This window comes from Gouania willdenowi, chromosome 6 (genome assembly GCF_900634775.1).
Source record: "Gouania willdenowi chromosome 6, fGouWil2.1, whole genome shotgun sequence".
Taxonomy (NCBI): domain Eukaryota; kingdom Metazoa; phylum Chordata; class Actinopteri; order Blenniiformes; family Gobiesocidae; genus Gouania; species Gouania willdenowi.
In genome coordinates, this window is record NC_041049.1 from 64108714 (window position 1) to 64169366 (window position 60653).

The window sequence follows — 60653 nt, forward strand, 5'->3', positions numbered from 1 at the left end:
CCTGATATGGGATGATGTTAAGGCTTATCCATGCAACAAAAGTAGAATTGATTACATATCTTGCAAAAATAATATTAGTTTTGATTGGATTTTGTCCCATGTGAACATTATGGTTTAGTTTTAATGAGTCGAGTTTTCATTGACATGTATTTTTCTCAATTAGATATAGTCTAATTATTGTCACTTAAAGATTATAGTAGAGGAAACAATGATGGAATTTTTTAGTCAACATATAAATATTAGAGCACGTGGCAGTACAATAAACACACACACACACACGGACTGTGGGATTTAAGTCTGTAAATGTGTAAAAAGCAAACGCGAGCAGCACCACACAAACACACGCCCACACAGAGAAAAAAGTCTACTTATCTCACACATACTAACAAGACAGGTTGCTTGTAAAACAAACAGGAATCTATATGACTAACTCAAACTCACGACCCCGGGCATATAAAACTAAAAATATATGTGCTACGACACAAAATTACGGCTTATTAAATTAATTACATTCTCATAAACTGTAACTCTGTAACTGGAATGACTAATGTACATTGCCAAGGGCAACCAAAAGACTCTCATGAGCTCTGGAAGCAAGATGTATCTAACCCTAACCCTATAAATATTAGTTATTCAGTGAGCTTTCTATCTATGTCCAAACTGAAAATATTGCAGGTTATGTGTATGTGTCCGTTGATTACATAAGAACATGTGACAAAAATACTGTGGGAATAAGACAGTTACCAACAAAAATATAACTTGCACATTTTCTTGAACCATTTATAAAATAATAAAACAACATTCACTGATATAAGGTTTTATAAAATTAGAATTAAGTAACTATTCAAACAAAGGTGTAAAGAGTACTGATACTGTATATCCTACTCAAGTACAAGTAAGTCATACATAAAATTCTCAAACACAAGTAAAACGTAGCTAAAATAAATAGTACTCAAAGTAAAAGTGACTAGTTCCTTTCAGCCCCCCATGTTTATTGTATAAACTTAAAAAAAGAAGAGATGAAATCTACCACAATTAGAACACAATGTATTTTCCACAAAGTCAAATGTATAAAATAAAAGGTTTTGTCAAAATTTACAATTTTTTTTTTTTTTTCAATGAAATAACACCAATAAATTCAATAAAAATAAAAAATAAAAAATGTCAGGCTGTAAGTATAGATACATTTATGAACTCTAAAAAAAACTTCAAAAATAACCTCCATTCAATGCTGTTTTGGTCCCATGCATTACGTTTATTCTGATTGGTCATTTCATTTTTCTGTTTAACAATGTCTGTTGATCATTTTAAAACAAAACATAATAATTTACTCAGTAATGGTTGGGTGTGGAAATTTTAAACTATTGCTTTTTTTTTTTTTTTTTTTAAATGTAAAATTACTGATTTAGAAATATACTCAAAAAGTATAATTACCCATAAAAGCAACTCAATTACAGTAACGTGAGTACTTGTAATCCTTTACTTTCACCTCTGTATTTAAATAATAAACTTCAATTTCTGCCCTTTACTGACTTTGGATCTAAACAGTGGTTTTTTTCAGGTTAATTTGTGTGTGTGTGACTGCATGTTACTGTGTGTGTGTGCGTGTGTGTGCGAGTGTGTGTGTACGCGCACCAGCACTGGCTGATGATCTACTAATGACAAATGGACGAAGCACGCCGGAGGAGCCCTCGACGGGGAGCCAGGCGTGTGAAGTCAAGTGCAAAATTGATATTTGAGGACAGCTGATGCATTGTGGGAGTCCGGTCTGCACGGTGTCATCGGTTCAGTGTCATCACAATGCTACATCCACTGTGTTTCTACCACAGCCTTACCTGGAGATAGATTTTTTTTCTCCTCCTAACCAAGCGGAGAAGGTGAGGGAATAGTCTTTAAAAACACTCTCAGTGATGTGGGGGAGATGTTCACAGTCATTTAACCTCTGTTAAATCACTGTGAATTACACAAGCAGCTCCGATCACTCTTGGCACATGCACGACCTGGAAAATATTGGCTTTGGGGACGAGTTAGAAAAGTAAATACATTATATATTTTATGTACGGGGCCTTGTATTCATCATTTTAAAATACAAATGGACAATTCCTTTGTCCCATTTTTGCTCCTTTTCCAGAAAAAAATTACACTTTTTTTTTCAGATTTTAGCTTCCTTTTGCCAATTAATTTCCTTTTTTCCTAATTTGTGTCCAAGTTCTTTTTGATGATTTTATTCAATGTTTGTCAATTATTTAACCATTTTTTTTTTACACTTTTTATCCAAATATGCTACCTTTTGCCCAATACATAACACTTGTTTCCTTTTTCCCTATATTTTGCTTATTTTTGTTCCATATTTTTTCCTTTTTTCCACAATTGTTTGCTACATTTTGCTAATTTAGGCCAACCTTTTCCCTTACATACCACCTATTTCCTCTTTTTTGTCAATTGTTTTTCCCGTCTTGACTGCTTTTGGTCCATTACTTACACTTTACTCATCGCTATTAACTCTTTGTTTACCTTCTCGTAATGATCGGCTTCGTCAAATGGCTGGCTGTGATTGGCTTGTTCACCATTCAATCAATCTAACTGGATCAATGCATTTTCAACAATGAATCCCTCTGTGAAAAGTGAGGGGGATGAAGTTTTGTTTTTATGAAAGTACGGGTGCTGCATCCCCCACGGGTGAGACTCGTCTGTGGTCTCTTATCTTTGGTTTCAAAATATCCCTATCTCTGTTTCAGTGTTTACCCATTTCTGCTTTGCTTTGTTTCATCGGCTTTCAAAATTAGACGTCATTACTTTACAGTACATTTAGACAAGCCAAACAGGCTTGATATGGTTAATAATAACCCTATAGGGTTTCATATTTCTCTTCTAGGTGCACCAAAAGTATGTGCTAAAATCAGGTGCTGAAATCACACTAGTTTATGTAACGCAGGATTAGACATATTTTGCAACTATTGCTAAATATTAGGCCACCCATTTATGGTGAAATATTGCGTGTAATTGAATACTATCGCCCCAAAACATGCATGTAAGGGTATATTCTGTGTCATATTGTCATTTCTGCTTGATTTTGTAAAAAACAAAAGAAAGAAATAGAATAATAAGGTAAGACATGCTAATCTCCTGTGAAAAGACTGCATAGAAACCTGGACTGATATGTTTAGTTCATTGTCCACTTGACGTCGTAGTGATACAATTCCTCTCTATAGCTTTGCCAGCTCAGGGAATGCACACGCATGCATAAGGCTTTGTGACTCGTAAGTCAGGGAGCTGCGTTTTAATTACACTTGGAAATACGCAAAATCTAAATAGCGCAATGAAAACTGGTAATGTTTCCAAAAATCACTCAAATATCGCTTTCATGAGGAGGAAATTCAGACGTTTCGATCGTTAAATGTGTTGCAAAAGAGGCACGGTAACACTTTTTGCGCAAATACACGTCACAGAACGTGACTTACATGGTCACATGACCACTTCTCTCCGAAAACGTCGCGGTACGTATAAACAGAAGAGGAGACCTGGACTTTTCTTAGTATTGTTCTTTAAAATTATTACTGCAACATTAGACGTGAAACCATCAAGGAATACAGGAAAATGAAGGTGTTGCCCTTATCAGCTCTTTTCCACCTCTTTCCAGTTGAGATGCATATAATCCTGGTGCTAAAGCATCCTGGAAGTCTGCGGGGATAGTTTTGCTTCTGTAAAGCCTTGGTGGGTTTAATCCTTTTAAATGTGTTTTCTAAAACTAGAATGCATAAAAACAATAACAGTTCACCCACTCCAATGATCAATGGCACTGACTTTAGCTGCTGCTGGTGTTTTTACAGAAGACAGGAGCAGGTTTGCCGTCTGGATGCAGCGTACAACGCCGACACTGAACGATGACGCTTCCTCTGCTGATTTATTTTACGCAAAATGTTTATTTATCACAAGCAGTTCCTGTCCTTCTGCTCGCTGAGGATTCATAATGGTAAACCTGCAGCTGCGGACGCTTTTCCTCCTGGGATACTATCGTCCCGCTGAGGCCTCGCCCCGTCCTGCTGTGATGGATGGGACGGGAGGGGAACGGGACACATTTCCCAGGAGGCCGAGCAGGTTAAACAGCACTCACTACAGGAAGGCGGGAAGGGATGCTTGATTTCTGACAGTTGAGAGGGAAAAATCCCAGGCTTTAAGTCTATTGGTATTTCTTACAAAAAAGCAAGTTACTTTTAAATAGTCATTTAACTTTATTTATGCATGAAAATGAAAAGTAGTAAATACATCGCTGTAGTTTTCTATTTTTCAGGTAAGTTCAAATTTAGTTGGAGGCAGAGGTGTAAACATTACTGATATGTTCTACTTAAGTAGAAGCACTGTTACTTGATTAAAATTGTAGTCAAGTACAAGTAAAAAGTAGCTCAATGAAATAGTACTTAAAGTAAAAGTTACTAGTTACTTTCACCCTCCATGTTTAGTTTTGGTAATGAATCTTGCCACGGTTCCCTTGCATACAGTAAACATCTCATGTATAAACTTAAAGGCCACAAATAAAAGTATAAAATAAAAGGTTTGTCAAATTGCACAATTATTTTTGAATAAAACAAAATCAATTAATTCAATTAAAAATAAATAGGATCCTCTAAGTACAGTATAGTTAAGTTTATGAACTCTAAAACTGAGTAAATAAACTCCATTCAGTGCTGTTTTGGCACGGTGCATTAACGTTTAATCTGATTGGTCGGCTATGATTGTGATGCATTTGCTTGTTGTCTGGTTATTTCATTTTTTGTGGTTTTGTAGTGTCTGTTGATCATTTTAAAAACAAAAAATAATTATTTACTTAGTAACGGTTCGGTGTAGAAATGTAACAAATTACTTCTTTTAAAACGTACTTAAGTACAAGTAAAATTACGTTTTTGAAATATACCAAAAAAGTGCAAGTACCGGTAACACTTTACAATAAGGGTCCCTTAATTAACGTTAGTTAAGGCATTATTAAACATTAACAGTTTAATAATGTTGTAATAATCATTATAATGTATTAACTAATGGTTGATTAATGCTTAGTAATTAAGGGACCCTTATTGTAAAGTGTTACCCAAGTACCAATTACAGTAATGTGAGTACTTGTAATCAGTTACTTTCACCTCTGGTTATATAGCATCGACGAAACATAGAGTGGATAAAACGGGGCTTGTTATCACATGCATCATCGAGATAATTACAACAAATCAATGACGACCCTGTGTTTTATTTACAAAATAAAATCCCTCACAATTGCAAAATTCAATGATGTCCTGTTTCCCATCAACAGAATAAAACATCTCATTCTGCAGATTTCAATTAGAATCTTTGACCTGACAGTCCGACTTCCTTTATTTTACTGTTTATTCAACACAAATGTATGTGTGTGTATATACACACACATACATTTGTGTTGAATAGAAAAGGAGATGATATATATATATATATATATATATATATATATATATATATATATATATATATATATATATATATATATATATATATCATCTCCTTTTCTATTCTACCCGTGTTTACCTCTTATCTATTGTTTCGCTGACTCTTCACATTTAGCTTCACCACTTTCTCCCTTTCCTAAGCTGCTCACGTATAGTCCTCGATCTTTTCCTTCTTTGTTTTGCCCGTTGAACACATTTGTTGTGTATTGTGCTGTTCCTGTCCCACTTTAATTCCTTCCTTCTACACTGTCTTTCTTTGCATGTATTTCTACATTCTCTTTTCTGCATTTCACTTCCTGTATCAGTTGTCCTTGCATCTCACCAGTATCATGTGAGCCTTGTTTTTGACTTAAAGACTTTTACTTGAAACCTTTTGCCTGCGTGTGGTTTGCAGACATGTAATAAAGCGAATGCATATGATAATCAGGAGCAGGGTAACAGAGAAACTGTAAGAAATGCGCTGTTGTGTTCGATTTCAGCTCTCCCAGGGATGCTCAGCAGCTGGTGGAGCTTTAGCGAGGCTTCATTTATTGATGGGGATTATTTCCATATGTGCTGCGTCGCTGGTGTGACATCAGCTCATATTAACCCACGGTCCAATGAAGGAAACATCTTTTCCCTTTTAGCCCGGGCTCCTCGCTGAGCTGTGGGCTGACCTCCTATAAAAAGGAGCTCGTTAGATTTGCTGATTTCAAGTCCGTCTGTCACTGGAGGCAACCTTATACATCTCCATGCATTTATGAATTACTGACAAAATGCCACATCTCCTGCTTTTCTCTCTTATTTTTTATTTATTCTTTTCTTTTTTATGTTTTCTGCACAAGTCAGGCATCGTTCAATCCCTACAAGCACCTACAATTTTTTTTATTCCATAGCTAAAATAAATGCATTGTTTTTTAAATTCCAGGTTTAACAACAGTACTTCTACTTGAGTAGCATATACAGTATCAGTACTCTTCGCACATCTGGGATTTAACAGATACTTTGGGGCGGATTCACTAAAAGTTTAGGGGTATTAGAACGTGCAAACGTCACTCCACGCGCTACTAACAAGGGGTACAAACCCCAGGGAATCAGGACTGCTCGTCTTTAGCGCGTTTCCCTCTGATTAATATGTAAAGTCGGCGGATCTCACAAGGGGCGCAAAAGAATGGGATGGGGAAATGCAAATAAATTAATGCAGTGGGCGCAATGCAATTCATCAAACCTGGAGCTGTTTACGATGATTGTTTTAGCACCGGAAAATAGTACGACTGACAAGCAGGTGCAAACACACACGCAGAGATCAGATGCAGTGAATCAGATTTCCTTTATTAATCTCAGGGGGGAAATTGCTTGGGCGTGAATGTTGACATAAAACACAGTGGAAATGAATGAGAAAATAATTTAAATAAAACAAATGTCAATACTAACAGCCACTGAATAAGAAAATGCAGAGTAAAGACAAGTGTGTGTGAGGGAGAGAAAAAGGTGGACACCCAAGATTCATGGATGTCGCTCCGGACGCATCGCTCCAATGAGTGTCTGTGTCTTTCTCTCCATGTTTTGACCGTAAATCTCTCGTGACGCATTGATGTAAGGAGCGTCAGGCCAGAATCAGCTGAGCACTGCTCGGGGACTCAGACCTGCTGGATGATGCTCAGTAGATCATCTTCAAATGGTACTGATCGACTGATTGACTGACGGTTGCTGCATTAACTCAGATCGATGGCATCAACAGATCAATTGGACTTTTAGGTTTTCTGTCCAAATCTGGCTGTTTTTCATGGAAGTTACAGGACCTGACGGAGCAGTCACATTAAATTAGAGGGAAAAAATTACATTAGGTTTTAAAGTTGTTTAAAAAAAATCTTTGTTTATTATGTTTTCTACATTATTAAATATTTGTGCAGCAGACAGAAGTCCACCAGCCTCCAACTGAACTTCTTCAAATGTTATTTTGTGCTTCTTGCACTCACCTCTCCATGTTGAACTAGCAAAATGTTCATTTAAATGGGGTGGTTTCAACCACGTTTATACACGCACTTATTCGTTGCATAACCCATCATACTGCTCGCACTGCTTCACACCATTTACACTGATGTCCACCCCATATATCATTACATGTGACCAGTACAAGACTAAACCTCGTCTGTAGTGGTAGCATTTTAGAGCATGGAGGATGCCGCAAGACGTTTAATATTAACCTAACCACTAGGAACGAGTGAATCATAGTGTAACATGTTTTTGCTGCAGTCTGTGCCTTCTCCTCGCCTTCCGAGGGCTCTCTGTTCTGTTTCAGGTGTTGATGCTGGAGCTGGCGGTTCCTGATCAATGGTTCCCGGCTCAATCAGTCTGGAACACTCGGATGGTCTATCCTTTTATCCAATTCTGTTTGTCCTTCTGTTCACTAACCACAACCAGTCGAAGTGGATTGCTGCAGATGGATGCCACCTCTGAACCTGGTCCTGCTGGAGATTTCTTCCAATAAAAAAGAGGGAGTTTTTTCTTCCCACTGTAGCTAAATGCTTGTTCATGTGGATCTTGTTGGGTTCTTTCTTTCTTACTATGGACTTTATATTTTGTTCAGCGCTTTGAGTTGACTTTGTTGTATTTTGCGCTATATAAATAAAGTTGAATTGAATACCCATAGGGGAAATTCACATATTGCAGCAACACCATAGAATAGCAAAAGTAAACAGGAAGAACAAAAATAAATACCAACATAGGATAATAGTGGAAATATACAACTGTGGGTTAAACATAAATTCTAGAAAGATAAAAAAAAAATTAAAAAAAAAATTAATAGAAGTAAAATTTAAAACAAAACAACAACGGCATAAAAAAACACAACAAAGTGCAAATGACAAATGAAGGAATATGGTTGGGACGTTATCAGTGTTGTTCGAGTAATTGAGGTAAACAGTGGTGTTGAACAATCTTGATCGCTGATATAAATAAAATAACAATAGTAATAATGATAATAATAAACAGTGAACAGTGATAAAAAATATAATATATCAGCAAATATGTAACATTTAAAAATACAATAGTGGAAGTATGGTTGGGGGGTTGATTTGAGTCATTAGAGTTAAAGGAACATTTACATAATAGGGCAGACTCAAGAAATGAGACTCAATAGTGACACAATGGCCATTAGTGTAACTACAGCGGTCAGCCAAGCAGGTGCGGTGACGTCAAATGAAATACGGACCACAAATTGCAGTACAAAATGCATTACACAGCATGTTCAAGGCAATAGGGAGTAATGTGTGTGCTCATTTTTTTTGGTTATGAACACTTCATCATTGGTATTAAAATACTTAAATATAATGTGTATTTTTTCACAAATCCCACCCTATGCTCCTTAAAATGACTCACACGAATCGGATCATTAGAAAATAAATCAAATCTACCAGTTCTCGTGTGTAGTCCTTTTTCTCAGAGAAAAACATGAAATTAATCTTCATAAAACCCCCAAAGACTATGACCTCATCCAACATCAATACAAATCATTTACAGTCATCTTACTGTCACCTGAGGAGGTGAGTCAGTTCCAACAGTTTTTTAATATTATGTTTTTTTTTTATAATCTACTGAGGTTATTTTCAAAGTGCCCTCAGAAAAATAAAACAGCTTTTCAGAGGCTCAATTGATGCCAGAATAGGTTCAATTTAGGAGAGTAGATGTTTTACATTTCACTGCTGAACTACTCCACATGATAAATGCCTCCAGGAAGTAATTGGGCATGTAAAGTGAAGAGAGAACTAAGGCAGAGGGAACCTCAGGGGATCTCAGTTAAGCTTCATTTACGGCCTGCTGGGAGTCCGGAGAGCGAGTCGCTGCTCTGTCCACAGATGTTTGGGCAGGCGAAGTGGGACCGCTGACTCAGTTCTCACCCGCCTTAGTCCTCATCTAACCTTCATCGAGGCACGCAGGGCCAGACATTAATCATCCACGGACAATGCCGTCTCCCCACTTCCCTCGAAGCATCTCTCAGGGAGCGACCACAGCTGTCGCAGCTTTCCGATGAGAGCCGCACCAGCGCCGCTGTAGCCTCACCTTCTGCCTCACGGGAACTTGGCTTTTCCTTATTTTGGTCCAACCCGTCCTTGAGCATTCCACCATGACTCTATGTCCTAATGGCCTGAACTGTCCTGTCCTTTGTAGACACTTTAGATCAACCTCAAGTAAATAACATGACAGTATACGTGTACAGTATACGTGTACAGATATACAAACAAAGCAGAGTAGCTTATTCAGCATTTAATTAGTTGGAAAATAAAGTCTGTGTTCTTTCAAATGTAGATGTCTGTAAGTGAATTTAAATAATTCAATGAACTTGACAGGGGTGCTGATTTATGTTTTTGCTGGTGGGTGCTCACTAGAGGTTTTTGGAAAACTGCGGCTCGATCTAAAAATATCGATAGTATCGATACCAGAGTTGGGATTAGTATTGAATGATACCGGTGTAAAAACATTGATCCTTTGGTTTAGTTTTTTCTCCTGTGTGCACTGACTGCTGTGGTTTCAACAAAGAATGACCTCTCTGTGTGTGTCTGTCAGTGCTGCTGCTCAAGTTTAAGTTGTGTAAAAGGCTGTAAGATAACATTTGTAATCCTACAAAATGTTTAAGCACATGGAAAGTTATGCAAAACAAAGCCGCAAGATACAGAAACAGAAATGTCGGTGGGGGGCCTTGGGGTTGGGGGTTGGGGGCGGTGGCGGAGTGCGCTGGCTCCTCGGCTTCTAGGTGCTTTCTCGGGTGTGTATGTGGGGGGCGGTGGCTGCCTCTCGGCTTGGTGTCTTTTGGGCATCTGGGGGGCTGCTCGGCCGGGGGGGGGTTGCCTGGGCTCGCTGGCCCCTGCTCTTTCTGCTATTCTGGCTTCGTCCTCGAGTCCGGGGCAGCGCTTGGGTTTGCAGTGGCAGTTTCTGGCACATACATCGGTCTACGATGCACTAGCATGCCTTGGACTGTGGGATAAAACTTGTAGTGGGCTTAACTTTAGACACGTTGATCCCAAATACCTGTTTCAGGTATTACCACTCACTCCTTCCCTCGGCACACAGCCACCACCATTATAGTTAAGCCTCATGCCTACAACTTCACATCTCACTTTAATCAACTCTTCCCCACCATTCCATTTTTCTTCCTTGAATAGCTCCTCCTTTCTTCCCCCTCCACCTCCCCCCCACCCCCTCCACTAGGTGACCAGTGGGGGGGGGGTGGGCAGTGTTTCTTACCCTTCCTGAGGGAGGGCTGGTGATAGTCACAATTATGCAATAAAATAATGCAATTTATTTAATTGCAATAACATAAAAATAAATAAATAAAATGCATTGCTGTCTAAAAAAAGATTGCAATTCTTGTAGTGTTGACCTTTGACAGAATGTGCAGACAAGTAAAAAAAGAAAAAAAAAGAAAATCTTCACCATCACAGGGTAAAAAAGAAAAAAAAATCATAAAAACAAGGCACATAAATAAAGCCACAACAGTGGTAAGTAATTTGTGAACATAGTGAATATTGTATATTGTTTCCTAAAGTTTTTGGGATTAAAATGCTTTTAATCACTGTTTTACCACCAACATGTGCTTCAGCATGGGTGCCGTCGCTGTTATGAGACAAATTATTTTCCGAGAAAGTTTGACTTTACCGTGTAGAAGCTCCGCCTCCAGATAGCAGGATTGCTATTGCAACAACACATCATTAGTAGGGTAAAACTAACCTGTCTCACGACGGTCTAAGTTCTGAGTTGCATTGAACGCTGGTGATGATGCAGTCTGTGGGTGGGGCTTAAGAGTCCACATGTGGGGTGCAAGCTACTGATTTGTGGAAAACCTTTCACTCAGAGCTTTCCTTTCGCTGATTATTGGATTAACAGACCCACCTGTGGCTCCACTGGCGCCACGGACAAGTTGGCTCGTTTCCGGACAAGCACGCATGCGTAGTCACAACATCCTGTTTTGGTTGGCTTTTTTCTGTTAGGAAGTGTTTCAGCCGAAAACCTAAAATGGACTTTTGGGCCATTTTCATTGGCCGGAACATCATCATCATCATCATATCATGATCATTGGAACTTGACTAAACACAGTCTACGACGGTAACTTCCTGTTCTTACTTTAAGGATAAACAGTAGAGGAAGAATCTTACTAGCTCCCCCTACATGAGGCCAGAGTACTGCCTGCCTCACAAGCACAGCTGGGTGGTAACGTGTTACATTTACCTCAGTAGTACAATTGATACAAATTATTTTAGAGTAGTTTTAAAGCAGGATTCTCTGCCTTTAGAAGATTGTACCTGTGCACAAACTTTAATTCATTTGTATGCATAAAACATTGGCTGGATCCACACTGAGGGTAATGTGTGTGCATGGTAACTTAAATAAATAGAGCTCCTTTTAAATGGCTTCTCTGAGCTTTTTTCCCATTTCCTGGAAACCCCGGGAGGGATTTTCTCAGCGTATGAAAATTCAAATCAAATGTCATTCAGCCAACATCTCATCAATTAGTCCATCTTATACACACAGTTGATCCATAGCAGGGAGTCGGTTGTGGGGCTTTTCCTGATATGTCCTGAGTTTTCCTGCGACATGTCATCTCCGGGTCAGTAAAGCTGCCAGGGTTTCTGCGTGACTTTTTTATCAGCGTGTCGGATGGTAAACCTTCTCCCCCCGGGTGATGAAGGGCTGGTGCATCCGAGGTGCAGTAACAGGATTACAGCAGCAGGGAAGAGGCTGGTGCACGAGGTCTTTATTTGTAAAGCAGCAGAGCAGACTCAAAGTGATTGATTCTCCCTTTAGGAGAGTCCTGAAAGTCACTGGATGTCAACTCCACTACACGCTTGATTTAAACAATTGTATGTTGTCAGAGGAGAAAGTAACGGAATGCAGGTACTCACATTACTGTAAATGAGTTACTTTCATTGGTACTTGTACTTTTTTGAGTATATTTCTAAATTAGAAATTTTACTTGCACTTAAGTATTTTTTAACTCAACTCAATTGAACTTTATTTATATAGAGCAAATTACAACAAAGTCATCTTAGCACGCTTAACAAAATATATGGTCCATAATAAAAAAGACAGAAAGAACCCAATAAGATTCACATGATTCCCACTTTTTATGGGAAGAAATCTCCAGCGGAACTAGGTTCAGAAATGGCCGCCATCCACTTCGACTGGTTGGGTTAGTGAACAGAAGGGTGAACTGAAAAGGATAGACCATCCAAATGTCCCAGACTAGTTGAGCCTTGAACCAATGATCAGGAACCGCCAGCTCCAACATCAAGACACCTCAAACAGAAAAGAGAGCCCTCGGAGGGCGAGGAGAAGGCACAGATTGCAGCAAAAACATGATACACTATGATACACTCGTTCCTAGTGGTTAGGTTAATATTCATATTAAACGTCTAGCGGCCTCCACCATGCTCTGAGTAGGAAACCATTACAGACGAGATTTTGTCTTGTAATGGGTGCACGTAGTGATCTCAGCGATTACTACAGTAAGAACACTTCTTTTAAATTATCGTTTTAGTAAGTGAATTAATTAATTACTACACCCAACCGTTACTGAGTAAAGTATTATTTTTAGTTTTAAAGGGAACATGTTTTGAAAAATCCACTTTTGCAGTGTTTTTGAACATATATAACGTAACTTGAGTGTCCACCAGCACATAAAATGTGAAATAAATCCATCCAGTCCTGTGTTTGTGGTCTGTGTAAGTCTTACAACACAGAGAATGTGTTTCTAATGTTCTGAGTTTGTGATGTCACAAGTTGAATCAGGCTTTGCGTCGAACACCAGCTGCCGAAGACACAAGAAGGAAGTGGCTGGATTTCATTTTTAATGGCAATGTCCCCTCCATAGTTGGGAAATGCTTGTTAGTGTGTGCCAATCGCTTCACCCCCGACTGTTTTCATAACCTCATAACTCGTTTTGGGACACCGCGTGGAAGACAGGGGCAGGGGGGAGGGGGTAAACGGAGTGCTCTGAAAGAACTGTTCCATACCGGGTCATAAACCTCCACTTTTGCTTGATTCATGTTAAGTTTTGACCAAACCCCAGCACAGATAGAGTGTGTCATTTAGACCACAGAGATCTGTTTTAAAAGGTGAAACTGGGTATAATATGTCCCCTTTAAAATGATCAACAGACGTGAAACTACAAAAAATAAAATTATCAGATAACAATCAAATGCATGACATCATAGCCGACCAATCAGATTATTGTAATGCACAGCACCAAAACACCATGGAATGCCGGTTATTTTCTCAGTTTTAGAATAAAAAAATAAAAATTTAGCTGTTCTTAGAGCCTGTGTGATGTAATTTGTGTTGGGTTTGTTATTTTTGGATACAGTGACAGACTGTATATGGTATTTTTCCTGATGGTTTATGCTCATTACATTTTACTAGGTCAACATTGAAGTCTCCGCACAAAAAATATTTCTTTTTGACCAAGTTTGACCAGGTTTATTAAATAATTCCTCTATATAGTCTCCAAATGTATGTTTTTTTCAGGTGATTTCATAACAAGCCCCACACCCTTGTTTATGATTTCTATTTTGTTTGAACATTTCATAACCCTCTAAATTGAAGTTATCAGGCCTGTCATCATTAATCCACATTACTGAGGTTCCAATTACATCAAAGGGGTACTTAGTGTGTTGATATATTCTCGAAAACTCTCAAAGTTATAGCGTTGTTACCTTTTTTCTTCATGCAAACTATTCCAGATCCTGTGCATCTTTCACACATAACCTTTTTTTTCTTTTTCAAGATGCGGCCTTGACGAGCGATGTCTGCGTTTTGTTTGGTCAGGTGCTCGTTTATGTACACGTTGGTCCCTTTAAGGTTTCTCCCCTTTTTGAGCGCTGTAATTTTTTGTTTACGGTTTACAAATTTCACAATCAGCGTGCTAGCTCGTTTGTCTCTCTTCGACTTCATTGTCTTTGTTATTTAGGAATTTGATCACCTGCTGCTCCGATGACTCCTGGTCCATCTCAGTAGGCTCTCCTCTTTCCACAGACCTTGTATTTGACCTCGGTTTTACATCCAATTCAGTAATAATTAGGTTATTTATTCGTGTGTATTGTTCCAGATCTGCGAGGCTTTTTTCTAGACTGTTTATTCTTTTGTCCTTCTCCTCGTTTTGTTTCTTTAAGACTTAAATTTCCTCTATTAGGTCCATTATGGATTGTTGTTGTTCCGCTATAGTTGCCCTTTGTTTCTGGCACTTTGCTTAACTAGTTTTAAATCTGCTCCAATTCTCCCTCTATTCCTGACGTCGTCTTCTTTGGACGCATCTTGGCAAGCACACGTTAGCTCCAGAGGACTCACCGGGGGCGACGTCGACGTCCACCAACTTGCTCTGCGCAGACAAACACTGCTCCAGGCTCGTTAGCACAAAGCTAACTGCTTGCAGTAGTGGCTGATGGAAACTGTTTGTATCAGCAGCAGCAGTGGTAGCCCAGCTAATGTCCTGTCTAGTTTGCAGCAGAAGCCGTGTAGCTGGTGGGTTAGCTGCTAGCACGCAGGCCAACCAAACCTGCGCATTCGCGTACCAGAAGCGTTCCGTCCACCAGAAGCGTCCTCTTTCAGGGTCTTTCTTCACCAAACGCCCCGTACACTGTGAGGTCTTTCCCCGCTGCTGGAGCTCCGTGACACCGAGCACTTCTACTTGAGTAGTATATACAGTACAGTATCAATACTCTTTGTAAAAAGCATGTGGCTTTTCAAATCAGACACCACAGAGAGCTGATTAAACACTAACTGCACAGGAGTCTATTTGTTTTCCCCACACAACTTTGCTCTTAAAAACTACATCCGTGGGTCACTGACAGCCTGCAGGACGTACCCACGGATGATGAACTATCTCTGGGCCCACAGCTGTAATGGGTGCACGAGGCATGAAAAATGCAGCAGCTTTCCGCCTAAAACTCCAATTCCACATGTAACATCGGCCTGATGGCATACGTGCACACATTTACGCTTTATCGTACATAGTCAGGCTTCTTCACAGCAGGCTAATGTCGTTTTCCATTAACCTGAATTATGTTTCATTCCACATGCAGCACACATTACCGCTGTGTATGAGCGTGTGTGCATGTCAGCCGGTTTCCCAGTTGGAATAATTGAGGTTCAGGAGCTTAATGTTTGCCGAATGTGATGCACATCCATTCACATTCCATTGCTGTATACACACACACACACACACACATACACACACACGGTAGCATGATCTCATACGTATAGTAGACGCTCAGCAGAGGTTTGTGTTCTCATATGAAAACCGTTTGCGTTCCAGTCGTTACACTTGATATGGAACTTATGGAAAAAGGAAAATTGAGTAATTATTTCTATTATGCATGTGTTCACTGTGTCAACAGCAAATTTGAACTGCTGACCCTCCAGTTACAAGCATGCTTCACTAACCATTAGGCCACCACTACAGGACCAGGACTTTTGGATATTTTACACCACTGGTACCAGTTAGTGCTGGTAAATTTGATTAATTGTATTCACTGGATATGGGTTCAGATGAGTCATCAAATTGGCTCAATTGACTCTTAATCTCTTTGTGTTCATGATGAGTCTTTTATGCAGCAGCAGCCACTCAGAGGATATGTGAGTCCTGGTTCATTATCAAAATTAAAGATGCAATAGGTGACGCTTATAAAAGTGACTTTTTGTCATATTTGCTAAAACTGTCACTATGTAAAGACAGCTTTACATGAAACTAGTAATCTGTAAAAAAAACAAAAAAAAAAAAAACCCAAAAAAACAGGCTCATTAAGTCCCGCCTACTGCTCCTACTGGAAATTGCCAGAATCCACCGCAAAGAACCAATCAGAGCCAGGATTGTGTTTGATGGACTGTTTGACAGCTGTCGATCACAGCTCTCGCCCCTTTCCTCCTCAGCTAGCGTTAGCATTAACAGCTTACACGGCAAAGACAAAGTTAAAAGAGGAAGCAAGAAGAAAGAAAAGCTACAAGAAAGAATTAGTCAGAGTCAAGAGTCAACATTGGAGTGGCTTTTCTTTTTTTTTTTTTGGCTTTTCTGAGGTGGAGGGAACTCCGTGATCTGGATGAACTCAAAGCTGACGCAGAGTTGCTGACTTTTCTGCTTGATTTGTAATTGTTACACTCGTACTCTGTAGTGCATGTTATATTACTGTGATGCTGCAGTCGAGCTAACATTAGCTTGTTTCCAATAATAATGCTAACGCTACTGGTTGGTGTTGTTTTATTAGAAAGTAGACGATATCTTGATGAAGTGACCTGACAGTCATATTGGTTTTGTAGTGTGGTTTACTGGCCATTTAGCAATATTCATGCCAGCCTCCTCTGGGGGGAGGGACTTTGGAGGCAGGGCAGGAGAGCAGCGGAGAGGGAGGGGGAGGGATCTGAAAGTTGTACTTGTTCAAATTTAATGCTGATTCCTCTCTCTCCTCCAAGTTACCGACTGCACCTTTAACCTGCCTTCTCTGCTACACTTGGACGTATACATTCCATTTCAGGGTATACCTCAATCCTTTTTTTTATTTTTATTTCATCTGTTTTCCCAAATTTGATATTAATTACTAACCAATGTCACCAATGCTTGCGTCTTGTTTGTAACACTTGCTACACAATGAACTACCTGTTTAATGGGAAAAGTTAATTTAGTGATTCCTACCCATGTACTGTAATTCACAGAAAATTGGTCGTCCTACATTTTTTTTAAAGCTGGGTTCATCAGCCACGAGCCAGTCATTGACATTATAGCAACTAATGGGACCTAATGTTGACTTTACCATTTATGGGCTGCTCCATATTATAGGCAGTGTGTGGGCAGCTCTAAAAAAATTAGGTGATATTAATAAGAAAAAAAAACCCTTTTTTGATGATTTCCTGTTCCCTCTGTGAAAGTGGGCTAATGCTGCTGAGGAGCAGAAGTGGGCCAGAATATGAAGTGAATAAATAAGGAGGATAATATAAAAGCAGTGCAGCCTACATTCTGCTCAGTATTTTTAGTTCACTCAATAAAATGGATACTTTCAAACTGTGAACTCAAATCAAAGACAAGCAGTGCCTGCAGGAAGTGGACACCACCATGGTTTTAATGCACCCATAATAGCTGTTTTTAGCCAGTATTAATAACTTTTACCATATTTGATTACAGTAAGGATGGAAACAATCTGGGGTCTGTGATTGTTTTTTGTTTAAATTTGTCATTCACTTGTTCAGTGAATATGTTCTGCTATTGCTTATGAGATGAAGGTTGTGAGTTCAGGAGCCTCTTTTCTACTGAGGTTACATCTGGATCAGTATACTGATTAGCATCTGGATCAGTTTAAAAGAATGTTTAAATTTCTAATTCTCATAATTGGTGAAAATTTAAAAATCCACATCGTGGTTCGTAATTGACCAATCTTAATGGAATTTGACAAAGTTATGTTGGGTTTGTTCCTCAACTATGGAGGTAGATTTGTCTTTATTATTAAAAAATAAATAAAACTTTTCAATCAAAAAAAGTTTAATTCAATAGAAAAAAAAATACATTTTCAATCAAAGAAAAACAAGTGTTGAAATGCAATTATTTGGGTCTCAAATATTTTTTTGTATTTGAACACTTTTTTTTTTCTTTGATTGAAAAATTTTATTTTTGGTTGAAGTGATTTTTTTTGGATTGAAAAGGTTTTTTTTAAATAATAATAATATTAATGATACATTTTATTTAAAAGCACCTTTCAAAACACCCAAGGACATGTACAATGGAGTCATAAAAGCAATTAAAACAGGAATAACAGAATAAAAACAATAAAAAATGTACGGCATTGAGATGGTGAGTGTGTGACTCGGTGGTGTAGGATTTTTGAATATTAAAGACACAAATCTACCTCCATACTCAACTACCCCATTGAATTTGGTTAAGATCGGATCCAGAATGTGCATTTGATCGTGACCTTTCAAAATAATGCATGTGGCATTTGGATCCACTGTATTGTTATTAATGGGGATGTACATTTCTTACAGTGAGAATGATCCTGGTACCATGATCAGGATCACTGAGCCAGAAAACTTCTAATATCTGGCAAAGAGGAGATTTGGTGCTTGGTGGAGTGTTGCGCTCTCTTGGTGCTCTTGTTTTTTCTGTGAAGCACCCCCTGTCCATTAGTGTATAGTGCTTAGAGTTGTCCTTTTGTTTCCTTTTAGTTAAAGCCCAACTTTTCAATTACCTTCCCACATTATTTAGGTTCCAAGTCTTTGGTCCTTTTTTTTATGTTTCTTTGTTATTGATCGTACATGCAAAGGTTTCCATTCAAGCCTTTTTCATAAGTTTCTGTTTTTCCACATTCCACTGCCTGTGTTGTGCTGCTTGTATTAGTGCAATACGTTTACATCTGTTGGTTTGTTCGACCAGCTTTTACAATCTCAGTGAGTTTAGTAAGCTTTGAGTTCATCCTCTGTGAACCCCATATGACCTGCCGGCCGTGGAGACCACCTTTTCTCCATCAGTGTTATCTGAAGGTCAGGACTAGATCAAAGGGCTCAGACAATCCCATCATTATTTTCTAATTATTCATCTCACTTTCTCAGTGCTGGCAGCTTCATTATGTCATTTCCACAAGACATTATCTCCAAATTATCATCAGCACACATCTCCCTCTAAAGACACTACATCATGTAAGCTGTTGGAGGAAGATCAATATATTTAGATTTTTTCACTCCTGTCTTTGTTTTTCATATAAATGGTCTATAACCGGGGTACATGAGCACATTGCAATGAGTACTCAGAAAGATTAAACAACTAATTTGAAAATAATTGGGAAATATTGCCAGTTCCTTTTTAGGCTTTTTTTTATTATTATTTAAATTCATCACAAGCTAACAGTGCTATTGCTCAATAAAATACTGTATTTTCTTGTAATTTTTTGAAACATGATTTTTTTTATGCCGTAAAGGTCATTTTATCACACTTCTGATGATAGGAGACAATAATTAGCAACATTTTTACAAACTAATTATTTACTATTGAAGTAATCACATAAATGTTTTTTTTTTTTTTTTTTTTAATTATTTCTACTTTAAGTTATATTCATAGTTTTGAGTTTGTAGATTAAGCCTTCGGGAACCAATGTTCGAGACACGGTTAGGGGTTTAGGAGAGCCTGCTGCTCCACATATGAAAAAGCATAATAATGATGATTTGACAAAAATGCAAAGGAGGTACAAGGGAACCACTGGTCTAGTGGATACAACGCAAAGTGATTCTGAAGGATGCTTCCATCTTTAAGGGAACCATTTGGGGATTTGGCTAATTAAACACTTTTGGGAGGAATTAGAGCTGAGACAATGAGGGAAGCCTTCTTGTCCATCATCTGAAGAATGCTCCACAATTCCCATTACCAAACTCTTAACTCTGTGGAGAGCTGTAAAAGGTGAGCCAACAATATAATAAACCTCAGAATAGGTAGTAATTCTACATAATTGCCAAAAAACATGTTGTTCACATTCTAATATACAGTGGATATGATATGGTTGTCTAGTAGTGAGAGAAGATGGCTGGAGAACAGGTTCTCTAAACTTAGATAACAGTTTGAGTCATATCATTAAAATAAAAAAAATCTGATTTTGATCAAAAGTCATTGCCTCACAAGATATGAACCTCACCTGACCACACATCACTGGTTTTCACCCACAACACTGTCTTCAACATTCAAAAACCACCAGAAACAACTCCAGTCTGAGTCTTTTTTCAATAAACTTCTTCACTATATCGTTTATTTTCTTATAAGAATAAAACAGATGAAAACCCAAGGTTTTACAAAGTGTGGGAGAAGTTTCAGCTTCTCAACATGGGTGACAAACACATGAAACTAACACAAATGTTGACGAAACAGAGTGAAAAGTATAGAGACAGACTCGGTGTGTTTGTTTCGCTTATCAACACATGAAGAGAAACTATTGTATAGTTGACTATAAAAGTACATTCATCTGATACCACATGATACATGATACATCTTCCTTGGCCAAAGAACAGATTGTATTTGTGTGACGTATGAAGAGGAAAAACAGGTCATTTAGAGTTTCTTTGTTGTATTGTCTCCACCAGCAAACTGGACCGTCCCACAAACGCGTCCCACTCCTCGCCCTCAGATACAGTATACACCACACAGTATATTTGATTGGACTGCGTGAGACTGTGTGTGAAATCTTTTCACAAAGTTCGCACTTGTACGAAGCCTCTCTTTGTTCATCTTTGGTCTGTTTAGATAAAACAGAGGTTTGCGCCAAACAAATAGTATTCATCCATCATCGAAGACGACATTTTTACGTTCTACAACATCTCGAGTCGGCCTTTGAAGAACCAGTGTCCACATCTTCGTCACTCCACCCTGCAGCTTCAGCGGCATCCTGTGATTGGTCTCCAGCAGCTGCGGCGGTGGCAGATGGTCCAGTTGGCGATGATGGGTGGCGGATGGAGAAAAGGGAGAGTTTCTTCTTGCTGCCGCTGTCAGGAGACCTGAGGGAGAGATTTATGACATTAGCCGCTAATCCTTCACAGGCAATCGGAGCATCTGCAGGTCTGAGCTGAGTGAGGGGTTGGAGAAACAACTTTCTGTGTTCATTAACAAGGAAAATACAAACAAGTGAAACGTACAAATCCAATACACCTAAACACACCCACACATAGACTTAGGTGTGCAGAAACACAAAGACAAAAACCGAAACACAAAACCAATAGAATACCAAAAAACATGACCAATAAAGACAATCAAAAAAGAACGAACCAAGGTTTGAACACTATAGCAATGACATACATCAAATGATTTAAAAAAGAAGTGATATAACTTGTCAGATTTAAACATTGGAAAGGCAAATGAAAGCATTTCGCCTTGATAATTGTTTGATTCGTTTGAGAAGAAATCCTCCTTTTTAATATGACACGTAATGACACTTACACTTCATGCTGACCTCCAGTTTGAGGCAAAAATGACGAAAATAGGCCGTGCTAATGTAGGAAACATATTTATTTTGATTGGTTGACGTTAGTAAAGAAACAAATTCAGAATCAGAAAGACTTTATTTATCCCAGGAGAAAATTACTTGTGTTATAGAGGCTAAAGAAATATTACAAATTAAACACTATAAACTAAACAAATACAGAAAGAAAGAGAAATAAAAATGTACATAAATAAGTAAAAGACTGTTAATTAAATAAAGAATAAATACTGCACACATTGCAGTAGAATAAAAATAAGATAAATAATAATAATATAAATATAAAAAATATATAATACAATATAAATATATTACAGATATATACAACAATTGTACAATTGCCTTGCCTTAAAATAAGGTAATACAGCAACTAGACTTTTTTTCTGCCCCTACCACTTTGGTTCACTTTAACCACCCCAGGGTTCAATTCCTTAAAATGTATGTCATGTTTAGCCAGATGTAAACATGCAACCAGACTCTGGTGTGGATCAAAAAATTGGAATGTGTGCGGATGCAGACAAACGTTCTCATGTTGGTTGCAATAAAACTCTAGCTTGATTTCTTCCCGGTGAGGAAGACAGACAGCTGCACTAGAGTGTGAATAAAGTAAAAAATGAACCAATATTAGCTGTAAAAAGGGGAAAAACAAGTCATATGTAGCAGCAGTATGTGTAGTTCTTCCAGGCTGTGAGTTTGGAGAAGCTTACAGAAATAATCATGTTTCGTGGTGAAATTACAACTTTGGAGTCAGACAAAGAAAGAAACCTGTGAAGAGTAAATAAAGATTGGCTGAGGCGAAGCAGGTCAATGAACCACTGACGATACTCAGCTTTACTTTTTTACTATCCTGGTTTAAATGGAGCACAAGTCAACTCTGCCTTGTGCAAATGTGAATTTATACTGTAAATGAATCCTGGTGAAGGGGATCTTGTGGAAACTGCAGCTGTAGCTACAGATGTATTTTTCCTCCCCCAGTATGAATGCTGTGTAAGTAGTGATTGTGTGCATGCAGTAAGTAAGTCATACGTAAAATATTTAATTACAAGTACACACATACACACACACATTTAATTTTGGTAATAAATGTTGACACTGGTGCCTTGCATACAGTAAAAATCTTTCACAATTGGTACTTAATTTATTTTAAACAAAGGCATCTGTATAAAATAAAAGGTTTCTCACAAAATTATTTAAAAAATAAATAAATAAATAAATAAAATAACACCAATTAATTCAATTCAAAATTAAAAAAAAAAAAAATGCTAAATTTAAAACGAAGAAAATAACCCCCATTCAATGCTGTTTTGGCGCGGTGCATTAAGTTTAATCTGATTGGTCGGAAATGATGTGATGCGTTTGATTGTTGCCTGGTCATTTAATTTTTGTGAGTTTCACAATGTCTGTTGATAATTCTAAAACAAAAAAAACAATTATTTACTCAGTAATGGTTGGGTGTAGAAATGTAACAAATGACTTTACTTGTTTTAAAATGTACTTAAGTACAAGTTAAATTACTGATTTAAAAATATACTCAAAAAACTACAAATAACCATAAAAGCAACTCAATTACAGTAAAGTGAGTACGTGATCTGTTACTTTCACCTCTGGTAAAAGGTAGAGCTTATGTACATGTTACGTTGTAGACCCATGCGACGAACGTCACGGCACATTGACCCAGCGCCATCTTGGAAGATGATGGCCCTATACGCATGTACCTGCGTGGGTGTGTTTACTTGAATAATAGTGTTATTTTTTTACTTATTGAAAGCTTGTCGAAGGTCATCTCCGTTTGGCCTCAATATGTCAGAGGCCACGGATTATGTTGACACTCTACCAGAAGCTGAGAGAAGTCGGTACAAGGAGAAACTGGGTCTGATCAGCAGGAATGACCCCTACAACGTTCCTGTTGATAATTAAATGGAATGAAGATGTCTCTTATTTACCGGGAGTGACTTATCCTGACTTTGTGAACTACCTCGTTTTTACATCTAGCTCATACACAATGGACCACATGAAAAGTTTCAAGGGACTGGAAGCTTACCACCAGAGTGTTTGTGGCTGGATTTGTGAAGTAGCTGCTGTTATTCATAATGGACTCCATGTGGTTAAATCCAGGGTAAATAGGCTATTTTTTCATAGTTCATCTGTAATACAGTGGGGCAAAAAAGTATTTAGTCAGGCACCAACTGTGCAAATTCTCCCACTTAAAATGATGAGAGAGGCCTGTAATTTTCATCATTAGTTTACCTCAACAATGAGAGACAAAATGAGTAAAAAAAATCCAGAAAATCACATTGTAAGATTTTTAATGAATTAATAGGTAAATCCTTCGGTAAAATAAGGTTTTGGTCACCTACAAACAAGCAAGATTTCTGGCTCTCACAGACCTGTAACTTCTTCTTTAAGAGGCTCCTCTGTCCTCCACTCGTTACCTGTATTAATGGCACCTGTTTGAACTGGTTATCAGTATAAAAGACACCTGTCCACAACCTCAAACAGTCACACTCCAAACTCCACTATGGCCAAGACCAAAGAGCTGTCAAAGGACACCAGAAACAAAATTGTAGCCCTGCACCAGGCTGGTAAGACTGAATCTGCAATAGGTAAGCAGCTTGGTGTGAAGAAATCAACTGTGGGAGCAATTATTAGAAAATGGAAGACATGCAAGACCACTGATAATCTCTCTCCATCTGGGGCACCACGCAAGATCTTACCCCATGGGGTAAGTGAATGACCTGCAGAGAGCTGGGACCAAAGTAACAAAGGCTACCATCAATAACACACTATGCCACCAGGAACTAAAATCCTGCAGTGCCAGACGTGTCCCCTGCTTAAGCCAGTACATGTCCGTGTGAAGTTTGCTAGAGAGCATTTGGATGATCCAGAAGAGGATTGGGCGAATGTCAGATGGAACCAAAATAGAACTTTTTGGTAAAAACTCAACTCGTTGTGTTTGGAGGAGAAAGAACACCATACGTACTGTAAAGCACGGGGGTGGTAACATCATGCTTTGGGGTTGTTTCTCTGCAAAGGGACCAGCAAGACTAAAGGAAAGAATGAATGGGGCCATGTATCGTGAGATTTTGAGTGAAAACCTCCTTCCATCAGCAAGGGCATTAAAGATTAAACGTGGCTGGGTCTTTCAGCACAACAATGATCCCAAACACACCGCCCGGGCAATGAAGGAGTGGCTTCATAAAAAGCATTTCAAGGTCCTGGAGTGGCCTAGCCAGTCTCCAGATCTCAAGCCCATAGAAAAACTTTGGAGGGAGCTGAAAGTCCGTTTTGCCCAGCAACAGCCCCAAAACATCACTGCTCTAGAGGAATGGGCGTAAATACCAGCAACAGTGTGTGAAGACTTACAGAAAACATTTGACCTCTGTCTTTGCAAACAAAGGGTACATTACAAAGTATTGAGATTAACTTTTGTTATTAACCGAATACTTATTTTCCACCATAATTTGCAAATAAATTCATTAAAAATCCTACAATGTGATTTTCTGGGTTTTTTTTCTAATTTTGTCTCTCATAGTTGAGGTATACCTATGATGAAAATTAAAGGCCTCTCAGATCTTTTTAAGTGGGAGACCTTGCACAATTGATGGCTGACTAAATACAATGACAAACTACAATGCTGGTTTTTCAAAATCTGAGCTATTTTATTGATGACCTAAATTGGTGTGAAAAATAGATCTGCACACTTGGATCAATGCAAATTAAACTATTTAATTTCACAAGCTTTCGGTCAAAGGACCTTCATCAGGGTAACAAACAACATGGCTACAATGAACAGACTTATATAATCCAGGCAATATGTCACACCTTTGCTCGTTTCACGAGAAAGTGCCTCGGTTTTTCCCCTTGGGTGGTTATCACAGCTGGTATCCTGAAGAAACACAGCGCAAAAGTTTACCATCGCTGTGGGCTCTCTGCTTCGCTATATACCGTCCATGGTTTCATGTGGTGGCTTGTTCTTCCAACATGGCGGAGAGCCGTACATCATGTGACCTGTGAGGTCATGTGGCATAGGTCTATTGCTTGAAGCTGACCTGCTTTTTTTTACGTCAGACACAATCTTTAACTCATACAGTTACACTTCATTTCTGTCTCCAGCTTTCCAGTAATTTCTTCCAGGTAAAAACTCACAAGCAGCCGCCGCAGTAGCAGCACTGACACCTCTGAGGAGCTCATCTCTGAATTATTCATGCCTGTCCTGTTTGACTGCAGCTGGAATCCTAAAAGAGCCTGAGGAGTCAGACAAGGACGAGCTGGATTAGGCTGAGAATCATACATCACTCCGGAGCAGCATCAGCATTCCCGTCGCCTCTAAACGCTGAGCTCACAGCTGATTAAACATGGAGGTGGAGGTGTGTTCGGAGCCTTCTGATGTCGACTCTGCAGCGTGAGTGAGACATCATTGCGGGACACGCTTTGACTACCGCTGTGACACATAGAGTTCAGGCAGGGATGTGCGCTGTGGTTGGTTTTTAGTGTCAGGCAGGAGCTGGAGGGCAAACACACAAAGCTTCTGGTTCACACAATCCCACAAAAAATACAAAGCAGCTTTCAGACCAGGATAGTCGGGATCCGTGAGCCAGTGGGAGAAAGGCTGATAACTGAAACACTTTGATTTGTCTCAGTTTGTATTCACACAGAGCTTTTCAAAGCTTTCAGTTACAAGTGCTGCTCATGTTTGATGTGCTATACCTCACATCGTACAGTGTGGATACAAGAAATCTCACTCTTTCCATGCACACAGCTATGGAGCTACACGCACGTTGATTGGTGACCTCGCCTTGTCTGAAGCAGGGTGACCAACAGGTAACACCGTCAACCAAAAAGCAACAGTCCCTCTCAGTGCCTTTGCTAGGACATACTCCACTTCAGAGAAACACTAGAAATAACAAAGGCAGTAGGAGTTCATCGCCAGGGACCTGCAGCCAATATTGGTGGTTGGAAATGTGGCCTTTGTCATCTTTTAAATAGGTTGGATCCATGTTACAAAATTGAAAATAGATCATTTTTGTTTATTTTATTTTTGAATGAATATTTCTCTAGTTTGTACATGGGCTGGCAGGGTTAAGCCCTTGTCCTTTGGAAGTGTAATTTTATATGTATTTTATTAGAGGTCCAGTATTGTGCTATTTTTTACTCATTTCCATTTGTTCTAAGAACCCCAACAACAACAACAACAACAGTATTTGAGGTTTATTTTAACAAACTTGCCTGTTTTCCAGAGTTTTAGCCTTTTGAAAAGTCAGTTTAATGACGCTTCTAAAAACAGGCTGTTTTGAGGCCTTCATGCATATGTATAAGTGGGCGTGTCTGTAGACGCTGACTCCACACAACAGCTGATCATAGCAAATTTTCTTATGCTATGCACACACTCTTGGTATTGTCTTCAGCCAAAAAACTGCATATTACAGTAAAACACATGGCTATTTAAGTGGCTATTGTGATTGTGAGTCCAACAAAAGTTGCTCCACAGTGTGTGTTTAAGATATCAGCAGCGGAATCAGTCAGCTGTTTCAGCTATTACAAACACTCACCAGAGCTGCTATGTCGCTTTCTTGTCATCCTCATCACTACTGATTACAGGAATAGTCCATTCAAGGTGATAGTCCATTGTTCAGTCCAACCGCTGCGTCGCATTTGGTCACAAACACATCAGATTATGTCAAAGGTGATACGAGGCGAATTAACGGCTACTAAAAATGGAACTGATTGTAACTGCTCCAGGTGGCTAACCACTGCTCCTCAGGGAAGGGTTAAATGCAGAGAACACATTTTGTGTATGTAGCTTTACATATATGACAAAGTATAATGTATATTCTATATTAAACTGTAGTATTTGTTTTACCTGTGAGGTAGTTTGAGAGGGTGGAGCTCACGTTCTTATATAGGGTAGGAGGAGCCAGGATTGTCAGGAGGAGGAGTTTCCGCCTTGTGACGTCACAAAGCGAGAAAAATCCAACTCGCCCATTTGTAGCTGACTTTTTATAAAATGTGGAATAACAAGAGAGGGAGGAAACTTTTTCAACTTTGGCCCTCTGAATGAGGCTAAAGGAATGGATTTCACTGTGGCAAAAATATAGTGAATTTTTCATAATACTGCCAATTGGATGTTGCGACACAGCGTCACTCGAAATTGCTTAAAAAGTTCAAAATTTTCAACTTCGTGCGAGTCGCATCACTTGAACGGAGGTCGCTTGGCGTCGCGTCATTTACATTGATTTTGAATGTATTCTTGTCACCAGATTTGAGTCGTGTTCAGTGTGAACGCACCTTAAGTATAACGGAGTATAAAGCCTGAAGCCACAGGTGGGCAGTGTCTTATAGTGTTGATTTAGATAGTTTAAACTTGAATTAAAGTTAAAAAATAAATAAATAATAATAATAAAAGATTTCCTCAGAAAAGGAAAACCAAAGGATGTCCCCTCAGCTTCAAACCATATTGAATACTTTGGTCTGAGCACAAACCAGTTGTGCTGTGGTTTAATGGGATTACCCTGTTGTGGTGTTGCCAATGCACCAGTAGCAGCCGCAGCAGTTTTAAGCCACACGGGGATTAGTGCTGGCTAAAGTCCGACAGCCCAGTGGGATCAATTACAAGACAAAGATCAGGATGCAGCAGCTGTCAAGCATTGCTTTCACCTTCCTCTGTTAGGAACAGCTTTGGATTCAAAGACGGGTGTTTGGGACAGATAACACTGACTATCACTGAAAACACTAAACAGCAGTCAGTCCAAAGAATGTGAATATAGTGACGGTAATAGCATTAAATTGTGGCTTTTCTTCAAAGCATAAAATTACTGTTGAGCAGAATAAAAGGTTTAGCTTGATTTACGGAAACCTAATTGGATGTAATTAATGGATCTTCACTGTATTCTGGTTCCGGCTGATCTTCATCTCTGCTCCATGTCTGCATATTGGACACTTTTACGCTTCTTAGGTATTTTTTAATGTAATCCGGCTACTGCTCCACTATCTGTCCCTCAGCTCTACTTTACCAGTTATACATTCAGATCTGAAGCTTGGATACTTCATACCCGTTATTAATTTAAGGTATTCAAATCTGGCTATATTATATATTTCAAACCTTATTGTGCTTTCTTTTGACCTGTAAATGCATACAAGGTTTCCCTTTGTTAATTATGATTACTTTAAATGCAAATAACATGTCACTCCAATGTTTGACTTATTTATTTTACTATTTGATCATTTGATGTGGACATCACAATCACATTACGCCCTATATGTATTGATTCAAGTGTATTAGCACATGTGCTAAATTGAACCACCTCTAATTTTCCAAAAAAAAATACAAAAATGACAAAAACAGAACAAACACAAATATTAAATTTAAAAAAAAAAAAAAAAAACATGAACAAAAATGTCAAACATTTCGCCTGTGTTTACCTTTTTGGTTGATGTTTTCTGTATATATTATATACCCTGGTATTATTAATAAAATAAAGAAGCAAATATACCTATTTGTCAAGATTTTGTGGGATTATTTGTGTTAGTGAGGTCCACATTCAGTGAGACTCACATAAAAACTCTGGTAACTATCAGCTCCTGAAATGTAGCAGCAGTGTAAATCGTATCACTGTCCTTCTTGTTTCCCCAACAGACTAAGAGGTTAAGCTTCATCGATCTCACACACTTTTAAGATGTAGTGCAGCTGCTTGTGTTGCTGTCATTCTTTAAGAAGACAAGCTCCCGACGGAGGGAAGGCCTTTATGCTGGACCAACATTCAAGGCCATTTTATTTACATAGCACCTTCCACACACAAAGCAAATCAATGTGTTCTCCATTTAACAGGACGAAGGCTTTCAGCCTCTCAGCAGAGCATTGACATATACCAGGATAGTTACAAGTTACACTGAGCAATCCAGGACCAAATGCAAAGAAGAAGTCAGATTATACATTTGAAGGGCTGAAGCTCATTGCAACCATTGTTTTCAGGGGTGGACTAGCCGGTGGGCCGTCAACCCAAAGTGGTCCGGTCTGCTACGTTTTTATGTTTTGACGAGTGAGTGGAGGCAGACATGGAAACAGGAGGCCAAAAATGGTCCAAAAGTGGCAAAATTGTGGCAAGAAAAGAGTACAAAGTGACTAAAATTGGCCAAAAGCAGTCAAATGTGGCCCAAAAATGGGCAAATAAAGAGGAACCAGTTGGTTTTTAATGGCAAAGGGTACCTTTAATGAAGAACATGTGGCAAACACTAGTGAAGAAGGGCAAAAATGTGGAACATAAAGAGGCAAAATGTAGGGTTAAAAGGAAACAAGTGGTATTTATTGGGCAAAAGTTAGCTTATTTGGATGAAAAGTGGCCCAAAAAAATCAAGAAAAGACAAAAATTGGATAAAAGTGTCAAAAAGGATATTTATTGGCAATCCACATCAGTAGAAAATATCTGATATCTAACATGACATGAACCCAGAATCATCTCCAGCAATGTGCACCACTAAACCTCGCTCCCTGCACACCTGTCAGCCTGTCAACCTGTCAACCTGTCAGGGTTGAAATAGAGGACCAATCACAGAGAGGGGACGCAGGAAGCAAGAGTGATACAAAACCACTCAATAAACAATGAAAAGCAAAGCGGGAACCAAAACAAACAGCTATTTAAAGCAACGGGATAAAGACGAAACGTGGGCATCAGGACCCCGAATGCTACATGCAGCCCTCAATCTAGTTTTATGAGGGTCCCAAAATAAATACGGGTACACAAAAGGACTCCAAAAACATATAAATTGTCAACAAAATTATGGAAAAACACATAAAATGAGAAAAACTCAAAAAAGCATTTGTTGTTTCTTGTATTATTGCTCAGTTTGGTCATTATTCCAAAAACTGACATGAATGTTGATAACGTGGCCCTCGGATCTGAAAATCACATTTTTGTGATGAAAGTTGCCCATCTGTGGCATAGATTAACCAGGTCTGAAACGTACACACACAAATCATAATGCACTGACAAAAACTCTTGGCCAGATTTACTAAGATCTTTTTAATAAAGAGTGCTAAATTTAGTGATTGCATGCACTGTTGTTCACCTGATGCAGGTGGATGCAAGTGCAAAGTGAAATGTTAGAGTTGAGACATTATTAAAAAAAAAGAACCATGCTATCTTCCCTCAGGTGCTTCTCACCGTGGTGGTCTTAACTCGACCTCCTGGTTGCGTGCAGGTCCAGCCCGACTGCTTGACCAGTAGATCACAGACTTCATCGTCCAAACACGGAGTCATCTCACACCACTGCCGACTCCTGACAACACGAGCTGAAAGAAAGCAGAAACATCTTGACTATTTCACTCCCAACTTTGCTTGAATGTTTCTGGGACAAAAATGCAGCCCTGGCATTTTGTGTGCAGACCAGCCCACTTCTTTATCAGAGGACACCACGTAGAAGTCCACAAATCTTGCGACATCTTTTCTCATGCAAACTATAAAGTGGAGTCATATTCCATGATAGCATCGTCCCAGTGGGCCGTCAACCCGAAGTGGGCTGGTCCGGTCCGTTTTTGTTTTTTTGAAGAGTGTAAAGTGACTAAATGGGCCAAAAGCAGTCAAGAGTGGCCAAAAAAGGGCAAATAAGGACGAACCAGGTGGTATTTAATGGAAAAGGGTAGCTTTAATAAGCAAAATGTGGCAAACAATAGTGAAAAAGGGCAAAAATGTTGAACATAAAGAGGCAAAATGTAGGGGAAAAGGGAAACAATTGGTATTTATTAGACAAAAGTTAGCTTATTTGGATGAAAATATTCTGGAAATGACAAACATTGGATAAAAGACTTAAAATGAACTTGCAAAAATAGACACTTTATTTGCAAAAGGTAGGTAAAGTCTGAAAAAAGCTGCAGAACTTTTTGAAAAGGGTCAAAAATGGGGAAAAAGGAATTTGTAAAAAGGGGTTAAAATGTTTCCCTCTTTTAAGGTTTTCTGGGTGAATAATAATTAAAATTAAGACATAAAAAGTTACATGTTGAGCATCACTGACTTAATAACAGCTTCTACATGGTGTCTGATAATGTAGTGGGCTGGTCTGGACACAAAGTTCCAGGGCTGAATTTTTGTCATCTCTAAACATTAACTGAAAACACGTCTGTTTTGTGCTTTTGTCGAATGCATGCGTGACACTAAAATGATTAAATGGGATCTCTGTGCTGTGGAAAGAACGACACATCAGTGGTTTCCTCCAACATCTACCTGAACACATCTCCCTCCTCCTTCTCACCAACTCATTTAGAAACACATTTTTAACTGAGAGGGTTTTTCCTTCTGCTTCATAGACCCAATCACTCCCAATCTTCACTCGAGCACTAAATTACCCTCTGTGAGTTGGGCCTTTGGAAAAATAGAGAAAATGAAAGTGTGTAGCAGACTGTAATGTATAACCTGGTAATCAGCCCTCCCTTTGGACTGGCAGTGCAGCGGCGTGATTGTGATAGCCCGTTAGACCTTAATTATCAAACCAATTTCCTCTTAAACAACAGCCCTGCTCAGCACTGACTGTTAATTCAATCCTCACTAGGAGACACAGGCGTCCTCCATGATGCAGCTCCGTCAGCCTTACATCAGTTTACTGTGGTTTCAAATGTGTTATTGTATTGATTGGAAACAGAAAAAGAGGGAAACTATCAGGGTATGCTGTAGTCAGGGCTTTAAATTAACACCCGCCAACCCGCCAATTGCGGGTAAAAAACTTACTTTGGTGGGTAACATTGTAGCGTTACTAGCCATTTTGGCTGGTGAATAACGAAACAAATATCACTGCGTCTGTTTGAATCGGCAGGCTGCAGAAACGATGCGACATTGTTGCCAGATTGGGCTGTTTTCGGCCAGAAATTTGAGGGTGTTTGGATTTTAAAACATAATGCATATCTGGCAACATTGCTGGTTGTACTTATCCTACATTTCCCATGAACACTATGTCGTGACATATCATACAACTATTGGCTACACGCTTACGTTAGCGTGATTGTTGTGGTTTGGTATCAGAAGACAAACATAACGAAGTAAAACATACAATAGGAGCTGTAATTAAGTTGTAAAATGAGTTAGGACAAAACAAACAAATGTGGAGATATTTATCGGGTGTCGAAAAATCTGGACTGCTAAAAAGGAAGGCTGCTGTCGACACAGGGGAAAATGTAGGTGAAAGAGGATCAGAAAAGAAGAAGAAATTGAGGAGTTTTATTACTAAATGGATGTCGGGTCATGAGTGGCTGGTATTCCACCATTTGTTCACCTTTAAAATGTGGACTATACAGTTTGTGGGGAGTGGGATTTGTTTACATTTGAAGAGCATGCATGTTAGTAAAACATTTTTTCTCTACAGTACATGTCATTCTTAGTACTGATTAGTGATTACTTCTATTCTTTCTAACTTCAGTGTTCCAGGGATCCATTTTTCATCTGAGTTAAGTTTGTTTATTAAGTCATGAGAATATACTTTATAAAAGGTTCACTTCTCTGACACACCCAAAGTTCCATATTGCACCTTTTAGTCATTGTTACAACATAAGTTTTTAAATTAAATGTTTATATTTTTATCATTTTAATGTATTTCTGCAATCAACTAAAATTAAAACTATTTAAATGCTTAAATCTATTCTGTGGCTCATAATGTAGTTTATTTTTGCTGGGAAAAAAATCGGCTGGTGGAAAATGTGGTTGGCTGGTAACTTTAATAATCTACTAGCCATGCTGGCTGGTGATCTAAAAAGTTCATTTAAAGCCCTCGCTGTAGTTAAAGTTTGGCATCGAGAATGAACCACTTACATACAGCCCACGCTTCATACACGTAGGGTGTTTGGCCAGTGTGTGTGTGTGTGTGTGTGTGTCAGGGTTGCAGTCAATTATAATTGTAAACAGGTAATTGATAATTAATTACAATTATGGCGTAATTATAATTGTAATTGTAATTTTGATAATCTGTTGCTGTCGTAATCTTAATTAATTTGTAACTAACTTTAGATAATGGACTTTGTAATTGTAATTGCCATGAAAATTCTATCAAAATTGTCAATTATAATTTAACACAAAAAAGGGGAACCATGTTACAGTTCTATATACAGTTCTACACATATATAGTTAACAATTATTAAAATATGTTTCATATCAAGTTTTTAAATATTTTACCATTTTAAAAAAAATTAAATCTAGGGGTACACTGACACAAAAAAGGCTCAGACGGCCACACCAAAAATATTGAAACCTATATTTTCATTGATTAGGAAGCCTAACAAGGTAATCAATAGATAGAAAAGAAATTAGATGATATACTGTATATACTTGTTTTTAGTGTATTTTACAACTGATTTAGGTGGGATTTATGGCACATTCACATATGAAAATGTGATTTAGAGAGGGTGACTTAGAGCTGATGGACAGACAGCAGCACTGCAGTCACATACAAAAAAGAAACTATAAAAAATGAGTACAGTAGCAGGATGAAAATGGCTGTCGCTTTAATAGCTTTGACAATTCTCTAATAATTACAGCATCCATGTTCATGATATGTACATTTCCTTTTGCTCCTATATTGAAGTTATTTTGGGTTGTATTATCTGTCATTATTCAAAGCTGCTCGGAATGACTTTTTTTTTTTTTTTTTTAGATAAAGACAAAGTGTAGGCCTCACAGATTAATACAGTATCTCTAAAATCATTGGCATTTGATAAAATGTTGAAATTGCTGCTTAAAAGTTGTTTTGATCTCCACTGTCAACACTCCATTTATTGCCATTTTTAACATTGCATTGTGGGAAGTCCTGTAGACGGATATAGAGAAGTGCTTTTACTTAATTTCTGCAATAATTTTGGTATGATTCATGGTTGGGGGATGTTTATTTTTGGGATTTACATAATGAGATCAGAATTTGGACAAAGTTGACTGTGAGTGAGAGTATATCATGAGAAATGCCGGAAACAAACTAGAACAAAAATGACGTCAAGCGTATCACATAAAATCAGGAAAATAATATCGTTAAAACACTTCTATACATCTGTCTACGTGACTCCACATCCCACAATGCAATGTACGTCTTTTTTCCAATGTCAACAGTGTTAACAGGGGAGATCAAAACACTTACGAGTGGCAATTTCAACCTTTGACATCTTTTTTGGTTTTTAACAAATTATCTTTCATTTATTGATCTAAGAGGCCTGCACTATGTCTTTATCCAAATATTTAGAATCAAATATTAAAAAAGAACAATTCAAAATGCTATCTTTGGTGCAAGGTGGTATTACATGTTGGCCTTTAAAATAAAAAAAGAAACTTTTTTTTATAGCTGGTGAAGGCCACACCACAGTTGTTCTATAGTAGCTCTTAAATTTCTGCTCACAATGCAAAAACTTGTAAATGTTAGGGTTCATTAAAGTGTCAAAACTAACCGTAAGAGTTTCCCTTATGCTCTTATTAGTCTGTATGTATTATGTTTGTGTGTCCCGTAAGCATGGTCTAATAACCTCTGACCAATAAGAGACGACAATGAATGGTTCTTCATTGGTGGGTCTTTAGTGTAAACGTAGAAAGTGTAGAAAAGGGGGAAAACCACAGTCTATTGGGCCGATACTGCAATGCAAATGTAGTGGATTAATCACAGTTAATAGTAAACACCTGCGCACACTGCACCACCGTGCTGATTAATTAATGACCCTGATGCAGATCCATCGGCTAACGCCGCTCAGCACTGTCCATTTATCCAGAAAGAGTGGAGGCTGTTTTTTTTAATGGCTTCATTCATCAAACAGCGTCCAGAAGGAGGGTCGCTGCTTTGTCCCTGGAGGACGAGACGATCGCATAGGACGGAACACCAAGAAATATTGGGCAATGTCTTAGCTTTTAGTGGACCAAGACAAACCAAAATACCTTCAAAACACAGAGTGACACACAGCTGTGTCAGATGTCATGAGGTGTGGGAGTGCAGGAGAGGACCCTAATGCAGCGGGATGAGGTGGAGGCAGGAATGGAATTTAATAAAGATATTTAAAGGGCACATGACACCAATTTTGATGTCATATGTTTTTAATACCATCTCATTCAATAATAATACATTTTTTTTAAAAAAAATCATGCTAATATCAGGTAAAAGTGCCAAACAATGCTTAGTTTGTCCATGATTTTTAATTCAACATTGTCATTTCCATTTCCATCAATCTGACTCAGGAATCCTCAGCTCGCTGCGATATATGCCTGAAGCAAACCAAAGTTGGATTTCTGGAGAAGTTCACAAAAAAAGAGGAGGAAGTGAAGTAATGGAGGGAAAAAGTGAATCATTAATCATGATCCAGAGAGGAAGTGGTGCATTTGGGCATCTATCATTAGCTGGGTTTCCATTACCTTTGGAAATGCGCAAAATCTAAAGAACGCAATAAAAACTGGTAATGGAAATACCTGAATTTCGAAAAAAAGTTTTGACGCTTTCATGAGGAGGAATTTCAGACATTTCAACATTGAAATGTGTCGCAAAAGCGTCATAGAAAAACATTTTAAGCAAATACCTGGTCACATGACCACTTCCCTCGGAGAAAACATGGCGTGGTACGTGTAAACAGAAGAGGAGACCACAACATTTCTTAGCATTAGGCTTAGACTAAAATTATTAGTGCCACATTAGACGTGAAACAACAAAGGAATACAGAGTGTTATAAGGAGGTTTGGAGCGTCCATCTTCCTGCAGCAAAGTCTCACGGGATGAGATTTCACAGGAGTTACGAGGCTACAAAACAATGTTCAATGGAAACACATTCAAAGCGCAATTATACTTTGTCGAAATTTAGAAATATCGCTTTTATTTTGTGAAAATCTGTAATGGAAACCCAGCTATTGACTTTATCAACATTCCTATTACCAGTAATCAAAGGCTTTGATTTATTTAACCTCTGAGTTTATGTTCGTGGTCTGCCTTTGTGCCAAGCATTAGTAACTTTAAACTTCTGTCTCAGCTGCACACACAAAAAAATTCATGAAAACTCTAATATTCTCTCCTTATTTCCCTCTCACACATCCTGCAAAGTTTCGTTTTAATGAGTACCTGAAGGGAGTAAACATTTCAAATGGAAAATCCTCAGCGCTACATTTTATATTATTATTCTTGGAGGCATATGGGCGTTAGGATAGACTGTAGTGTCCCTTTTTGGTCTTACATTCCTGATCCCTGAATACATTGACATCCCGCTGTTACGTCGATCTCTTACTTTGCTCTTGAACTGATGTGGATGAGGACAGATAAGTCTGATCCTGCTCATACAGCTTGTCATAGCAGAGCGCCAGCATTTCAGCAGCAACAGAGCAGCAAACAAAAAAGCGAGTGCGCCAGTAAGTCTGAGAAACAAAAGCCCAGGGCAGAATAAAAGGTCATGGCCACAGAGCTGTGTCGTATCTATGCTGAAGACTCAAAGTCACCTCTAACTTTACTAGTTTGGAACAGAATGCTTCATATCACAGCAGAAGCACCACACAATAACACCTTTTCTGTAAACATACAAACAGATCCACTGTTTTAGGTTGATTCTCCGTGGAAAACAGGAAGCTGCTGATGAGTCCCAGAGCTCCTCCAGCAGGTCGCACTGATCAGCAGCGCCGCACAAATATCCTTCAACAGCAGCGGAGCACGTTCACAGCACACGCACCAACCTGCTGCTTAGTACAATGTGTATCTTCCATCAAAAACTGGTTGTCATCGAATTACCTTCAGATAAATTCCAACAAAATGGAAACTCTGATCATCGCCACCGATGAAAAGATCCCCCTGATTAAGAAATCCTTTGGTGATCTGGGCTCATCTGTGAAAACCAGCCTCAGAAATCTTGGGGTTGTGTTTGATCAGTCAATGTCATTGGAGGGTCACTGTCGTCAACTGACTAAAAACTGGTTTAATCACATGAGAAATACCTCTAAAGTGAGGAATTTCTGGTCAAAATCAGATCTTAAAATGATCATCCACGCGTTTATATCGTCTCACACTGATTATTGTAATTCTGACAGACATCACATCGTACAGAACGCTGCTGCCAGGCTTTTGACTGGTGCTCCCAGAACAGCCCACATTACATCCATTCTATCCCGTCTTCATTGGCTTCTGGTCAAATTTCGCATGGAGTTTCAAATTTTAGTCCTGACTTTCCTTGCGTTGCATGGCCAGGCCCCTCAGTATATCACTGACTTGTTGTGCCCCTACACTTCCTACACTTCAGGGTGCACCCTTCGGTCTCCTAAAAATCCCTAAAACTTATTTTAAAACCCGGGGTGACCTGGCGTTCCAGGCTGTGGAATGACCTTCACTAGTTCCTCCAGGAGCTTGACTGAAGCTTTGCTTTTCAGAAAAGCTTTTGGTTAAATTGATTTTTTAACTTTTATTATCCTTTTTATGATGCTGCTCCTGTTGTTGTAAATTAACATTTCTTTTATTATCATTTTATGATGTTGTTCCTGTTGTTTTAATTTCTCCTCTGTTCTGTACAGCACTTTGTGATTTTCATCTGCGAAAAAAGCACTTTATAAATACAAATGTACTTACTTACAAAGCGAGACAATGTTTATCCCAACACATCAACACAAATCTGACCTGAGAACCAGAGCCGTATAGAGAGAGAGTTGCGACAACGGAATTCCAAAATGCTTGACCGTCACGTGATTCATGTAAGACTGAATTTGTTCCTGGAAGTTAGTGGTGGGCCATTCGAATCCATTGATTCCTAGTGACATAACTGGGATTTTCGGTAATTTGTCATCAATAACTGCATTGATTGACAATATTTATACAGTACACTGTCATATGTATGTGTATATACAATATATGTTTATGTAGTTCCACAAATATTTTTCTTTCCTAATGTAAATTCATATTTATAATTAGTGTTTATAATTGGTTAAAATTTGGCTTTAACTAAAGCCAAATGTTAAAAAATGTGTTCATGTGTATTGTATACAGTATGTATTGCTTTGAATTTTCTTTAAAAAAAAAAAAAAAAAAGGGGGTCATTAAAAAACACAGGAACGTATTTACATTTAACATATTTATTATGTGCATACACATATAAAAATAGCCATTAGATTTTTTACTTTGCACTTATGTACCAAGATAAATTCAAAAAATAAATGTCTAACAAAGTCAGAAACATTAATAACTTGTCATGCAGTTTGCTGTGCTGTATGGGGATGCTCCAATCGTTCCAAAAAAGGAGTGAAAATGTACAGTGCATACACAAAGTATTCACAGCGCTTCGCTTTTCCCACATTTCATCATGTTACAGCCTTATTCCTTAAAGGGATTAAATTAACTTTTTTCCTCAAAATTCTACACATAATACCCCATGATGACAACTTAAAAACGTTTGTTTGAGATTTGTGGAAGTCAATTAAACAGTATTTATCGTTATTTGTGTATTTTGTTGGAGTTTGTTTCTTCTGTTTATTATTCAGTATATTTTTCTCTTATTTTGCGTGCATTATAAAACCCCATATTTTTAATGCTTTCATTTGTAATTTTCTACACTTTCCCTTATTTTGTGTTTTTCTAGTCATTTTTGTGTGTTGTTGGTTTTATTTAAATTATTCTATCTCGATGTGTGTTTTGGTGTTTGGTTGTTTCTTATGTCATTTTGTATGTTTCTCTGTTATTTTTGTGTATTTTGTTACCTTTGTTGTAGTTTTGAGCGTTGCTGGTAATAGTAAGTATTTTTCCCTCTTTGTGCGTTTGTTTTTGGTGTCATTTCGTGTATTTTGTTGTTGATTGTCTGTTCTTTTTCAATTCAGTATATTTTTCTCTTATTTTGCGTGTTTTTCTTGTTGTTTTGTGAGTGGCTGGTAATATTTAGTATGATTATCATTTTTAACTAAATTATATTATGGAACCCCATATTTTTAATGCTTTCATTTGTAATTTTCTACACTTTCCCTCAAGTACACCCTGGAGTGCCGTTGCATACCCCTAAGGGTACACGTACCCCCATTTGAGAAACACTCCCTTAAATGACCAAGATGATTTTTTTGTTCATAAATTTACTTTTATACCTAATTAGACGTCAATACAGGCTATTAAACTTCCTCAAATTGAGCCAAACATGATTAATGGGTTTATTTGAGTTAACTATTATTTCTATGCTTGAGATGTGCAAAAGAATGTCACACTAAAATCACGCAAGATTGCATAACGCAAAAACAAAAACAACCCTGTTGTTACAGAAAAGCCAGGAATGAAAGAGCCCAGACAGGAAGCTGCTGACACTGTTAATGCGTAAAAGTGTGAGATTATTTATGATATTAATCCATTGGATGATAAACAGACAGCGCTCTGATCAGTTTCACTTTATTACAGCACACACGTTTTTCTATTCAGGTAGACCTCTGTTTATCACACACACACACACACTGGGATGAGAGCACATTGTTTCACTGTAGTATGTTCCTGCTGATGCTGTCAGCCTCACTAGCATATGAATTAACGAATGACTGTAGATCAATCCATCAGATATAAATCTATATCTTTCATAAATGAAAGGATTGCATCTATCCATTAATAATCTTTCTTTCCTAAACGCAGCTGTCAGATCTGCACCAATCAGATCTTCTAACAATGGGCAGGTCATTTTCTAAGAGAACTGATTGGTCAGGAGGCGGGGCTTCAGTACTCGCTCAGATCCTAGCCAGAACAAAACCTGGTGCCAACCAGGTTAGTCGATCAGCCTAAGTTACCATGGTGAATTAGCTCCGTAGGACAGCAAACACTGATTAAATCCTGGGAGTTAGTGCGATAAGAGGTAATCTTGCTTCGTAGCATACCTCCTTTGTGTACAGGAAACTCCAACAGAAGAAAACAATCAGAGATGTTCAGAATAATATATAAGATCCATGTACACATAATTGTACTAATATGTCTCCTCAAAAGGGAGTGGGAAGAAGAAAGACTTATTTAATCCCACCCCCATAATATCACATGAGAGAGAGTGGTGTTGTGTTGAAATATCAGCACTGATGTGATTCGTCGTAGATAATCACACCAGTGCTGATGCATATTTTTTAGTTAACAGCAATAAGTGACAAGATATTATGATTTGTTTTAATCCATCATTTGGCTCCGCCAAGAAAAATAGTTCCGTAAATGGAGAGCACACATGCTACGTTCACACTGCAGGCAAATGCGACCCAAATCCGATCTTTTTGTCCATATGTGACCTGTATCCGATCTGTATGTATGGAAATCTTCATCAAAGGCTCTGTTTGTAGCAAGTGAATTTAATATATTGTGGTTTTCTGCTTGCGTAGTGTGGTTTTGGAGAGAAAGACATCAAAATGAAACTAAAGTGTCTTTTGCTGACAACGGTCTTTAAATGATAGTGTTATTAGTAATCTAGAATTAGTGGAAGGTTTATTTCCATCTTTTTTTGGTAGAACCTTAATAATGCTTTGATTTTGACATTCTGAGTTAAAATAAGTTACTGAAGCTTCCAAACTCAAGCTCACTAATGTTCACTGAACTGGGTTTAATGTAGATAAGAAGAGTTAGCAAACATCTGCTCTATTTGTACGGTTTGGTCCTCACAGTAGGAAATCAGTGCTGAAGAAACAAACCACTCGACTAGGAGACATTTTAGACCATTTCAAACCTAAACTTCTGAGCTGAAACAGCAGCGAGGCTCTGCAGAGGCTGAGGGAACCACTGTTGAGAAAGTCCCAAATTTACCAAAGTGTGAGAAATCCCAGAGCAGTGCAACCGACTCCAGCTGTTGTCATCGTTTCCAGATGTTAAAAAGAGAAAGAAGAGGGTCCTGCAGTGTTCCTGTGCCTTGTTTACATCTCCACAGTCTCACAGAAGAAGAAGCGTGTATCTGTTTGATATTTTGATTTTTTGTCAGGGGTACTTTAATACAAACCTTAAAGGGATCCTCCACTGTTTTTACAAATGTGGCCTAAAACCTTTGAAATGTCCTTATTAGAAGATCTATGCCTAACAAAACACATTATTTTGCACCATATTTGTTTTATTAACTTTTAAAAATGGGATTAGCTTACTGTTTGTGAGTCTGTGCGCCGCCATGTTGAAATGACATCATTGGTGATGCGAATCTCCCCTTTAGTCCATTGAGTTCTATAGGAGGTTAGGCATTCAGGATCATTTAGCAGCTTTTTCAGTCAAAATAACAAATTGTGCTGCTTTGGGTTGCTCTAAAAATCAGTAAAAATTATAAAAAGTCAACGTAAACCTCTTTTGTTTCCCAAATTTGATAAACAAAATTCAAGCCCCGAAAAAATCTGTGACCGTAGGGGCGACAGTTCCAACTCTGCTGTTTAGTAGACGGTATGAAGAAGAGAAGAAGAGCTCCATGAATGTAAATACACACAACCAGCATCAACTGCTGCTCATTAATGCCGACCCAAGTAGAATCTGTCTGCTGCAAAGAACCAGTGTTCTTGTCAGAAATGGTTGAAGGTTTGGTTTAATGGTTTATGTCTGGATTTTTTGCTCTTCTTCTCTTCTTCATGTCGTCTACTAAACAACAGAGTTGGAACTGTCGCCCCTACGGTCACAGATTTTTTCGGGTCACGGATTTTGTTTATCAAATTTTGGTAAACAAAAGAGGTTTACGTCAAATTTTTTCCACTTTTACTGATTTTTAGAGCAACCCAAAGCAGCACAAGTTATTTTGACTGAAAAAGCTGCTAAATGATCCTGAATGCCTCACCTCTTATAGAACTCAATGAACTGAAAGGGGCGATTTGCGTCATCAATGACATCATTTCAACATGGCGACGCACAGGGTAAACTAGTCTCATTTTTAAAAGTTAATAAAACGAATATAGTGCAAAATAATGCGTATTGTTAGTCATAGATCTTCTAATAAGGACATTTCAAAGGTTTCAGGTCACATTTGTAAAAAAGAGTGGAGGGTCCCTTTAAAGGTCCCCATGGATTTCAAAATCAATTGTAATAGCCTGTTTCAACCCATAGAGGGCAGTCACATTTTACAACTAAACACAACAAATTGAAATACTTTGATTGAAATGTTGAGACTTGGCCCAGGATCACTCAACAGGACTACTTCATGCCTAAATATACAGTATTTGTATTCAGGAGGTTTTGGGGTTTAGTTACTCTTTAAGGAAGCAGGTTTGTAATCGAAGGGTCACCGGTTCTAATCCAACCTGGCCCATCACTGTGGGATGTTGAGTAAATCCCTTAACCCTAACTGCTACCGTCATCCCTCAGGGATGGGTTGAAAGCAGGGCGCTAATTTCATATAAGTATATAACAATAAAGGCAGATTATTCTTGTCAGCTGTAACATCACACAGAGGCCATAACTTACCATCAACACAGGCGGGTTGGGCTCGCGTCGTCCCGGCGATCTGTCCCTTCTTACAGGCACAGCGAGCCGTCTGCCGTGCGATGCTTCTCCTCGGCTGACTGCTGTCCCGGTCCAGAGTCACGATCTCACAGGTTCCTGCCACCAGCTGACCTGAGGGAGGTACAAGTACTCATCACACTGTGGCAAACAATAGTAGAAAAATGGCACAAATGGAGAACAAAAAGAGGCAAAATGTAAAGAAAAAGGAAACAAGTGGTATTTATTTGGCAAAAGTTAGCTTATTTGGATGAAAAGTGGCCAAAAAAAAATTCTCAAAAATTTCATATTCATTGGCAAAAGGTAGCTTAAGCCTGAAAAAAGGGGCAAAAATGGGGCAAAAATGGGGCAAAGGAAGTTGAAAAATGGCCGAAGGAAATAAGTAAAAAGGGGTTAAAATGTTTCCCCCTTTTTAGCTTTTCTGGGGGAATAATAATTAAAATGAAGACATAAAAAGCCACATGTTGAGCATCACTGACTTAATAACAGCTTCTACATTATGTCGATGATAATGTGGTGGACTGGTCTCGAAGCAAAATGCCAGGGCTGAATTTTTGTCCCAGTTAACCCCTGCATTTAGGACACGTTTTAGTTAAAACAACGACTGTTACCATCATTGACACCTGCTCCTCCACATGTCTGCTTTTCCTTTCTAAAAAGGAACAAAATACTGAGGATAGAATGTGTTTTGATCTTTTCATTGTGTAGTTTTCCTTGAAAATGCTTCGTCATCTTTCTAGAGACTCCATTTAGAGGTGATTTTACCCGTCGGCTCCTCCTTAGAGGCTTTTCTACATCCTGTGCCTCCCTCTGCAGTCTGTCGTGTCTGTGGCTGTGCAAAGCCTGGACTGTTGGGCTGGAGAGACTCAGCTGTCAGCCTGAAACATGACGAGAAAGCTGCAACAGGGCCCGGGAGCCGCGAGGTTTTGATGTATGGAGCGTGGCGCCAGCTGTCAGCTCATCCTTTGTGAAACACGAGTGAAGATGCGGAGCTGTTGTTTCTATCAGCTCAGAGCTGTCACTGCTGTCTGGGAGGGAAGAGAGTTATCACTCAAGGAATAATGAATGTCTCTGCTCCTCCAGGACGATTACATAAGCAGGGTGATATACAGAAAACATTACTTTTCTGTTGTTACAGCTGGTTTTTAAACCTTGTCTTTAATAAATACCTCTCGTCGGATTCATCGTATAACGTCAACTGAGGGAAACAGAAACTATTTTTGAGGAAAAATTAAACTCTCTGACTGTTATCTACTGTACATTGGCAGTTATAAGCTACCATAGTTTAAAGCAAACATGGGCAATTGTCGGCCCGGGGGCCACATGCGGCCCTCTGTCTAATTTTGTGTAGCCCCCAAAAGTAAATGCAAAAAAGACTAAAAAACACACACAAAATGACAGAAAAATACCCAATATTTACGACCGCAAAAATACTGAAAAGTAACTGAAAAAGCATTAATACAAAATACACAAAAATGTCTCCTACAACACAAATGTATTCTAAAACCACACAAAATGAGAAAAAAAGCATACAAAACCACAACAAAATACATAAAATGACTTCAAAAAACGCAAATGACAAAAAATATACACAACCCGACTTCCAAAACACACAACACAACAACAAAAGTACACAAAATGACTCCAAAAACACATGATGGTCACAATAACAATAAAATATACAAAATGACAACAAAAACACACAAAGGCTTTGTTTTCTTTTATAAATGTTCAGATTGGTCATTATATTAAATGCTGACATGAATCTTCATAACTTGAGCCTCGGATCTGACAGTCACATTTTTATGGCCCCGCTGTGATAAAACTTGCCCATCTCTGGTTTAAAGAATAACTGGAAACAAATGTATTTGCATGTGAAGTGGTGCTGTTGAATGATTCTTGTCCAACTCTTGACATTTTGGTCAAAGTATTTCAATTTGGTGTATTTTGTTGTAAAATGTCAGAGTGACTGCCCTCTATGGGTTGAAACCTTCTGTTACAATTGAATTTTGCTATTGGCTGAGAATGTGGTCTGTGACGTGTTGGTGGCTTCTTACGTCACAAATCAGCACTGTTAGCCCCGCCCCCTCCTAATAACACTAGCACCTGTTGACTCTACAATCTGTAGTGAGTAGGTTGAATTGAGAGAATTGTGAATAGAGAGGTATATTGAGTATTGAGTAGATAGTTAGCATAACATGACATGAAAATACCCTGATACGTTATTTTCCATGTAAAAGGGTGGTTGAATACGTAACAAAGAAAGTAAATTTAGCTATATAATGCAACCAAAACCTGTGCCTACATGTTTTGGAACAATATCACACATTTCAGAGACATTTTTCACCGTAAAGCAGGTGGATGAATATCTATCAAGCATTTCATTGTGACGTTATTAATCCAATAAAGCATGTTGGGCATCATTTTGGGGAGTTTAAAAGCCAATAATGACGCTTAATTAGGGAAAGCGGATGAAACAAAAATTAAACGGGTCATGAATGGAGAAAATTGAAATTCAACATCATAAAAGTGCTATTTAGGCTTCATACACATGCCCAAAGTCTTTTTTTCATTGATTGACTGGATTTGCTCCTTCTTACTGAAGGGCGAGCCCAAACACCTCGCTCCAATTTGATGACGCGTTCACCCTTTAATGACAAATTTGACGCGGCACTGAGCTGGACAAGCCGCGCCTCCAGGAAGCTCTCTGCCGTGATTGACATGTAAACAGACACGCCCACGAAGGTGAGCATTTCAGCGTCCCTCGCGCAGTGCTTCCACAGTTTATCGCAGGTGCCCATCGAAGGTTGCATGAGCTCGGCTACGGAGTGGGTGGGAGGAGAGCAGGCCCTACGTCGTCGTGCGGGGAGGGGAGACGGACTCACACTCAATAGCAGCTTAAATAATCATGTGTTATACTGTAATGTGCAGTTTTTTTGGCAGAAAACAATCACAACTGTGTGTGGATAGCAAGAATAAATTTGCTTTGGGGATTACTGATCCCCCTCGTAACAGAGCGACATGCAGGGAAGTCAGTGTCCCGTCTATAGACACGCCCACTCATGAATACGCAGAAGTAGGCCGCAAATCAGCCTGTTTGTAGAGTTGCTCAGATAGTGACTTTTCAGAGGCTAAAACTCTAGAAAACAGGCAAGTTTGGGAAAATAAACCTCAAATACTATGTTTTTGGGGTTGTTAGAACAAATGGAGATGGGTGAAAAATAGCACGATACGGGACCTTTAAAATAAACTTTTTTCCAGTATTTATATTCAATGTGTTAGCTTCTACAGTTTCTATTTGATTTTTTACAGTTACCTGAAATGTCAGACTTTTGTCGAAATGTTGAAAAGAGAAAAATGTAGAGAATCAAAACGAATATCGGATTTTATCGGAACGCATCTAAAATCTCCGATATAAGCGCTCCGATAAGTTTTTGTTGTTTTTGTCCTCGCTCTCAGTTGTCCCCACCATATACTGACAGTAAAAAATAACTGAAGTGAACTTGAATTGTTGACTATTGTTCTCTGTTTGAGGAACATCAATTGATTCCACACTACAAAAAAAGTAATAAAAGTATGTATGATTTGTGCTGATATCGTATCAGTTCGATATTGGTATCGGCCAACACGCAAGGCTGAAATATCGGTATCTTATCAGAAGTGACAAAGTTGTATCGGGACATCCCGAGTTTTTGTGTTTCCATTTGGAATAAAAATCACAGAAATCTACATTTTTAGCATATTATGAAGACTTGTTTTTAAGAGTCAGATCTAGTTCACTTTTCTTGACACTAGAGCAACTATAAAATATGTGGGCTCCTTACTTTTACTGCTTGTTATCCAGTTCTGGTTAATAAAAAGACACATTGACATTCTTCTAATGAACCTTTATAATCAACACTTTTTTTCTAAATATTTCCTTCCAAATTGAAAAGCCACAGTGTTTAGCCAGAGAGTGAAAAACAAGGAATAATGATGAGGCTGAAATTGGTTTTGATGCGATGCAGCGGCCGTTTACTGAGTGTCTGATGAGGGTTAATGAGACTGTGTTATGCTGCAGGACACACACACACACACACACACACGCACGTCTCAGCTGACATCAATAGAAAATTAACACATACTTTCATGGCAACATGAGTCAAGGTCAAACTGATCAATTAAAACAATCCACAGGTCGATATTTGCTCATTTCTTTCCATTGTTTCATTGAAACGATGAAATCATTTGCTGAATTGACCCAACAACAAAGCACCGCCTCAAAAGTAAAGGATTTAACAACAAGAAGTAAAAAAAAAACATTTTAAAACACATTTCTGACTTCTCAGGTGCATTGTGGGATAAACAACAACAAACCCCTGGCTTGTAACAATGGCAGAGAACAGTGATTTTTTTGGAATATTGATGATTTGAAGCACTGGAAAGTACCGCAGTGGAAATCATTTTACAAAGAAGAATGATTGATATTTGCTGGCAAGCAAAAGGATGAACTTGTAGCACTTTGATGTACGGCCGGAGACCAAAAGTCCTTCAAACCAAAGCAGATGTTACTGTCAGCTGCTAAAAAGGAAACCAAAAACTTGCTGGTTTTAAACAGCCTGAAAGGTTGCTTATATCTCCTGTATGTACCGGTATATGAATTGCCCAGTATCTAATTTATACAATGCTTTATAAGCCCGACTCAACTCTACACAGCTAGCTCGTGTAGATCTTCTACGGTTTCCTCTTCCAGTGTGCATAAATACCGTGAGTAAAGCCCTTAATGGCCCAATGTTTGCCAGGCATGATGGTTTACTGTGTTTTAAGGACTAAAAACACGTCTGGCTAAATGGAAGTCAATATTAACGTTGTAGTTTAAATGTCGAAAACTTCCACCATTAAGGGTGCATTCACACTTTAGTCCCTGACACAGCCCGAAATTGACCATATTTAGGAGTGCAACGTTGAAAAGGGTCCGGTCTGAAAAGCGGCGCAGCGTAGCATTCGGAAAATTGTGTAATCAAATACACCGGTACGGCGGTATATTAAAAATTCAACAAAAATATATATTGGTATTCGGTATGACCCGGTATACCAGCCCTGGGTGGTATACCCACGACAGGCGGTATACCCAGAGCCTTGGTTTGGCTCGGTTTGCATTCAGAGCACAACTTCTGGTCTGCTCCAAACAGTATCTGGAGCGTTTTAATCGCTCGAGGATCCGTTGGTGTGAACGCACCCTAAAACAACATGGCATTGTAGGTTTGGAGAACACTAAGATAGGAAAAGATAAGAGAAGACTAAATAAGCAGTTAAGACAAGGTAAGCTAAGCTAAGCTAAGTCCAGATACGATAAGATGTAAAAAGATAATATATGCTCGCTCAACAGCATATTTAAGATAAGATGTAATTTTCTTCTTCACATTTTCTTTTATTTTCTTGTAGAGATATACCTTTATTTGTTCACATTTGTCATTCCAGCTGGAAAGGCAAAGAGCAAAACCATGAAAATAAATGAATAAATCAAAAAGAAATGTAAAAAAGTGGCTCCAATAACCCAAAAAACAGCATACTGTGCACAACTAAGAACCTGGTACAAAGTGTGCAATGAATCAAATGTCACAGTATATTTTCATTGAGGTTATGTAAACAAATGTAAGTGCATTGACTGCACGCTGTATACATCAGTATATTATAACAGTCTGCAGCAACATCTGCCAGCACTGAGTCAAAGGCTCCAGGGAGATCCACACACAAATGTGACAGAGCAGTTGATGTGCAACACGGAGGTCTATCAGCACACAGTCAGTCAAAGAGGCTAAGCATCACTTAGCATATGGCAACGAAGCAAAGGTGCCTCACAGCCAGAATGCAGGTGGACACCACTGACCCAACACGCCTGCTGGCTCCTTTCCCAGATTCATTACACTACACCAACCTTTGGAGACTGTTGGAAATAAACCACATGTTTGCACCAGCACATTCATTTTCAAGCACCCCAACAATTAAGGGGACAGCAGGGGTGGACTGGGACCAAAATTCAGCCCTGGCATTTTGTGTCCAGACCAGTCCACTACATTATCAGCAGACACCATGTAGAAGCTGTTGTTAAGTCAGTGATAATCAACATGTGGCTCTTTGTCTTAATTTGAATTATTAATCCCCCAGAAAACCTTAAAAACTTTTTAACCCCATTTTACCTATTTCCTTTGGCCATTTTGCAATTTCCTTTGTCCCATTTTCAAAAAGTTCTGACACTTTTTCAGACTTTAGCCACTCTTTGCCAATAAATATCCCTTTTTTCCTATTTGCAAGTTCTTTTTGACACTTTTATCCAAACGTTGTCTTTTCTTAAAAAAAATATGGCCACTTTTCATTCAAATAAGCTAACTTTTGCCCAATAAATACCACTTGTTTAATTTTTTCCCTACATTTTGACTATTTTTGCCATTTTTCACTATTGTTTGCCACATTTTGCCCATTTAAGCTACCCTTTGCCATTACGTACCACCTGGTTCCTCTTTTTTTGCCCATTTTTTGGCCACTCTTGACTGTTTTTGGCCTGTTTTCTTTTCTTACCACCTTTTTGCCACTTTTGAGCTATTTTTTGCTACCTGTTACCATGTCTGCCTCCACTCGCTTGTCAAAAAGAAACCAAAAAAAAAAAACCATAAATGCTGACCTTGTTTGGAGGATCCCTGAGATTTTATAATACAAGTACAGAATATAAAAAAGAGTACTGATATATCATACTCAAGTACAAGTAAAAAGTAGCTCAATTAAATAGTTACTAGTCACTTTCACTCCCCACGTTTATTTTTGGTAATAAATCTTGCCACAGTTCCCTTGACTACAGTAAACATCTCATGTATAAACGTTACAATTGGAACTTAATTTATTTTCCACAAAGGCAACTGTATAAAATACAAGGTTTTTCAAAATGTCAAATAATTTTTCTAAATAAAATCACACCAATGAATTCAATTAAAAATAATAAAATTATCAGGCCCTAAGTATAGCTACATTTAATAACTCTAAAACAAAAAAAAATAACCTTCATTCAGTTTATTACGTTAATTGGATTGGTCGGCTATAATGTGATGCATTTGAATGCTGTCTGGTTATTTCATTTTTCGTAGTTTCACAATATCCGTTCATCATTTTAAAACAAAAATAATAATTTACTCAGTAATGGTTGGGTGTAGAAATGTAATGAATTACTTTACTTATTCTAAAACGTACTTAAGTAGTTAAAAATATACTCAAGTACTGCAAGTACTGCATAAAAGCAACTCAATTACAGTAACGTGAGTAACGTGAGTACTCTGAATACAAGGAATTAAAAAACACATATAGATCATTCATCCCTCTGCCTTTGCTCACTTTTCCTGATCCACATTTTTTTTCTCCTGGTCTCTGCAAGTCGACTTCTTTTCTTGCACCTAATGCACATCGCTGAATCTTTGTCTCCCAGATACAATCATTCTTAACCAATTGCTTTTTTTTCAACCAATTACACCCTCTGCAGCTCTGTTGCTCCCCTAATGTCTGTCCCTGTGTGTTTAGTCTGTGGGCTTCCTTTTCACTCACACGTGTGCTCATAGTTCCCATAACTACATGCTTCATTTATCGCAGCAATGAGAATTAATTTGGACTCTTAAGACTAGTTAGGTAAGCTTTGAATGCCGCAGGCAGAACACTGTCTGCTGCATAATAGGCTTGTTTCCTGGGTCTAAATGAGCTTCATGTGCAGGTGGAAAGAAAAAGGAAAAGTGTGTAAACAGGGAGGAAGAAAAGAGACGATTGATTAGCAGACAAAAGCTTCTTTAATTAATTTGTCCTCTTCTTTAAATAATCAGAATCAGAAATACTTTATTTATCCCAGGAGGAAATTACTTCCGTTACAGAGGTTCAAGAAATATTACCAAAAAAAAGAATGAAGACTAAAGAAAGAAAGAAAGAAAGAAAGAAAGAAAGAAAGAAAGAAAGACATAATTAAGTAAAATACTGTTCATTAAATAAGGATTAAATACAAGTGCACACATTACAGTAGAAAAAAAAAAGATACATAATAATAATAATATAATAATAATACAAACATACAAATGTATGTAATACATATATAATACAGATATATACAACAATCAAAGCTGTCAGGTTTCAGTGATAAAGTGGTTCCCAAACAGGGGTACATGTACAGCTGGGAGTACATAAGCACATTGCAGGGGGTACTCGGAAAGATTTAATAATTCATTTAAAAATAATTGGGAAATGTACTTAGTGCCTTTTTATCCTATTTTTTGGACAAATTCACTGCAAAATAAAAGTACTATTGCTCAATAAAATACTACATTTTCTTGTACTTTATTGAAACAGGATGAATTTATGACTTCTGACAATAAGACCATATTTAGTAAATATTGGAGAAATCACATAAAAGTGAATACTATTTTTTTATTTTTCATAAATTCCACTTTAAGTTACAGTCATTGTTTTTAATTAGTTTATTAAGCCTCAGGGAACCAATGTTTTAGTCACATTTAGGGGTTTAGGAGAGCCCGCTGTTCCACAAATGAAAAAGCATATGAAGTTATGGAGACAGTACTTATGATATGAAGAGGGGGTACACATGTTTTGACAAAAATGCAAAGGGGGTTCACAGGACAAAAAAACATTGGGAACCACTGCGTTAAAGAATAATGTTGACCCACTTTTTGTGACGTTTGGTTGTGATGTGAAGCGACAGACCTCAATAGGAGCCTCTGCAGCATCACTGGTGTCGAGCCGCACCTGCTCAGCTGAGTCTTTTTGAGCTCTGATGAATTTCAATGAGCAGCTGCCGGAGTTTATGATTTCCTCTTTTTCTGCAGCAGGGTTGATTATCCCAAACATCTGCATAGCAGGAGGACAGGGCCCAAGCAATAGCTACACACTTTGTTCTGTGGTCTGTCACAGAGCACGAGGTTTTATTTTGTTTTGTACATTTGTGTTTCTGTCAGAGACGACAAGGGTTAATCTTTAAATTCTAGTCTAGACTGTGATGATCTGAGGTTGGGGGGTTATAGCTAGTTTACCAATCTACGGGAAGAGATTCGTTGCCTTTCTAACAAGCGTTAACCTAACCACTATAGGAACAAAGCTTAAAACTATGCAGGCAGACCTGATAATACTGTATCATGTTTTTCTGCAGTCAGTGCCTTCTCCCCGCCCTTCTCTCTCTTTTCTGTCTCAGGTGTCTTGAAGCTGGAGCTGGCAGTTCCTGATCTGTGGTTTAAGGCTGAACTAGTCTGGTCTGGGACACTCTGATGTTCTATCTCTCTATCCTGTTCGTTCTGTTGGTCCTTCTGTCCGCTAACCCCAACCAGTCGAGACAGATGGCTGCCACCTCTGAATCTGGTTCTGCTGGAGATTTCTTTCTGTTAAAAGGGAGTTGTTTCTTCCCACTGTCGCTGATGCTGGTTCATGTGGATTTGTTGGGTTTTTTCCTTGTTATTATGAATTTTATATTTTGATAGCGCTATGAGATGACTTTTGTTGTAATTTGCACTATATGAATAAAGTGGAATTGAATTGAATTGAATTGTTGTTGTGTTTAGTTTTCATGTTTCCTGGATTCCTGTCAGTAGCTGTGTTTCTATTACCCCTGGAAATGCACAAAATTTAAATAGCGCAATAAAAATTGGTAATGGAAACATCTGAATTTCGACAAAACACTCAAAAAAACTAGCTAAAAGGTTTTTACACTTCCATAAAGAATTTCTGACGTTTCAATATTGAAATGTGTCGCAAAAGGGCTATGGAAAGACTTTTTCTACAAATACACATGATCACATGATCACTGCTCTCAGAGAAAACATGGCGCGGTACGTGTAAACAGAAGAGGAGACCTGGACATTTCTTAGCGTTATACTTAAAAATTATTAGTGCCACATTAGCAGTGAAACAACAAAGGAATAGAGAGTGCTATAAGGAGGTTCGTCTTTCTGCAGCGAAGGATGAGATTTTGATTTTACATTTACAAATATGGCTTTTATTTTGCAAAAATCTGTAATGGAAACCCAGCTAGTATGTGACTCCCTCCCTCTTCTCTCCACTCAGGTGTTCCACTTCAAGTGATGAGATTTAAAGGTTTAACTCCATAAGTACGAGCTCAACAATTCCAACAAAGTACCACTCTAAATCTAGTAAGATGTAACAAAATCAAGAGACAAACGTAGTCACTGTAAAGTATGAACCAAATTAACTCAAAGAAATCAACTAAAAGGCACAGGAAAATGCAGCAGCACTCACTCAGTGTTCAACCACACCTTAAATATGCAGGGAAGGTATTGAGGAAATCAGAAACACCTGAGTGGAGACAGGATGAACTTCTGATCTAACACTAACACACAGACAAAATCCAAATAAAGATCAAAAAAAGGAACTAACAGAATGCAAGGAAAAATGTAAAATGGAGTCTTTACACTACAAGGCCAGAACAAACAAGATCTATTAAATATATAGGCAAAGACAAAATAACAGAAACCACATTTCAAATGGTATAAGAATATAAAATGTAAATAAATGACTAACCCAAGCACAAACTCATCATTTAACTGGAAAATGAATACTACTAAACTACTAAACTCAGATCAGGGCTTTGTGCACCTGGACAGTGAGAATCTGCAAAATTCAAAGAGAATCAGCTGTTCCAAGCATCTCAACTCTGACTTTATATTGACTCAACATGCAACAAGTATTTAGTTTAGATTTATTTTATCATTCTTACTGTGAGCTGTCGAATTTTTAATAATAATCAACTGAAATGAATCAAAGCAGCATCAAAAACATTTTAAACTATGTAAAAACACTTTATAAATAAACATTGATTGATTGATTGAAATGTTTTTTATATAATAATATGATTAATATAATCACAATTTACTTTATTTGCATGTCTGGTCAGATAACTGGTCAGTTTGCTGGTTATTCATTCTAGCCAGAACAATCCAAATCCTTCAGGTGCTGTTATAATACTATTATAATTATCTAATTATGAATTTATTTTTGTAACATTCTGCAATGATTATTTTCACTGTATGCACTTGTTTCGTCTTCAGGTTTTTCCTCTCTTGGATGACTGAGGCACACAGTGAGATAGTGGTTAGCACATTCCCCTCATAGCAAGAAGGTCCAGCGTTCAAGCCCTGCATAAGGTGGACACTATAGGGTGTTTTCCCTGTGGAGTATGGCCTGTAGTGAATTAAAGTGTGAGTGTTTGTCTGTGTACCCCCCCATAGTGCCCGATGACAGTTAGAGATAATCAGGCAACCCTGCAAAAGGATCACGTGAGTTGGAAAAAGGATGATTATTCTGCTTTTAAAGTTTTAATCTTCATGATGTCATCACATCAAAGTTTTTTTTTTTTTAAATAATCTTCTGAATGCAGGTGCGTCTCACCCGTGGGGGATGTGGAGGATGCGACACCAGCACTTTAATAAAAACAAAAATTCATCCCCCTCACTTTTTACAGAGGGATTCATTGTTGAAAACGTATTGGTTGAGTTAGATTGATTGAATGGTGATCAAGCCAATCACAGCCAGCCGTTTGATGAAGCTGCAGTTCCGAGAAGGTAAACAGCGTTAACAGTGATGAGGAAAGTATAAGTAAAAAGACAAAAAAATAAATAATTAGTAACAGGTGGCAAAAAATAGTCCAAAAGTGGAAAAAACATGGCAAGAAAAGAATGAAAAGTGACTAAAATGGGCCAAAAGCAGGCGAGAGTGACAAAAAGAAATTCCCAAAAAAGAGGAAACAGGTGGTATGTAAAGGTGATCTATCATAAAAGAGCAAAATGTGCCAAACAATAGTGAAAAGAAAATAGGGAAAAAGGGAAACAAGTGTTATTTATTCAGCAAACGGTATAGCTTATTCAGATGAAAAGTGCCAAAAAAATGTAGAAAGGACAAACATTTGATAAAAGTGTTAAGAACTTACAAAAATGGAGAAAAATTAGGAAAGATTCATATTTATGGGCAAAAGGAAGCTAACATCTGAAAAAAACTAAAAAGTGTAAAAAAAATTTGTGAATGGGGCAAAAATGGGACAAAGAAAGTTACAAAATGGCCAAAGAAAAAGGGATTAAAAAGTTTCCCCTTTTAAGATTTTCTGGGAAAATAATTAAAAAGCCACATCATCACTGACTTAATAACATCTTTGTCATGGTTTTAGTAAATTAATTTAAGTGAAGAAATTGAACGCTGTAAACTATTGACTTTAACTCACAAATGTACAAAGTGTGATAACTATGTTTGGCGCAGATTGAGCCTTGAGTTAATTCATTAAGCGAATCTTCCATTGAATTCTATTCAAATTTCTGTGCGCGTGTGTGTGCAGTGGGCACGCGCAGATCCGGTGCAGGACAACTCGTGCGCAAAGTGCGCACCTAGTTTGCGCGCACTTTCAGCTCCATGTTTGCGCACTAAAAGATATGACTTGGAAAATATATATATTTATCATCATCATCATCATTCAAAGATAAGTACATACGCATACATGCAAACACGCGCACACGCCAGCCCGGAGCCCGGAGCCCGGAGCCATACCTTCTCTGAGGAGCTGGCCGTGGAGCAGCAGGAGCAGCAGGACGCAGCCCGCCGCGGCTGTCAGAGTCCAGGCCAGCCGGGGAAGCTGCATGAGGAGGGGAAGGTGGAGGAGGTGGAGGAGCGTTCTCCTAAAAACGTCCACACTGTTTCTGATCCGTCCTCACGGCGCATCCATCCCAGTCCAACCCACAGGAGGACGGAGCACGGGGACGGGGGGCATCTCCAGGAACCAGTGATTGGACTCAGGGGTCAAATCCACAGTGACAGCGGGTCAGGGGTCTCCACCAAACGTCTCCAAGTTCGGCTTAGTGCGCGCACCATCCACCGGGAGCGTGCGTCCTCACAGCGGGACCGGATGGAGCTGCTGTGGGGGACATAGTCCACGCGTCCCTGGGTCTGCTCTGCGTCCTGGTCGGTGGTGAGGACCGGAGAGGAGGAGAAACAGACTGATGTAGTGCTGAGAACACACTGATCCATCTCTCTCTCTCTCTCTCTCTCTCTCTCTCTCACACACACACACACACACACGCACACACACACACACATACACACACACACACACAGACACTGCATGCTGGGAGTTTTGGAGTTCTATTACCATTCGGTTTGGGAAGTAGCCTAGTTTTTGTTTCTTGACTTTCTTTTAAATTGTTATAAGGCAGTGGCTATCAGTACAGTTGCCATCAATATACCGACAAACCAGTTTCGGTCACGTGACTAAAACTAACCCTAACCCAAAAATACTACGGACTTGTACTTCTGTAAACATCGGGGATTGTCCGTATGGCAACCGTACAAATAGACACTTTCTTTTTATAATCAGAAATAAGTCACAGCGGAAATATTCATGTTTATTTTAGGTGGATGTTTACCTTAAAGGTGCAGTCTGCAACTCTCATTACTTTTTGTCATGTTTGCTAAAGGACAGCTTTACATCAAACTAGTAGTTTGTTAAAAAAAAAAACAGACTCATTGAGCCCCTCCTGCTGCTCCTGCAGCCTTTGGCAGATTGCCAGAATGCACCACGACCGAGCAAAAAGAACTAATTAGAGTTGCTCACAGGCCCCGCCCCTTTCCCGATACAGTGTATGGTCTAGAGGAGTAGAAGATGGAATTGGTGATTTTTCTGCTTGAAAGGTAATTACTGCTGCTTGATTTACATTATGTTTGATTTGTAATTGTTACACTAGAACTCTGTAGTGCATGTGTTGTTCGTGTTTGTGCAGCAGCCTCCGTTTGGGTGCTTATGTGACACCGTGTTGCTGCTGCTGCTAGAATGGTATGTGCACATACGCGCTGCAGTAATATCATTACTGTGATGTTGCTGTCGGACTAACGTTAGCTTGTTCGCTCCTCTGAGGGAGGGACTTTGGAAAGTTTGGTGGCAGGGCAAGAGAGCAGCGGGGAGGGAGGGGGAGAGAGGGATCTGAGAGTTGCGGACTGCACCTTTAATGACCGTCTGTTTAGTCACTTTGCCTTCTGTGCACGCGTTCTAACTGCGACAGTACATATTATTGCAAAGAGTTTAACAAAAATGTTAGGATTTTAAAATGTTAAAACAAATTATTATAGTGTACCTATCGTTAACTTTTATGCATAAGGCTGACATTACGCTGTCATTAGCATGAATAAGGTGTCATGAACATTGTCATTAAGTTTTGTTTGCTAAATTATGACACATTTGGAGCTATGTTGGCAGAGTTAGGTGGAGGGATCAAGTGGGGTTAGGTAGGGGTCATGAACGACACTTAATGACAGCCTTCATGACACTTTATGAATGCTAATGACAGGTGTTATGTCGTAATAATGACAGCGTAATGTCTGAGGTATGGTCAGGTTATTTTCTTCAAAAGAGATAAAACTGGCATGTTGGTGAGAGGCGCTGGCTGCCATTTATGCCCTATAGTCATAGACAGGTGTTGTGACAAAATCTGTGACCTGACAAAATGGTGTCTCTCTGAAGCCAGCAAGTAAACGCGCATTTTGTCACACCTGTTTGGGGTTCAAGTATTATATATTATCTTATAATAGAGCTTAACATATAAATCTACTACAGGTGCCCTTTAAAAGACTTTGCTCTGTATGCCTCATGTAGCAGTATTTGCATAGTGGATCTGTACTCAACACATAATGCCTGTGATCCTGTGACCAATAGTAACATTATCATATGACCTGAAATTCTTAAATGTAAATTTGCAAAGTTTTATGATGTTTTTTGCACAATTTTTATTTATGTATGAACCTATAAATGATTTGACTGTAACTGTACCCCCATACCAATGACTCATCTGCTTGTCTCATTTGGTTTCAAGGATTCTGTTCAGTTCTGTTGAGTTTTGAGCTCTCATTCAAATGGATTTGCTTGTCCACCTCCATCTTATGCAAAAGGATCCAAACGTCTCAAATCACAAATCACGTATGGTGCTGGATACCAGAATCATTCTCAGCAAAGCGACACAGCTCCACAGTTCTTCTGTGTGTGTGTGTGTGAACCTGAATCTTTTTCACAGCCACGTAAACTTTGTTGTGTGCACGGAGCCGCCTTAAGACACTTTTACTACTTGTCTCTCTCCGCCTGCTGCAGTGTGCTCGCTAATAAAACCTCTTTATAGCGCCTCTGTAAACAGACGCTGCTGGCGCCCGGCCCTGGAAACATTAATTATTGTAGTAATGTACCAGCAAACACGTTTGCCTTGCACTTCGACGTTAACGTGGTCCAACTCTGCATTGCGCTCTTAATTACGGCGCTGCTATAAAGGAATCAATTATTCAGAGTTTCTATAGAAACCGAAGCTCCATATGTGTTGTTTGGCTCTGGTTACACTCTATACAACACATGACATCATTAGTAACATGCACATGTAAATATACAGTGATGTGTGTTAGCCGTGGATTTGTTTATTTGCTTTTATTATAAAAACATAGCATCAGGCTTTTATCTATAATTTGCATCTGCATGCAGTAAAGGAGGTTATTAAACAAGGTTTGCTTGATAAAAAGATTAATAAGTGAATATGTCAAATTTATGCATGCATTTACATTTTTTTTTAATAAATATTCAAGATTCACTGTCAGCCGTTAGACCATGACGAAAAAACCACACTAATGGATCAAAATTAGAAACTTTTTTCACCATTTCCCTTCTATTTTTATACAGTATGTATATTTGTGTTAAGGCAAAGTGGCAAGCTGAGCATTTAACTTTGTACAGGGCTGCCAGCAGTCCACAGCTGGCCAGTTGCTACTGAATGGGTTTAATGCTGAAGACGGGAAAACTCCTCCATAGCTTCTTTTTCTTTTGAGTGAAACCACAATGAACAGGTCTCTGCTGAACTGGTCCATGTCATGCTGGATCGTTCTATCATGAAGTGAAGGGATGAAGCAGTGGAAGCCTCAAAACCAAAGAGAACGACTACTTTAAATAAGCAATATAAAAAAAAGAGCGAAGGCAATCAGGAGATGAAGTACACCAGAGTGGAAACAAGAGGACGGTCTAATCACTAGCTGGGTTTCCATTACAGATTTTTGCGAAATAAAAGCAATATTTCTTATAATTACGTGTTTTCATTGAAGGTTGCCTTGTAATGCCCTTAAAATCTTATTCTGCAAACTTTGCTCCAGAAGAATGGACTCTCCAAACCTTCTTATAACACTCTGCATTCCTTTGTTGTTTCACGTCTAATGTGGCAGTAATAATTTTTAAGTATACAGTAATGCTAAGAAATGTCCCGGTCTCCTCTTATGTTTTCACGTACCACATCATGTCTTCTCGGAGAGAAGTGGTCATGTGACCATGTACGTCACGTTTCTGTATTTGCGGAGAAAGTGTTTCCATAGCGCTTTTGAGACACATTTCAATATCAAAACATCTAAAATTCCTCCTCATGAAAGCGTAAAAACTTTTTAACGATATTTCAGTGTTTTGTTTCTTCAAAATTCAGGTGTTGCCATTACCATTTTTTATTGCGCTAGTTAGATTTTGTGCATTTCCAGGGGTAATGGAAACACAGCTACTCTCAGCACAGGGTTTTAGAAACATACAGGGTTGGGTAGGGGGTGCATAAATGTTGCTTGTCCCTCCCACTTGCAAAAGTGCCACATTTCCAAAATATGATTACCACAACATACATGAAATAAATAATTCCTTTTTTTTGAAAAACCTTATTATTCCTTTGTGGCCTGAAACCAAATGGTCTTTAGGGACTGGCACCAGTCTGTGGCTTGGTGTTTAGGGACCACTGAATATAAAAAAATGACACCGTGTAGCATATGTACTCCTAGTTCATATCTCATGACTTGGGAGTTGGAGGTGAGTTGGACTGCCATGCTCCCACTCCGATGAGGGTCCGTCTGCATCGGGTCACGCTCTTTGGTTACCTTTGCTGACATGGATCATTGCTGAAGATTTCCTGCTATTGATTAGCTTTCCACTGAGCCATCAGTCAACTGGAAGCGTTGTGTGAGACAAAGTGTTGGAGGGAGCTTGTGAGACATGATTGGAAGTGTAAGAAGAGAGGAAATGAAAACAGAAAGGCAAGACAAGATGAAGACAAGCAATAAGAAAAGAGCTGATTGTTCATACCTGAGAGCTCCGACAACTTTTTCATCAACACAGGAGACAGTGGAAGGACCCAGTCTGTCTGTAAGACAACTCAACTTGGTTTAAACTTTTTCATTTAATGGGAAAGTTTGTCGAAAGCACAGGTTCGAAAAGTGAAGACTATTACAGGTGAATCCATGTATCATTCGTTCATTCGTTTTTCATTATGTAACAAAAAAATGAAAAACGAAAAAAAAAAACACTCATTATTTGATATTTGTTTCCAAAACCAAAATGAAAAAACAGAAAACGCCTTGTTTATCAAATTCAAGCATTTCGGCATGACCAGATCGCTGCTTCCAACTGTGCATCCGAAACGTGTCCTTTTCGCTTTAGCTGGTGTTGGGCACAGAACCTCCTCACGGACATTTCGGAGGATTTAGAGACTCCTAAGAGTTGCAGAGCTAAAGATATCGCGGAATGTGTAACGCTTGACTTCCGGGTCACGTACTTTGGCCAGTCGGTAATGGAGAAAATGAATAAAGGTGTTCGTTTTTCGTTTTTTGTTTTCTGTACCGAAGCAAAAGAGCTTGAATTTGAAAAACAAGGCGTTTTCCGTTCCGTTCATCGTTTTGGAAACAAATATCAAATAATGAGTTTTTTTTTGTTTTTCATGTTTTTGTTACATAATGAAACACGAATAATACACGGATTCAAGAGCAACAATACTTAAAGAGCTTACTAGAAAATGAAGTTGGG

General features: G+C 38.5%; 1 protein-coding gene across 1 annotated transcript; it reads right to left on the minus strand.

Annotated features, from left to right (window-relative positions):
• Positions 1-20269: 20269 nt before the first annotated feature.
• On the minus strand, positions 20270-55823 carry LOC114465454 (protein FAM19A5-like). Its single transcript, XM_028450473.1, has 4 exons — positions 55355-55823; positions 42755-42904; positions 30592-30719; positions 20270-20954 (listed from the first exon to the last, which is right to left on the minus strand). The coding sequence occupies exons 1-4, from the start codon at positions 55443-55445 to the stop codon at positions 20946-20948; spliced, it is 378 nt and encodes a 125-aa protein (XP_028306274.1). The 5' UTR covers positions 55446-55823; the 3' UTR covers positions 20270-20945.
• Positions 55824-60653: the final 4830 nt, after the last annotated feature.

What these genes read in the sequence shown, in the direction of transcription:
- LOC114465454 (XM_028450473.1), bottom strand. Translation starts at nt 55,445, where the DNA reads ATGCAGCTTCCCCGGCTGGCCTGGACTCTGACAGCCGCGGCGGGCTGC. An exon ending in CGGCCAGCTCCTCAGAGAAG is followed by an intron (nt 42,905 to 55,354) that starts GTATGGCTCCGG and finishes TACCTCCCTCAG; the next exon opens with GTCAGCTGGTGGCAGGAACC. An exon ending in CCAACCCGCCTGTGTTGATG is followed by an intron (nt 30,720 to 42,754) that starts GTAAGTTATGGC and finishes GCTTTCTTTCAG; the next exon opens with CTCGTGTTGTCAGGAGTCGG.